This window comes from Ceratotherium simum, chromosome 14, assembly GCF_057802395.1.
Source record: "Ceratotherium simum simum isolate JZ-2026a chromosome 14, ASM5780239v1, whole genome shotgun sequence".
Taxonomy (NCBI): domain Eukaryota; kingdom Metazoa; phylum Chordata; class Mammalia; order Perissodactyla; family Rhinocerotidae; genus Ceratotherium; species Ceratotherium simum.
Genome location: NC_141913.1, coordinates 5460220 through 5532308, shown reverse-complemented (window position 1 = coordinate 5532308; position 72089 = coordinate 5460220). Strand labels below are relative to the sequence as shown.

Here is a 72089-nt window from a genome sequence, read left to right as displayed (position 1 = left end):
GCTGGATGAGGAGAACAATGCAGTCTGCCCTGCGACGTCCAGAGGAAGCACTGCTCTGGCAACACTTTGATTTTGGACTTTTGGCCTCCAGAACTGTGAGAGAATAAATTTCTGTTGTTTTAAGCACACGGATCATGGTAATTTGTTACCTGCCGTAGGAAACCAATGCCCTGCAAATTCTCACTCTTCCTCCATCCAGTGTTTGTTACCTGGATATGCAAGGCTCTGACCTCGAGTCTGGGGCTGCTGGTGGTCACTCCCTCGCTGAAGCAGCAGCAGTGAAGCAGAAGTTGAGGGAGTGTGACTCAGGTCTTAATCCTGGCTGTCCTACAGAGTGGGAGAGGGTCTTAGAGAAGGTGTTCTAATCTCTAGGTCATTGCTAACAAGAGCATGCCTCCTCCCAGTTTGTCCTCCCAGGACAAACTCAAGCATAGTATGCGTGATGGTATCTGGCAATTTAGCCTGGTGGTATTTCTAAACAATAGTGTATCGACTGTATTGGGAGCATGGGGCAAAAAAGAGACATAAAGATTACTTTCAGAAAATTGCACTGCTGCCAAATCATACCGTAATTCTTTGAATGGGGTGTATGAATTTTCTTCTTAAGATTTCTACTCTGCTTTATTTTTAAGACAAAGAATGCCTGGAGGATAAACTGGGGGATAAACCATTTTATATGGCTACCAAACTCACAGAGAAAAAGTGGGAACAGTAACAATCTCCCCATGATTCCTTCTCGACTAGTTGTTCTGAGGCTTGGATTAGAGGAAAGCCATTTGGAAAGGCCTGCTCTTCTCAAGGGACCAAGAGAAGGGGGTGCTCTGAGAACTCTTTTACTCAAAAAGACCAGTTTTCTCAAAAACCAGGCCATAATTAATTAGTTGAAAGTTTATTTTTTCATCCCTATTGGGGATTTGGCTGAGGATCAGCCTAATAATGGATAGCACATGCAGAAACTCTCATGCTACCTCCACCTTCTCCTCTGGGTTTCTTTCCTTTTTTGAGATCTGCATCTAATGTTTTTTGAGTTTCTCTGCTTGTTGTTTGTATTTGTCAGGAAAAACTTTTTCTCTTGTCAGTCAGCTTCTCTGTGAATTGGTTGGATGGCTCGGCGAACTGCCCAGTTCCCTGTTTTTCTGCTTTACATGATCAAAACTTAAAGCATAAATACTAACAAATGCCATCTGTGTCATCTTTCTAAAATCTTTCTGGTAATCTTGAAAGCTTCTAATTAATTACTCATGAAGAAAATAAAGCATAAAGAAAAGCTCTGTAAATCTCTGCCTTCCTGTTTATGATGAGAAACTTTGAACAAATAAATATTTTGCAGAGTAAATGCCTGAGAAGTTATGCCAGTAAGGCCAAGAGATTGCATTAAAAAAATAACATACTGCACACAAGGGATTCAACTATGTACTAGAGAGTCTAATTATTTGTTGAATTACTTCCTTTCCCCCATCTTTGACCTTTCCGGGGCTTACTCACAACCTGGTTAAAGAATCACTCATATTTTTAGTTTATTCTGCATCTGAAACAAACTTACACCTTTGTTATGAGCTGAATTTAATTGAAGTGTCTGAAGCGTGATGACAAAAGGAAGAATGCTAAGAGAGAGAAAACCTCCCACATACGTGGACATTCAGTCCCAAGGATCAGAAGAGCTAATGGCTCTTGGCCACTGCTCCCATAGAGGCAAGTCTAGTTTTGGCCAGATCTGAGATGTGCAGATACAATATGGAGCTGTCCTGGGAAAACAGCTCAGGCTTAAGCAAGCCTGGTTGGGGAGATTCTAGATATCTTAGAAGTCATCTATATTTGGACACAGTAATTCCAAGATGAGTCATACAGTGTACCGAAAAATCCATCCCTTTGGAAAAATGTTTCTCAGCTCAGAAATTTCAACAATGCACATTTTTTCCTTGATAGATATATCTACCTTCATTTGATCATTGCATTATATTTTCACGGTTTGTAACAACCTGAGAAATATGGAAATTATTCATGAGAACAGTCTGACTGACTCAATCGCAAATATTCATGGACAATTGTTGCCTTCTGGGTACTGTATAAGGTAAGTCTCATCAAATGTACAAGCAATTTGGAGGCTCACAATACATTTTAAAAATAGAAATACAGGAAGTCTTTGCATTTTCCATGTTTAGAACATTTCACTTGAGATGTTCAAACCCAAAGCAGGTAATATATCACTTAAAGTAACATCATGGCTTGACTCAGTGCTGGAGAAGCCAAGAAGTGCATATCAAAGCTAGAACATCACACTTGGCTTGTCCTGGCGAATTGGTCACTTAGTGTGCAATTGACTCCAAGTCGTTGAATAGTAGACTGCAGACCGCAGTTATTGGCTAATGTCAGGCGTGTCTAGTCCAGATTGCTACAATTAACCACACCAGTGATGGATGCAATGCAGTGCTCTAGGTTAACATTAACCACACCAGTGATGGTTGTAATTTGATGCACTAGATTCTGCGAATTCAAGCTTCCTGGATTGTCAAGAACTAAATAACATCTTTAATTTGCCAGAGAAAACTGTGGTAGTTTAATGCACAAAAATTCCATTCTCCTTATCTAAAAATTAGGGGGAATTTGAAAAGTTTAACATTTATCTAGTGTCTATGTGAGATTTATGCTAGGTATAGGTAAGTTTAGCACATAAAATTTATTTGGGGAGATGGACAAAATGAAAGAGAAATCTCAATAAAATGTGGTAAATGATCAAATGGGCACTAAACTCAGCCTAAATTGATCAGGAACGCTGATGCCTAATCTGAGTCTTGCAGTAAGCATAGAAGCTCTGCAAATGCAGTTGAGAAGGGCAATTCACAAAGAGAGGACAGCACACACAAAGGCACAGAGGCATAAAAGCCTATGTAGGCATAAAATTCTACATAGGCATTACAGTTTGGAATTCTAGGAGCAAAATGCAATCTAGAAACTGGTAAGAAAGCAAACTGGGAGATGGCGATCTATTCATAAGGGAGCTTGTACACCATACTGAGAACATTGGGCCTTATCTCATGAACATTAGAAAGGTCCTTCCAGGTCCTTCCAGCAGTAATGTAGATAGCAGATTGCAATGCTCCAGGTAAGAAAGGGTCAAGGATTGGATTAAGATAGCTGAGAAGGAAAGAAGAGGAAGAATATAATTTCTTTTTTTTTTTTTTTGAGAAAATTCTTTTTTTTTTACATGCAAATAGCTGTATATAGTTAATGTATCCAATCTCATGACTTTGGAAAAAAGTGTACATCTGTGAAACCATCACCACAATCTATGCCTAAACCTGTCCATTATCTCTGAATGTTTACTCCTATCCTTGTATCTATTATTATTTCTTTGTGATAAGAACACTTAACATAAGATTTTCCTTCTTAGGAAATTTTTAAGTATATAATACAGTATTAACTATAGGCATCATGCTGTACAGTAGATTTCTAGGACTTTTTCATCTTGTATAACTGAAGCTTTGCATTCTTTGGCTAATACCTTCCCATTTCCCCCTCTCTCAGCCTCTGGCAACCACCAATTTCAGTTGCTTGCGTGTTTTGGCTATTGTGAATAATGCCGCAGTGAACGCGGGAGTGCAGATATCTCTTCAAGATCCTGATTTCAATTCCTTTGGATAATACCCAGAATTACTGGATCATATGGTAGTTCTCTTTTTAATTTTTGAGAAAACTCCATACTGTTTTCCATAGTGGCTGCATCAATTTACAGTCCCACCAACAGTGCACAAGGCTTTTCCTTTATTCCATGTCCTCACCAACACTTGTTAGTTCTTGTCATTTTGATAATAGCTATTCTAACAGGTGTGAGGTAATATCTCATTGTGATTTTGATTCGCATTTCCATGATGGTTACTGATGTTGAGCATCTTTTCGCATACCTGTTGACTATCTGTATGTCTTCTTCGGAAAAAAGTCTATTCAAATCTTCTTCTCTTATTTTTTTTTTTGCTGGTGAAGATTCGCCCTGCAGTAACATCCGTTGCCAATCCTCCTCTGTTTTTTCCTGAGGAAGATTAGCCCTGAACTAAGATCTGTGCTAATCTTCCTCTACTTTTTCTTTGTATGTGGGACACCGCCACAGCATGGCTGGCGAGTGGAGTAGGTCTGTGCCTGGGATCTGAACTCACAAACCCAGACTGCCAAAGCCAAATGTGTGGAACTTTAACCACTCAGCCACAGGGCTGGGCCCTTCTGTTCATTCTTTAAGCAGATTTTTTGTTTTTTTGCTATTGAGTAGTATGAGGTTTTTTTATATATGTATTTTGGATATTAACCCTCATCAGATATATGATTTGCAAATATTTTCTCCCATTCAGTAAATCGTCTTTTCATTTTGTTGATGGTTTCCTTTGCTGTGCAGAAGCTTTTTAGTTTGACGTATGTGCTTTTAGTGTCATGTCCAAGAAATTAATGCTAAGGCCAATGTCCAGAAGCTTTTCCCCTATGCTTTCTTCTAGGGGTTAAGATCTTACATTTACTAAAAGTTCATGTCTTATATTTAAGTCTTGAATTCATTTTGAGTTGGCTTGTATATGGTGTGAGATAAGGGTCCAATTTCTTTATTTTCTTTTTTGTGTTTCTGCCTGTGGCTGTCCGGTTTTTCCAAAAGTATTGAAGAGACTATCCTTTCCCCATGGTGTATTCTTGGCTCCCTTTTTGAAGATTACTGTATACATGTGGGTTTGTTTCTGCTCTCTCTATTCTGTTACGTTGGTCAGTATGTCTATTTATATGCCAGTACCATACTGTTTTGTTTGCTGTAGCTTTGCGATATATTTGAAATCAGAAAGTGTGATGCCTCCTGCTTTGTTCTTCTTGCTCAAAATTGTTTTAGTTACTTGAAGTCTTTTGTGATTCCATAGGAATTTTAGGATTGTTTCTTGTATTTCTGTAAAAAATGCCATTGGGATTTTTTGATAGGGATTGCATGAAATCTGTAGATTGCTTATGGTAACATGGGCATTTTAACAATATTAATTTTTCCAATGCATGAACACAGGATGTCTTTTCATTTATTTGTGTCTTCTTTAATTTCTATCATCAGTATTTTATAGTTTTTAGTGTAAAAGTCTTTCATTTCTTTGGTTAAGCTTATCCTTAAGTATTTTACTCTTTTTGATGCTATCGTAAATGCAATTGTTTCCTTAATTTCCTTTTCTGATAATTCATTGTTACGGTATAAAAACAGCTGATTTTTGTATGTTGATTTTGCATCCTGCAACTTTGCTGAATTTGTTTATCAGTTCTGGTTTTTTTTCAGAATGTTTAAGGTCTTTGCATATAAGATCATGTCATCTGCAGACAGAGATAATTTTACTTCTTCCTTTCTGATATACTTCTTCCTTTTCCTACAAAATTGCTCTGGCTAGGACTTCCAGTACTACGTTGAATAGGCGTGGTTAGAGTGGACATACTTGCCTTGTTCCAGATCATAGAAGAAAAGCTTTCAGTTTTTCTGATGTTATCTGTATGATGTTAGCTGTGGACTTTACATATATGGCCTTTATGATGTTGAGTTATGTTCTTTCTACACCTAATTTGTGGAATGCTTTCATTATGAAAAGATGTTATATTTTGTCAACCACTTTTTCTGCATCTATTGAGATGATCACGTGGTTTTTATCCTTCATTCTATTAATGTGGTGTATCACAATAATTGACTTGCTTATGTTGATCCATTCTTGCATTCCAGGGATAAATCCCACTTGGTCATGGTGTATGATCTTTTTAACATGCTGTTGAATTTGGTTTGCTAATATTTTGTTGAGGATTTTGCATCTACGTTCATCAGAGATATTGGCCTGTGGTTTTCTTTTCTTTCTTTCTTTCTTTTTTTTTTTTTGAGGAAGATTGGCCCTGCACTAACATCTGTTTACAATCTTCCTCTTTTTCTTTTTTCTCCCCAAAGCCCCAGTACATAGTTGTGCATCATAGTTGTAGAGTTGTAGCTCTTCTATGTGGTACGCCACCTCAGCATGGCTTGAGGAGCGGTGAGTAGGTCCACGCCCAGGATCCGAACCAGCAAAACCCGGGCCACTGAAGTGGAATGCATGAACTTAACCACTATGCCACCAGGCTGGCCCCCAAGTTTTCTTTTGGCATTGGGGTGTCTTCGTCTTGCATTGGTATCAAGGTGATGCTGGCCTCATAAAAAGAGCTTGAGTATCCCCTCTTCTTCTATTTTTGATATAAGAAGAATTGGTATTAATTCCTCTTTAAATGTTTGGTAGAATTCACCTGTGAAGCCATCTGGTCCTGGGCTTTTCTTTGTTGGGAGGCTTTTGATTACTGATTTAATCTTCTTATTTGTTATTAATTTGTTCAAGCTTTCTATTTCTGCTTGATTCAATCTTGGTAGGTTGTATGTTGCTAGGAATTTATCCATTTTTTCTGTTTCCAATTTGTTGGTGTATAATTGCTCGTAATTGTCCCTTATGATCTTCTTTATTTCTGTGGCATCACTTGTGATGTCTCCTCTTCCATTTCTGATTTTATTTATTTGACTTTTCTCTCTTTTGTCTTAGTCTAGCTAAGGGTTTGTTGGTTTTGTTTATCTTTTCAAAAAACCAACTTTTAGTTTCATCAATTTTTCTATTGTTTTTCTGTTCTCTATTTTATTTATTTCTGCTCTAACCTTTATTATTTCCTTCCTTCTGCTAATTTTAGGCTTAGTTTGAAAAATACCTTGGGCTTAGTATAGAAAAATAAGTGGTTTTGCCATTAATCACCTGTTTGAATCTCAATGACTCTCTTGGCCTTAGTTTATTCAAGTATAAAATAAAGAAGTTGGAGCAGGTGTCCATTGAGGTCCTTTCTAGGTTTAAAATTCAGTACAGTTGTGAGTAAGTCATCTTCCTTTCAATCTTACCTTAGAATCTGGTTCTTCTATCCTTCTGGAAATGTTATGTGACCTAGGAAATAATTCTTTCTCCATCATTTTTTTCTTTGCTTTTTATTTTATACGTGATCTAAGAAATATTTGCCCTCCAAACATGCAAAGATTTCTCTTCTGTATTTTCTTCTAGAAGTTTTAGAGTTTTAGCTTTTATCTTTAGGTCTCTGGTCTGTGTGTGGGTGTATGTGTGTATGTGTAGTGTGAGATAGGATTTGTGGTTTATTATTTCTGGACTCCCTAGACTGTGTTCTTGTCTAGATATCCATCTTTGTACTAATATCACACTATCTTGATCACTATAGTATTATAGCAAGTCTTGAAATCAGATAGTGTAAGTCCTACAATGCCGTTTTTTATTTTTATTTTTTCAGAACTGATTTGGATACTTTTTGTATTTCCGAACACATTTTAGAACCAGCTAGTCATTTTCTACCAAATACAGCTCCAGGAATTTTGAATGGAATTGTGTTGAATCAATAGATAAATTTTGAGAGAACCAATAACTTCATAATATTGTTTTCTAATTCATGATTACGGTATTCTATCTATTGATATAAATCTTTAATTTTTCTCATTTTTCAGTGCAGAGTTCTTCCCCATATTTTAAGACTATTGTTAAGTACTTTACAGGCATATTTTGTTTTATTGCACTTTGCAGGTATTGCATTTTTTACAGACCCTCCACCAGCAAAAAATTATGACTAACTGAAGACTCAGATGATGGTTAGCATGTTTTAGCAATAAAGTATTTTTTAATTAAGGTATGTACTTTTTTTTAGATATAATACTATTGCACACTTACAGACTACCATAACATAACTTTTATATGCACTGAAATAAAAAAATTTGTGTCACGCTTTATTGCAATATTCATTTTATTGCAGTGGTCTGGAACTGAACTCACAATATCTCCAAGGTCTGCCTGTGTTTTTTACAGTATTGTAAAAGGCTTCTTAAAATTTAACTGACTAGTTGTTGTGATATAGAAATACAACTGAGTTTTTATATGTTGACATTGCATTTTGTGGCCTTAATAAATTCAATTATCAGTTCTAACAGTTTTTCAAGACTCTAGGAATTGTGACATACGTAATTATATTTCGTGTGAATAAAAAGAGTTTTTATACTCTATATGCCTTTTATTTCTTTTTATTGCCTTAAATTTCACTGGCTAGACCCTCTACTACAATCTCGAGCAAAAGTTGTAAGAGCAGAATTCTTGCCTTATTTCTGAATTTAAGTACAATGCATTGAATCCACTGAGCATGATGTTAACTGCAGGCTTTTCTTTAATGCTCTTTATCCAGTTGAGGAAGTGAGAAATTTTATCACAAGTTGGTGTTGAACTTATTAAGTCTATTCTGCTACTCATATGATTTTTCTCTTTTATTTTGTTAATGTGTTTGAATTATATTGATTTAAAGTATTAAATAAACATTACATTTCTATGATAAACTTTACATAGTTATTATGCATTATCATCAATATATGTATTACTGGATTTTATTTATAAAATTTTAAGGATATTTTTGCATTTATCTTCATGAAGAATGTTAGTTTGTGGTGTTCTTATGATGTCTTTGTATCAGGGTAAATCTCCCCTTGTAAAATAAATTAGAAAGTGTTCTCTAATCATCTATTTTCTGAAAGAGTTTATAAAGAATTTTATTATTTCGTTTTTAAACATTTAATTGAATTCACCAGTGAAAGTATGTGGGCCTGAAGGTTTCTTTGTGAGAAGGTTCTCAATTATTAATTTAATATCTTTAATAGATTTTTCATTTGTTTTTGTATCCATTTGGAAACTTGTACCTTTCAGTTATTTAATCTAGTTTATCTAAATTTTTGAACTGATTGATATAAAGTTGTTATTCTTGATGATTATTTCTTTAATGTTTGTAGGATCTATAGTGATGTCTCCTTTTCCACGTCTGGTAATGATAATTTATGTCTTCTCTTTTTTTCCATAGATCAGTCTTGCTGGAGGCTTATCAATTTTGTTGATCTTTTTAAAGAACAACATACTGGTTTTATTTATTTTCTCTGTTGGTTTTTCATGTTCTACTTCATTGATTTCCTCTTTTTCTTTGTGTCTGTTTACTTTTTTCTACCTACATTGGGTTTAATTTTTTTTTCTAATTTCTTAAGGTGAGAACTCAGAAAACTAATTTTAGTTCTTCTTTTCTAGCATTAGCATTTAATTTCTCTCTAAACACTATTTTGTCTGCATCTGACAAATTTTGACCTTTTGCACTTTCATGATCACTTAGTTTAATCACTGGATGATATTCCTTGGGATTTCTTGTTTGAGTCATTGATTATTTGAAAGTGATTTGTTTGTAAATATTTGGAGTTTTCCTATATATTTTATTGTTATTGAGCTTTAATTCAATCCTATTGTGGTGAGAGAGCATACTTGTATGATTCCAATCTTTTAAATTTTACACTTTTTATATGACTGAGTGTATGGTCCATCCTGGTAAATGTAGCTTATATACTTGCAAAGAATGTGTATTCTGCTCTTGTTGGGTGTAGTGTTCCATAAATATCAATTTATTCTAGGTCACTGATAGTGTTGTTCAGACATTCCCTGTCTTTGCTGGTTCTTTTGTCTGACTGCTCTATCAACTGATGGCCCACAGACTGTTGAGTTAAGAATGGTTTTTATGGGGCCGGCCTGGTGTTGCAAGTGGTTAAGTGTGTGTACTCTGCTGTAGCGGCCCGGGGTTTGCTGGTTCGGATCCTGGGCACACACCAACGCACTGCTTGGCAAGCCATGCTGTGGCGGCGGCGCATATAAAGTGGAGGAAGATGGACACAGATGTTAGCCCAGGGCCAGTCTTCCCCAGCAAATAAAAAAAAAAAAAAGAGGAGGATTGGCAGATGTTAGCACAGGGCTGATCTTCCTCACACACACAAAAAATAGAATGGTTTTTACTATCCTAAATGGTTATTAACGCACACACACACGTACACACACACCTCAGAGAAGAATATGCTCAAAGCCTTAAATATTTACTCTCCAGACCTTTAGGGAAAAATTTTGCTGACTCCTGTGTTAAAATCTCCAACTCTGAGTGTGGAATTATCTGCTTCTTTCTTTAATTGTATCAATTTGTTCATGTATCTTGAAGCTCTGTTGTTATATCCACACACATTTATAATTGGCACATTTTATCATAATGTCTATCTTTATCTTCTACAATTTTTTTTGTCTTGCAATGTATATTATGTAATATTAATTTAGGTCTGTAGCCTTCTAATGCTTACTGTTTGCAAAGCATGTCATTTATCATCCACTTACTTTCAATATATCTGTCTTTATATCTAATCTACATTTTTTTGTAGACAACATATACTTTGATTTTTTTAAGGCATTCTGGAAGTACCTTCATTTTAGTTGCAGCATTCAGTGCATTAACATTTAATGTAGTTATCCAAGTGGTTGGATTTGTATCTATCATTTTGTAATTTGTTTTCTGTTTATTCCTCCCTTTTGAATTATTTGGATATTTTTATAATTCCAATTTAATTTTCCTATTGACCTTTTAGGCATATTTATTTGCATTATTTAGTGATTGCTGCAGGGATTATACACAATTTTAACCTTTTATAGCATACTTGCAGTCAGTATTTTAGCATTTTCCATAAAATGTAGCAAACTTGCAACACTCTATGTCCATATATATCCACATTTTTTATGCTATATTTGTTATTTGTATTACTTCTACTTCTTTAAACAGCAAAAAAGAGTATGGAAGTAAAAAATGGTATTTTGGATTTATGTAGTTATTACCATTTCCAATGCTCTCCATTCCTTTCTGAGAATCCAAGTTTCCATCTGGTATCAGTTTTGTTTAGTCTGGAGACTTTCTTTAAGATCTTTTGTAATGATTCTCTTAGTTTTTCTTTTATCTGAAAATATCTCTATTTTACCTTTATTCTCTAAGGATATTTTCACTAGATATAGAATTCTGTGTTGTTCATCCTTTTCTTATACCACTTTAGTAATATTATTTCACTCTCTTCTCTTTCTTCTCTTTTTTCTGTTGTTCCTCTCTATGTTATGCCATTTTTCTCTCATTGCTTTCAAGATTTGCTCATATCCTCAGCTTAAAAAATTTTTACTATGATGTGCCTCCGTGTGGGCTTTATCACGCTTATTCTATTTGGCTTTTGTTGATCATCTTGTGTCTATAAATTGCTGTCTTTCATCAAATTGGGAAATTTTGAGTCATTACTTTCTCAAATATATTACTTTTGCCTCATTACCTTTCTCTTCTTCTCTTACATATATGTTGCACTGCTTTGTGTCATCTAACAAGTCCCTGATACTCTGTTCATGTTTTCTACTTTTTAACTTTTATTTTTGTTCTTCACTTTGGGTAATGTTTATTGATCTGTATTCAATTTCACTTACTCTTTCCTCTGTCATCTCCATTTAGCTAAGTCCATCTAGCTAAAACCCAAATAGGACCCAATAGCAAGCCAAGGGACAATTTTTAAAAGAATTTCTTATTGCCTATAACTAATTTTCAGTTTTAGATTTCCATTTGGTTCCTCTTTATTGTTTTCATTTCTATGGTGAGATTTCCTATTATTCATCTTTTGAGAGCATATTTGTTATACGTCATTGAGGATGATTCTCACAGCCACTTTAAAATCCTTGATTGTTACTTCTAACATCTTAGTCATCTTAGGGTGATTCACAGTTGATATTTTTTCTCTTGAGAATGTGTTCCATTTTCCTGGTACTTAGTATTTTGGGTAATTTTGAATAGTATTTTGAACATTATAAATTTTTCTCCAATGCTTGTTTTGTTTTTGCACGCAGGTATCTTAATTGGTCTTGAAAACTTGTTGGATGGTGGCTCTGTTCTCAGTTTAGGTTGTTTTTTGTTAGCTAGACTTTGTGTATGTTCTATGAACAAATGGTTTTTACAAATGGTCACTCAGAGATGTAGGTAGGCATATTTTGGAATCCCCTCCTGGGCTCTTTATATTCCAAGGTTCTTCCACTCTATTCAACAGTTACAGTTTTCCCAACTCAGTTTTCTAGTTCCTCAGGTCAGAAAGACTATGGTTTTTCCACTGATGCCCCACTGCCTCACGTGCTAAGCCATCTACACTTGTCCCCAAGCTAAACGCCATGAAAATGAGACCTCTTGTACAACTACCTTCCTCTAGGTGTGATTTAGAAATTACCCATTTTATTCATGACAACTCAGATTACTTTATAACGTTGTTTTATGATCAGTCATTCAGTCTCAACTAGGACTCAATAGTAAGTCAAGAGCTGGTTTTTGAAAGAAGAGTTACTTGCTGAAGAGAGTAGAGCTTTGTTGCTAAGCTCAGGGGAATTCTCTGGGATTTTTCCTATTGAAACTTCCCGCAGGCTTTCTATAGCATCCCAATAAACTACAGGCACTTTGGGGGTCTTTTCAATTCACTGAGTCATAAAAGGTGGCAAAACATCTTGTCCTATAGTCCAAAACTTTACCACATATATGAGTTAGAACAGTATACTCAAATATGCAAATATCTTCTTCTTAAAATTTAAGTAGGACAGTTAAGCACTATACTTTTTCTTAATGGTAGGAGTTCTCAGTGTAGCAAATTGTCTTTAACTTAAGAGGTGATATTTGGACATTCCCCAGACCATTGAATCTCCTGAATTTTCATGGGATTTATTCCCCATCCTTTGTCATGCACGTGTCTTACCAAGGCATCTAAGGTAGCTGACATTACCTTTTCATCAGATCTCATCTTCATGATATCAATGTAGTGGATCAACATGATATCCTGTTTGTGTGTGTGTCTGTGTGATAGGATCAATGTCTCTGACAATTGAATTCTGTATGACAGAGAGCTATAGAACTGAGTTATCCTGAAGTAAGAGCATGAAGGTGTATTGATATTATAGACAAGTGAACGAAAAATAGATTCTAGTGTTTTATGATTATTTAGATGTGAGAAAAAAATTTCTTCCAAGTCGAGAGCTGCTTACTATGTGTATAGATGACTGGTATGTGTTGATTTACTCCAGGAAAAATATCCAAAGTGGAATAGCAGCTTCATTTGGAATCACCACCTGATTAAGGTTATGATAATCCACCATTCAGAATCTTGCAAATTTAAAAAAAATGGCAAGCTATAGCAAAATAAATTAAATTAGAAATATTATGATTTTGGGGTGTGTGTACCATTCTCTCTGGTTTCATTTTGTAATTGGTCCCTTGTGTATTCTTGGATTTGACTCTACTTATAGTCTTTATAAAATGAGAAATAGTAGGGTTGAACAGTATTACCATGTCCTCAATTGTAGGAGTAGCCATTTATATGAATTAAAATGAGAATTATGCCTTCTAGAGAGTTTCCAACATGAATGCTCTCTGGATATGCATAGAGAATTGGCATTCCCTCACAAGGTAGCTAACGTAGATGAAGTCATTACGATGCCTTCAAACAAGTCAAAACCAGCTTCATCAATCAGGTGAAGGAAGGCTGCTTCTGCTGACAGGAGAATCTCAATGGAGTTTAGCATTTGGATATATTCATAGTCATTGGAATCCTCCCAAATGTCTCTTTTACAATTCCTAGCGTCTCATTCTTTCTCATTTAATGTTTTAACTGTCATAGAAAAGTATGGATGAGGTTGTAAATTAAAACCACGTGATAATTCAACAATGATATTTGGTCGCATCAACCAAATCATCTACTAGAGGTAAGGAATTCTTTTAAGCAGTTTTAGAAGCTCTGTGCCTTGAACCAAGTACTTAGCATCCTGACTGGGTTACTTTACTACTCTGGCTTCTTTAGCACAGGGAGGAGCAATCAGCCCATCTGGGTCCTTGTGTTCCTACTGCTCAAGGTAATGGTTCATCACAGTAGCCACTCAGTTTGCTGAAGACTTGCCTTCAATAGGCATTTCATTCCTGGAGATTACAAAAGATAACAGTGACTCTTTTGTGACACTACCTTCACCCCAACCACGCCAAATAACCAATTGTAGATTTCCATTTCCTTGCTGGTCTATTGCCTAAAACCACATCTACCACCAATCACTGTATCTTCCTGTATTTTTAGTTACAAATCACACAATAAAAATGAGGTAATAGTGTATCAGGAAATTAAGCTTAGATATTATACAGCTAGGACCCAAAGATTCACAAGAAATTACCAGTCTGCACTAGCAGAATCCCAAGGTTCTCAAGGCCCACTGCTTGGCACCTAAGACAAAAGATTTTGAAAACTGGAACCTCTACTACAACTGATACAGCACTACCAAATACCCTTATCCGTGTGCTTGCCAGAAGACTCAGTCTCCCTTCATGGCTTCCACCTCTGTTGGTCACTTCTATCTTAGAATTCTTACATAGGTACAGCTGCATAACAAAACTTGAGCCTCAGAGGAAACTCTAATTGCAAAAGAGGTTGGGCAAGATAGTGCCCAGCTTTCTCAATCTTGACATTAGAGCAGGGCAAGCTAGAGGTGAATTGGAACAAGTGTTGAATGAGCCAATCTACAAAGAAAGTTGACTTTCTAGCCAATCCCCTTTCCATTCCACTGCTCACCATTGGTGTACATTCAGGAAGATTATAAAATCCTAAAATATCGGAAGTTAAATACATTTAGGGAGGTATAGTCTAATGAGTAAACTACTTGTGGGTTAAGTCATTGATAGAAAAGCCTTGGTATTAAGACATGTTGAAGACTGCAATTTTTTTTTTTTTGTGAGGAAGATCAGCCCTGAGCTAACATCCACGACAATCCTTCTCTTTTTGCTGAGGAAGACCGGCCCTGAGCTAACATCTATTGCCAATCCTCCTCTTTTTTCCCCCCTTTTTCTCCCCAAAGCCCCAGTAGATAGTTGTATGTCATAGTTGCACATCCTTCTAGTTGCTGTATGTGGGACGCGGCCTCAGCATGGCTGGAGAAGCGGTGCGTCGGGGCGTGCCCAGGATCCCAACTTGGGCCGCCAGTAGTGGAGTGCGCGCACTTAACCGCTAAGCCATGGGGCTGGCCCCGAAGACTGCAAGTTTTAATGTACTACATTTTTGTTTCAGACAGAAGCAGTCAAAGAGAGTCAAAGAAAGATGTTACTTTAGTAGATTCACAGAAGGTGAAGCCTGGTGTAACCTCAGGATTTTTCCATGTACTTGTAGCTTTGAGGCAGCAGAGTGATAGAGTACAAAATCACTGAGTGGTAAAACCAAGGGAAATCTGCACACTCTGGTGTCAATCCTTGTTTGTCTCCAGTTGATTATCAGAGATTGCATACTTGAGTTGGCAGAAAGTAAAAAAAAAAGAACATTCATAAATCCAGTTTATTGACAAATACTGGGTCATCATTAAAGACAAGCATATGAAGAAAAAAATATCACGGGCCCTTAAAAAAGTCCCTTAAAGCCAGGCAAAGATTATGCTTTAACTGAATCATAGGCCATGCGTGGAACTAAAAAGAATCTAGAAAAACAAAATTAAAAAAACTCTTTGTAATCCTTAGGAGAGTAAAGGAAAATATAGCACCTATAAAAAAGGAATGGAATAAGGGAGCAAGGAAGTGAGAAAAATATCAACAGAAATGAATGAAAATGGAGATAATGAGATAAGGAAGAATTGTTAGGGTACCAAAAATTTCACAATTAAAATCTATATTTATTCAAGGAAAACTGGAATTCGTTCTGCAGAAGATAGTACCAATAATAATAAGGATAAACTTGAGAAGATTTTTTTCCCTCAAATACAGAAAAAAATAAAGACGTGAAAATTATGCAATAAGATGGAATACCTATGAAGTTGAAAGGGACCTGACACAGAGATAATTGGTGGTCCTGGAAGAGAAACCAGAGTAATTTAACACAAGAAATGACCAAAGATAATGGTGGGGGTGGGGAGAACAACTTCCCTGAGCTGTACGTACAGATTAAAGGGTTTTATCACATCATGCCGGGACTAAAGCCTAAACATGCCCTGGAAAATTCTTACTAGCTATGGGAATAAAATGAACACTTAAAATCATCCAGGATAGGGGGGTCAGGAGACAGGAGAGAGAAAAATTGACTTTGCACAAAGGGAAAAAAAAGCCAGCCTCGTCTTAGACTTCTCAGATGCGGTCGTACATGCTGCACCGGAGCATCACCATCAGAATCTTTCAGGTCCATGTTGTGACACAGGGATTTTGTATTCCATGACCTCCCACCTTTTTAAAGGAGTCAAGGCAAAATGGACACATGCTCACACATGCTCCATGCACCTGCTTGCAATATCTATCCCATAGTTATCCATCTCTTTGGAAAATGAAGCTCTCTCTCTCTCTCTCTCTCTCTTTTTTTTGTGAGGAAGATTAGCCCTGAGCTAACATCTGTTGCCAATCCTCCTCTTTTTGCTGAGGAAGATTGGCCCTGGGCTAACATCCGTGCCCATATTCCTTTACTTTATATGGGACACGACCACAGCATGGCTTGACAAGCAGTGCATCAGTCCATGCCTGGGATTGGAACCTACAAACCCTGGGGCTGCCAAAGCAGAGCACATGAACTTAACTGCTATGCCGCCGGGCCAGCCCCTCTATTTTTTTTTTTTTTCCCCCCAAAGCCCCAGTAGATAGTTGTGTGTCATAGCTGCACATCCTGCTAGTTGCTGTATGTGGGACGCGGCCTCAGCATGGCCAGAGAAGCAGCGCGTCGGTGCGAGCTCGGGATCCGAACCCGGGTCGCCAGCAGTGGAGCGCGCTCACTCAACCACTAAGCCACGGGGCCGGCCCTATTTTTTTATTATTATTATTATTTTTGGGTGAGGAAGATTCACCCTGAGTTAACATCTGTTGCCAATCTTCCTCTTTTTGCTTGAGGAAGATTGTCCATCTGTGCCAATCTTCCTCTGTTTTGTATGTGGGTCACCACCACAGCACGGCTTGATGAGCGGTGTGTAGGCCCACGCCCAGGATCCGAACCCGCAAACCCTGGGCTGCCGAAGCACAGCATGGGAACTTAACCACTATGCTACTGGGCCAGCCCGCAAAAATGAATCTTTATTAATCTCAAAAAGGGGGAAGACAGAGTACGGGGACAGATGGCCAATGGAAAACCAGTTCAGTGACAGAAATAAATAAAAACACTTCTACCTTTGATTTAGATACTTAATGCAAATGTCAATATTTTTCCAAAGAGAAAATACATTTAAAAATGATAATATAATAAAAGATATTTAGAATTTCTTATTCATTACACTAATAAAGTCCAGTAGTGAGAAGGGGAGGGAAGAGTAGGTGGAGAAGTAGAAGTGTATTGAAATATTCTGCTCAACGGAGAATTCAAAAGACACTGTTTTTGTCTTAACTATGACAAAGTAAGAAGCATAGGTTAAGAAACATAGGTTAAATATGATTTGGAAAAGCTTAAAAGTAACTGATAGTTAAAATTAAAAGAGAAAGTTTGTTGTCTGTGTATGCACACCCAACGCGTGTGTGTATGTATCTATCTTACTATCAATCATTTATCTATCTCTATTAAAATACTAGTTATGATCAAAATAAAGGCCATGTGGTTTACCAGGCAAGAAAAAAAAAAACAAAGGAAAACAAATTTAAGAACATGAAAGAAAAGAACAGCATACCAAGGTGTCTAAATATTGCAGTTGTATATGCTAATTGGTTGAACTACAATATTAAAAGACAAAGCCTTTCACATTGGATATAAGACAAAATATCTGGTGTAAATAAACATATCTGAAGCAAAGTTGCCTTCAAAAGAATAAAATCACAAGTGTGGATACTTATAAATCATGAACGTGGAAACAAACCACACCTCAGAATATTAAATATTAAAAGATAACAATTCAAGGCAAGAAGACTTAAATGGGAGAAAGGGGATTATTTTATACTCATAAGGTACAATTATTGTTGTAAGACATGATATAAGTGGTTTTACACTGCATATATTTTTCTGTATTTGCTTAGTTTTACTAAATACGTTTTTGAGATTTCATATGACTTGAAATGTCTTACTCTAGGTCATTTGTTTTCATTGCTGTATAAAATTCCATTGTATAAAATGCTATAACACTATATTATTTATGGATCCTTAGCTAAAAAAAGTATAAGTAAATTTACGACCAATGTAAACCTAAAAATTAGTATAAAGATTTTAATCAGAGAGGAAGAAAGACTGATAGCCCAGAGGAGGAATCATGAAGATGAATTAACTGTGCTGTCAATGTTTTGGTTTTCAAATTGGTATTTGTTGCATTGTTTTTCTAATTTTGTATATTTCTTAAATATTGAGTAATACATAAATAAAAATTAAAAATGAAATGATAATACTCATTTTGTCAATATAAGTTCTACGAAACTCTGTGCTAAAACAAGTTGCTTGGAAATATATAAAACAAAAGATCTTAGTAATTTAATGGGAAATTAACAGAAACAGGATAACATTGGGAGATTTAAAATATCTCTGTTAGCACCTAAGACTTCAGGTAGTAAAGAAAATAAAGGATTTGAAAATTTACTAAATCACTAGAGTTTTAATAAATTACTAAAAATTTACTAAATTGTATAAGCTATTCAAATAAATGCTTATGAGCTTTTTATCTGATACACAGAGAATGACTCCCTCATTGTTCACTGAATATATTTTTTAAATTAATATTATATAAGACCACAAAAAAGCAAACCAAATCAGAAATTATGCAGGCCATATTTTATGAACATCACTGTCATTAATTTCTAATTATTCTATGTTTTTTTAAATGTTTTATTTGACTCAATGGTTATTAAGTGCTTGTTATTTGTTTTTTATTTCAATGTGGTAGATTCACCTTTTGCTTAAGCAAGCTTTGAATAGGGTAAGCTTTTTCTGTCAAGCTTTGTATTCATTCAGTATTGATATTAATTAGTATTTGTAGACTCATTCATTGTAGACTCAGTCTCTTTCTACTGTTGGGGAACAGCAACAACAAAAGACTCACTGATGTTTCCTGGTGTCATGTATTGATGGTATAATTGATAATTCCTTATACAATGTATTGTTTTCAAGGATCGGGACTTCTTTTTCCTGTTTCTTTGCTTGTGGGACACTTCTTTTATTTATTGCCTATTTTACGAGTAGTTTTCCATTCAGGGCAAAGGAGAGATTAAATTGTGCCAGCGAGGAGATTTGTCTGACAGGAGCATAAGAAGCAGATCTAGAAGAGGAGGAAAAGATTATCTGGCTGTGATGGCTGGATGGGAGGCAGAGTCCGGAGGAAAATCCGTAACTAGACAGTTTGTGTCTATGAATTGTGCAGTCCTGTGCTCGTGAATCCAATTTATGAAACCTATTTAAGTGGGTTGATTCAGACTGACAGATGAAAATAAGAAGAATTCATTTTCTTGAATGTTGAGGTTGAGAGGTACCAAGACGAGGACATTTGACTGTTTCTTAAAGGGAGACTTGACAACGAAGAATATAGCACTTTGATTATTCTGCTCTGAGATAGCTGCATGTACGATTACTTCTTTCTGCAAGGGTTATGTGAAAAGATGAGAGTGTAAACAAGTTAGCAATTTACTTCAGAGAGGCAAGGGTGAAAGAAAAATAGGCAGAGATATGCCCATTGCACTCCTACTAAGTGATTACTAAGCAATAATAGTACACAATGATGAAATTGAGCAACTGCATAATATAATTTGGCAACAATGCCATTAGAAACATTTAATTGAGTTTTTGCAAGTAACAGTTGATATCTGTTTTAAGGACAGTGATTAAAGAAGTATGAATTCCAGCACGTACACCACTGTGCATTTTACAGTGCATATCTGCGTGGGCCAAAGGCAGCTGCTAGATCACATACCTGGGGCAGATCTGAGTGGCTTGATCATAGCATTCAAGGTCTCTCTGCTCAACAACAGCCATTGTGGACAAATTCCAGGAAATGGTTTATCTTTATAAATAATGCAGTCTTTCTACAATTTCCTTTCCCTCTAGGTTTTGGTCTCTTGAATGATTTCAAACATTATTCTGCAATAAGATTATTCTAGTGTTACCGCACTAATCCTGGCAAGGGTCTGGTGCTTGAGAGCTAAAGTGCAGTAGTGGAACCAGAATGTTCACACACTCTGCTTGGCGCTGTAGGATGCATTTCCACATCGTTTGGTAAAATAACTTGTTTAAGGAGGTAGTGCTGTGAGAGTTCTTCAGCTCCAGTTCTTTATACACTTCCTTTGGCTTTCTTTAGTAATCGCAATTCTTCTTGTAACGCTGTAAGAAGAGCATCCAGAGACTTCTTCCTCTTCCTTGTAAAGCGAAGGCAGCTGTTGGCTCAGGTGGTGCATGGGACTGACATAATAACGGGAAATTAGCCGTCTCAGCCCATTTTGACCTCTGACATTTTGGCATGGAGGATTTTAAAATACAAACTTGAAAAATCGTAATTATGCCAAAATTGATAAATATTCATTGAGAACGTGGCTTTCAAAACATATTCCATTATGTTAAATTAAACTCTGGATCAATATTTTATATAGCACACAGTTTTCATATTTCCATATTTTTTATTGAATTAATTATTTAAATTTTATGTTTTATACACAGATTTGATTCATTTAATAAATATTTTCTCCCATCAAATTTTTTGGATTAGCAGTTCTCCTATCGTGAATTTTCATTTGCAGAGATTATTTCTCTTGACTACAAATTTTGATAGGTCAAATTTTGCAGTTCTAAAATTGATATCAAGCTGTTGTGATTCACCAACCAGTTTTTGGGCAGCAGATCATTTTACTCTATGAGGTTTTAGCTAGTGTCAATTTTATTTTTTGTTGATTATTTCTATGAATATTACTTATAAATTTGAAAAAATTACTTGTAAGATTTTTTCAGATCACTGAGAAATTTGGGAGGAATTTTATGAGACAGATAAATGAGGACGCTAATGAGAGAGACTGGGAAGGAGGGGGAAGAAGGAAAGGGGAGGGAGAGAAAGGAGGAGGGGAAGGCACAAAGGGGCAGAAGAAGGGGGAAATGGAGAGGAGAGTGGAGGGCAAGCCATGGAAAGTAGAAGGGGAGGGGTGGATAGTGAAATTAGAAGGAGAGGCAGAAGGAGAATGGGTCAGGGGTGAGATAGGGAATGGGAGGATGAGACGGGGACGGGAAGATAAGCGAGATAAGAGAAGGAAGAGGGAGGAAAGGAGTCAAACTAGACTCGGAGGCAAAATGGTCCCTTCAAATCATTCTGCTTCAGAAAATCTTGAATTTCTCTAGGCATCTAGGTATTGTAGGAGAAAGGTTCTGATTATGAAGAGTTGACAAATAATTTTTAAAGATATGGTGCTCTCGCAGATTTCTTCTCTAGCATAGCCTTCCCGTGCCTCTGAGAGATGTTGGGTGCTAGGAGAACTGGATCAGAGAGTCCTTGCATTCAGGAGCATGCAGCTGCAAAGATGACAACCAGAGAGGTGATGAGAATGAAGTCGATAACCAAAACAGACGCCCCTTCCCCATGCCCCGTCACTGTTCAAACATTGCACTCATGTTCTCTTTATTACACAGTGAGAATTAAAGATGATCCTTGTGAAGTATACCATTACAGACTTTTCTCTATGCATGCACATGTATGCACAAACAGTGCACAAGTATATTTTTTTTAAACCAGGGTCATTCTAATGGTTTTTTGATAAGCTGCTTTTTCCACTCAACTACCTTATGCGTATATTAGCATGTCCACGAATACATGAAAGTTATAATTTTTAATAGCTTGGATATAGAATGTCCAAAATGGCCCACAAATGTACTTTTTACAATATCTATAGTCAACTACGCATATTGTGAGTATTTAAAAATTGCTAATTATATATGCAAAACTTGTTTATTTGTATTTCTTCTTTACTATATAATTGATCATCTTTTCTTAGATTTATTGGCCATTTGAGAATTGCCTATCATATCTTATCCAGTTTTCTAGTGATATGTTTCTTATTGATAGGTAAGAACTCCTTATACATTAATTGCTATAGGTCTTTGGCTGGCTTACATGAAGGAAATATTTTCCCAGTTTGTCATTTATCTTTTATAGAAAATGTTTAAAGAACAGAAAATTAAAATTTTTATGTAGTCAAATTTATCATTCATTCTTTTATAGTTTCTGCATGTAATGTCATTCTTAGAAAAGATTTTACATTTCAGGGCATAAACACATTGAGCTGTATTTTCTTATTGCACTCTTCTATATAGTCATCTTTTTCATATGCAATTTAATCCATCTGGAGTACATTATGTTATAAGGATAAAAATCCACATGTATTGTGTTTCTCATGACCAATTATTTGCCCCATCTTTATTGAATAATCCATTTTCCACTCTAGATTTGAAATGCCATGAATATACTTCATGGTATTTCTTTAAGTCCTATTTTGTTTCACTTATTTTTCTGTCCTGTGCAATAATTACACTGTTTAAATAACTAATTTTTTAAATTTAATTTAAATTATTAGATATATTTCAATATCAGATATGATTTCCAGCTTATTAGTCTACTTTTTCAGAATCTTTTCTCATGTTTTGTCTTTTAGACACATTGTAAAGTCAGATTGACAGTTTTCAAATACCACTCTCCCTCAGAAAATAGCATTGAAATTTAGACTGGAATTGCACTGCATTTACAAATTAATTTGGGGGATGATTTAGAAGGTTTAGAAGGTTCAGTTTTGAGTGTTCCCATTCAAGGATGAATTATATCTATCAATTTACTTAAGTCTGTTAAGTTTTTAAGTGCATATTTCCAGGTTTTTTCTTATAAACCTTAGACAATTCATGATATATGTGTATCTATATATATATTATGACTTTTTGGTATTGAAAAGGAAAATTTTAGTCATAACATTTCTAGCTATTCATTAATACTATTGGAAAAGTTTAATTTTTATATTTTACTTTATAATTATCCTTTTTGCCAATTTCTCTTATTGAGTCTACTAGTTTTCAGATTTTTACTGAAAGTTCTTGGGCATTTCACGGCTACAATCACAAAATTTGGAAATACTGAAAAATTTCACTTTCTGAGTTCATTAATAGTTCACTCTTTGTTACTGTAGAATAGTATTCCATTGCAAGGATGTGGCACAATTTGTTTATCCATTCATCTGCTAATGGAAATTTGAGTTGTTGTCACGTTTTGACTACTACAAATAAAACTGCAGTGAACATAAGTATAAACCCATATTTATATGGATGTATGTGTTCCATACTCTTGAAGAAATACCTAGGCACAGAATGGCTGAATTACATGGTAATTACACATTCAATGTTTTAGAAACTGCCAAATGATTTTCCAAAGGGATTGTACCATTTTTACTATTCACCAGCAGTGTATGAGAATTCCAATTGCTCTATCTCCTCCCAACACTTGTATTCAGTCTTTTTAATTTTAGACATTCTAACGGGTTTGCAATGATGTCTCATTAAGGTTTTAATTTGCATTTCCCTAATGACCAGTGGTGTTTAGCATTTTTCATGTGCTTATATTGCCATTGGTATATCTCCATATGTGAGGTACAACTTCTGAGATTAGGTTCCCAAAGATTGTGACTCCCATTTTACTAGTACTCTCTCTGCCAGGCACTTTCTCTCTGGCTCGTCTTGCATGCTGCTCTGATGAAGCAAGTTGGAGACATGGCAAGGAACTCTGGGTGACTTCTGGCCAACCACTGATGAGAAACTGAGGCCGTCAGCCCAAAAGCCCTTGAAAACCTGAATACTTCTGACAACCATGTGAGAGGGCTTGGAAGTGGATCCTTCCCCAGTTGAGCCTTCAGATGAGGCTGCATTCCTGGCTGACAAGTTGATTGTAGCCTTGTGAAAAATCCTGAAGTGAAAGACTCAGCTAACCCATGCCAAGATTTCTGACTCATAGAAATTGTGAGATGATAAATGTATTGTTTTAAGCTGCTAATTTGGGGAGTAGTTTTTTACGCAGCAGTAGATGACTAATACAAAATCCTTTATTTGATGTGTGATGTGCAAATATTTTCTCCCAGTTCTTGAATTGTCTTTTCGCTTTCTTCTATTCTTTGGAAGAACAGAAGTTCTTAATTTTGATGAAGTTCAACTTAAGAAGTTTGCATTTTTTATGGATCATGCTTTTAGTGGTGTACCTAAGAAATCTTTGCCTAACATAGGGTGCAATGATTTTCTCCTATTTTTTTCCAGAAGTTTTAAAGTTTATGTTTTACACTTAATTCTATAATCCATTTTGAGTTACTTTTTGTTTATAGTATAGATTGAAGGCATAGATTGAAATTCTTTTCTTTTTCTTTTTTGCTACTAGATATCCAATTATTCTAGCACAATTTATTGAAAAAACTGTCCTTTCTCTATTAAATTGCTTTAATACTTTTGCCAAAAAGCAATTGACCATATTTGTATGGGTTATTTCTGAACTTTCTATTCAGTTTCATTGATCTATTTGTCTATCCTGAGTCCAATACCAAAATGTTTGATTATTGTTCTTTTTTTTTTTAGAGGAAGATTTTCCCTAAGCTAACACTTGTGCTCCTTTTTTCTTCCTTTCCACCCCTCTCCAAGCCCCAGTACATAGTTGTGTGTAGTTGTAAGTTCTGGTTCTCTGATGTGAGCTGCCACTACAGCATAGCTGCTGATAGGCAAGTGGTGTGGTTCTGAGCCCAGAAACTGAACTCAGGCTGCTGAAGCAGAGCACACCAAACTTTAACTGCTAGGCCATCAGAGCTGGCTCAACTGTTCATTTTTTATATGTCTTGAAATCAGATTGTGTAAGTCCTCCAACTTTGTTCTTTTTCAAAGTTGTTTTTGCTGTACTATATACTTTGCATTCTATGTGAATTTTAGAATCAGCTCAACAATTTCCACAAAAAAAAAAAAAAGGCTTGCAGATATTTTGACTGGGTTTGCTAGAATCTATAGATCAATTTGGGGAGAAGTGACATCTTATCAACAGTGAGTCTTCCAAACCATAAACAGGGTATATCTATCCATTTATTTAGGTCTTCTATTATTTCTCCAAACAATGTTTGTGCTTTTCAGTGTATACTTCTTGCACATTTTTGCTAAGTTTATTCCAGAGTATTTTATATTCTTAAAGCTATTGCAAATGATATCAACTTTTAAATTTTGAATTCTGATTATTTGTTGCTAATATATAGAAATACAATTGAGTTTTAAATAATGATTTTGTATGCTGCAATCTTGCTTTAATTATTTATTGATTCTACACTTTTTTTGACATTTACATCAGATTTCTTCTTAGATGATCATGTCTTCTACAAATAAAGACAGCTTTATATCTGCCTTTCTAATGTAGATTTCTTTTATTTATTTTTCTTGTCTATTATAGTGGCTGGAACTTCCAGTACAATATTAAATACAATTAATGAGAGCAAGCATCCTTATCTTGTTTCCTGGCTCAGGGGAAAGCATTCTATCTTTCATCAATTAAGTATGATGTTAGCTGTAGGTTTTTCACAGATTGCTTCATCATGTTGAGGTAGTTCCCTTCTATTCCTATTAGTGGAGAATTTTTATTAGGAACGGATCATAGATTTTGTCAAGTACTTTTCTCTCTCTATTGAGATGGTCATGTTATTTTTCTTTTTGAGTTTGTTAATATGAAGAATTACAGTGATTAATTTTCCAACAGTTAAACCTACTCTACATTTCTAGCATAAATGTCAGTTGGACGTAAGTATTATCCTTTTTGTATTCTTGGATTTTATTTGCTGAAATCTTGTTTAGAGTTTTTGCATGTCTTTTCATGAAAAATATTGGTCTGAAGTTTTATTTCTTTATAAAGTTTTTATCTGGGTTTGGTTTCAGGCAACACTGCCCTCATGGAATGGGTTTGGAACTATTTGCTCCCTTCAACGTTCTAGAAGTGATTGTGCATAAATGTTTGTTTTGTTTTTTCTTACATTTTTGGTAAACTTCACAGATGAAATCATCTTGGCCTGGTGTCTTTTTTGTGGGAAGCTTTTAAAATACAATTTCAATTTCTTTAATACAAAGAGATCAATTCTAGTTCTTGAGTGGGCTTTGGTGGTTTGTGTCTCTCGAGGAATTTGTATAATTGATCTGAGTAGTAAGATATGTTGGCATAAAACTGCTCCTTATATTCCCTTATGATCCTTCTAGTATGCATGTTAATTGTAATGATATTAGATCTCTTATTCCTGATAATGATAATTTGTGTCTTCTCTCTTTTCCTGATCTGTTTGACTAGAAATTTATCAATTTTATTGATCATCTCAGAGAATCAGCTATTGGTTTCTTGCTTTTATCTATTGTTTTCTTATTTCCTAATTCACTGATTTTTATTTTAATCTGCACTATTTTCTTTCTTTAGCTTGTGTTTAATTTCTACTTCCTTTTCTAGTTTGTTAAGGTAGAAGCTTAGGTCATTGATTTGAAACCTATGTTTTTTTACCTAATATAGATATTTAATGCTATAAATTTTCCCCTAAATACTATTTCAGTGGCATTCAACAGATTTTTAGATGTTGCATTATCATTTTCATCTATTTCAATACTTTTTAATTTCCTTTTTGATTTCTTCTTTGACCACGAGTTACTAGAGATATGTTGTTTCCTAATATTTGTTGATTTTCCTGATAATCTTTCTTTTATTTATTTTTAATTTAATTCTATTTTGACAGAGAACATAGTTTGTAAGAATTCTTTAAAATATATTTAGCTTTGTTTCAGAATATAGTCTATTTTGCTAAATGTTCCTTGTGCGTGTGAAAAGAATGTGAATTCTGATCTTGTTGTGTTGAGTATTTTAAAAACATCAACAGGTAATAATTTTTCTCTGGTAATAGTTTTTCTCTGAAATCTACTTTGTGTGATATTAATATAGCCACTCTCGGTTCCTTTTGTTTCATGTTAGCACGGTATATCTTTTTCCATCTTCTTACTTTTAAAAATTTGTGACTTTATATTTAATATATGTTATTGATATGACTAGGTATATGTCCATCATGTTCCTATTTGTTTTCTATTTATCTTATCTGGGTTTTATTCCCATGTACCTTTTTTCCTGCTCTCTTTTAGATTAATTGGGTATTTCTTTTATCTTTCTATTTTATCTCCTTTGTTGTATTATTAGCTATAACACTTTATTATTTTAGTGGTTGATTTAGAGTGTATAATATACACTTTTAACTTACCATGGTCTCTTTTTAAGTGATATTATACCACTTCACATATAGTATAAGAATCTTATAATAATGTACTTCCATTTCATACCTACCAGCCTTTGTACTAATGTTGTCATATGTTTTACTTTTACGTACATTAAAACCCCACACTACATTATTATTTTTGTTTATACAGTCAATCATCTTGTTTATTTCTACTTCCAAAGTTAATGTCCAATTGCAATGTTATAAAGTCTCTAATAACTACTTTGCTTTTGTCAGCTTTTCTTTATAATTTTAGTAATTTTTGATATAGGGCATATATGTATATAGATATGAGTTTTCTATTTTAAGGCTGTAGTTTTTTGTAGACTAAATATTTATGGCAAGCACATCTTCATTATGTACCATACCTTTCTTTTTTTTTTTTTTTTAATTTTTTGTTTATTGCAGTAACATTGGTTTATAACATTGTAAAAGTTTCAGGTGTACATCATTGTACTTCTATTTCTGCATAGGTTACATCATGTTCACCACCAAAATACTAATTACAACCCATCACCACACACATGTACCGAATTATCCCTTTCACCCTCCTCCCTCCCTCCTTCCCCTCTGGTAACCACCAATCCAATCTCTGTCCCTATGTGTTTGTTTATTGTTGCTATTATCTACTACTTAATGAAGGAAATCATATGGTATTTGACCTTCTCCTTCTGACTTATTTCACTTTGCATTATACCCTCAATGTCCATCCATGTTGTCACAAATGGCTGGATTTCATCATTTCTTATGGCTGAGTAGTATTCCATTGTGTATATATACCACAGCTTCTTTATGCATTCGTCCCTTGATGGGCACTTAGGTTGCTTCCAAGTCTTGGCTATTGTGAATAACGCTGCAATGAACACAGGGGTGCATGTACCTTTGCAAATTGGTGTTTTCAAGTTCTTTAGATAAATACCCAACAGTGGAATAGCTGGATCATATGGTAGTTCTATCCTTGATTTTTTGAGAAATCTCCATACTGTTTTCCATAGTGGCTGGACCAGTTTGCACTCCCACCAGCAGTGTATGAGACTTCCCTTCTCTCCACATCCTCTCCAACACATGTTGTTTCCTGTCTTGTTAATTATAGCCATTCTGACGGGCGTGAGGTGATATCTCATTGTAGTTTTGATTTGCATTTCCCTGATAGTTAGTGATTTTGAACATCTTTTCATGTGTCTGTTGGCCATCTGTATATCTTCTTTGGAGAAATGTCTGTTCAGGTCTTTTGCCCATTTTTTAATTGGGTTGGTAGTTTTTTTGTTGTTGAGATGCATGAGTTCTTTATATATTTTGGAGATTAAGCCCTTATCAGAAGTATGGTATGCAAATATCTTCTCCCAATTATTAGGTTGTCTTTTCGTTTTGTTGATGGCTTCCTTTGCTGTGCAGAAGCTTTTTAGTTTGATGTAGTCCCATTTGTTTACTTTTTCTATTGCTTCTCTTGCCCGGTCAGATGTGGTGTTTGAAAAGATGTTGCTAAGACTGATGTCGAAGACCGTACTGCCTATGTTTTCTTCTAGAAGTTTCATAGTTTCAGGTCTTACATTCAAGTCTTTAATCCATTTGGAGTTAATTTTTGTGTATGGTGTAAGGTAAGAGTCTACTTTCATTTTTTTGCATGTGGCTATCCAGTTTTCCCAACACCATTTGTTGAAGAGACTTTCTTTTCCCCATTGTATGTTCTTGGCTCCTTTGTCAAAGATTAGCTGTCCATAGACGTGTGGGTTTATTTCTGGGCTTTCGATTCTATTCCATTGATCTGTGTGTCTGTTTTTGTGCCAGTACCATGCTGTTTTGGTTACTATAGCTTTGTAGTATATTTTGAAATCAGGGAGTGTGATACCTCCAGCTTTGTTCTTTTTTCTCAGGATTCCTTTAGCTATTCGGGGTCTTTTGTTGTTCCATATAAATTTTAGGATTCTTTGTTCTATTTCTGTGAAAAATGTTGTTGGAACTTTGATAGGGATTGCATTGAATCTATAGATGGCTTTAGGAAGTATGGACATCTTAACTATGTTAATTCTTCCAATCCAAGAGCACGGAATATCTTTCCATTTCTTTGTGTCTTCTTCAATTTCTTTCAGAAATGTTTTATAGTTTTCGGTGTACAGATCTTTCACCTCTTTGGTTAAGTTTATTCCTAGCTATTTTATTCTTTTTGTTGCAATTGTAAATGGGATGCTATTCTTAATTTCTCACTTTGCTACTTTGTTGTTAGCGTACAGAAATGCAACTGATTTTTGTATGTTGATTTTGTATCCTGCAACTTTACCATATTCGTTTATTACTTCTAAAAGTTTTCTGGTGGATTCTTTAGGGTTTTCTATATATAAGATCATGTCATCTGCAAATAGTGATAGTTTCACTTCTTCCTTTCCAATTTGGATCCCTTTTATTTCTTCTCTTGCCTGATTGCTCTGGCTAGGACTTCCAGTACTATGTTAAATAGGAGTGGTGACAGTGGGCATCCTTGTCTGGTTCCTGTTTTTAGAGGGATAGCTTTCAGTTTTTCACCATTGAGGATGATATTAGCTGTGGGTTTCTCATATATGGTCTTTATTATGTTGAGGTACTTTCCTTCTATACCCATTTTATTCAGAGTTTTTATCATAAATGGATGCTGTATCTTGTCAAATGCTTTCTCTGCATCTATTGAGATGATCATGTGATTTTTGTTCTTCATTTTATTAATGTGGTGTATTACGTTGATTGATTTGCGAATGTTAAACCATCCCTGGAAGAAATCCCACTTGATCATGGTGTATAATCTTTTTAACGTATTGTTGTATGCAATTTGCTAGTATTTTGTTGAGGATTTTTGCATCGATGTTCATCAGTGATATTGGCCTGTAATTTTCTTTTTTTGTGTTGTCCTTGTCTGGTTTTGGTATCAGGGTAATGTCGGCTTCAGAGAATGAGTTAGGAGCTTCCCCCTCCTCAATTTTTTGGAAGAGTTTGAGAAGGATAGGTATTAAGTCTTCTTTGAAGGTTTGGTAGAATTCACCAGGGAAGCCGTCTGGTCCTGGACTTTTATTTTTGGGGAGGTTTGTGATTACTGTTTCGATCTCCTTACTGGTGATTGGTCTATTCAAATTCTCTACTTCTTCTTGATCCAGTTTTGGAAGGTTGTATGGTTCTAAGAATTTATCCATTTCTTCCAGATTGTCGAATTGGTTGGCATATAGCTTTTCATAGTATTCTCTTATAATCTTTTGTATTTCTGAGGTGTCTGTTGTAACCTCTCCTCTTTCATTTCTGATTTTACTTATTTGTGCCTTCTCTCTTTTTTTCTTGGTGAGTCTAGCTAAAGGTTTGTCAATTTTGTTGATCTTTTCAAAGAACCAGCTCTTGGTTTTATTAATTTTTTCTATTGTTTTCTTGGTCTCTATTTCATTTATTTCTGCTCTGATTTTTATGATTTCCCTTCTTCTACTGATTTTGGGCTTGGTTTGTTCTTCTTTTTCCAGTTCCTTTAGGTGCATTGTTAGATTGTTTATTTGAGATTTTTCTTGTTTGTTGAGATAGGCCTGTATCACTATAAACTTCCCTTTAAAACCGCTTTTGCTGTATCCCATAAATTCTGGCATGTCGTATTTTCATTTTCATTTGTCTCCAGGCATTTTTTGATTTCTTCTTTGATTTCTTTGTTAACCCAGTCGTTGTTCAGTAGCATTTTGTTTAATCTCCATGTATTTGTGGCTTTTCTGATTTTCTTCCTATAGTTGATTTCTAGTTTCATACCGTTGTGGTCAGAAAAGATGCTTGGTATTATTTCAATCTTCTTAAATTTATGGAGACTTGTTTTGTGGCCTAATATGTGATCAATCCTGGAGAATGTTCCATGTGAATTTGAAAAGAATGTGTATTCTTTGGTTTTTGGATGGAATGCTCTGTATATATCTACTAGGTCCATCTGTTCTAGTGTGTCGTTTAAGGCCAATGTTTCCTTATTGATCTTCTGTTTGGATGATCTATCCGTTGGTGTAAGTGGAGTGTTAAAGTCCCCTACTATTATTGTGTTACTGTCTGTTTCTGTTTTTATGTCTGTTAATAATTGCTTTATATATTTGGGTGCACCTACATTGGGTGCGTAGATATTTACAAGTGTTACATCCTCTTGTTGGATTGTTCCCTTGATCATTACGTAATGCCCTTCTTTGTCTCTTTTTACAGTTTTTATTTGAAAGTCTATTTTGTCTGATATGAGTATGGCTACCCCAGCTTTCTTTTCATTGCCATTTGCGTGGAGTATCTTTTTCCATCCCTTCACTTTCAGTTTGTGAGTGTCTTTAGGTCTGAAGTGTGTCTCTTGTATGCAGCATATATATGGGTCTTGTTTTTTTATCCAGTCAGCCACCCTATGCCTTTTAATTGGAGCATTTAGTCCATTGACGTTTAAAGTAGCTATTGATAAGTATGTACTTACTGCCATTTTTTAACTTTTTTTTTTTCTCAGTGTTTTTGTAGTCCTTCTCTGTTCCTTACTTCTTCTATACAGAATTGATGGTCACTTTAGTTTGACCTCTGTCTGAAAGCTCTACTCTTTAACTCCCCTCCTCCCTCCTTTTATGTTTTTAATATCATATCTAACCTCTTTTTTGTGCATTTGTATCCATTACGTTCTAATCATGGAAATAGATAATTTTTCCTATTTGTGGTCTTCTCTTTTCCCCTTAAATCAGTCCCTTTAACATTTCTTGTAGCACTGGTTTCTTGGTGACAAACTCCTTTAATTTTTGCTTATCTGGGAAAATTTTGATCTCTCCTTCCATTTTGAATGATAACCTTGCTGGGTAGAGTATTCTTGGCTGTAAGTTTTTTCCTTTTAGCACTTTAAATATATCATTCCATTCTCTTCTAGCCTGTAAGGTTTCTGCTGAGAAGTCAGCTGATAGCCTTATGGGGTTTCCTTTGTATGTAACTTGACATTCTCTTGCGGCTTTTAGGATCCTCTCTTTATCTTTAATTCTGGACATTTTGATTATGATGTGTCTTGGTGTGGGCCTCTTTGGGTTTATCTTGTTTGGGGCTCTCTATGCTTCCTGTACCTGGATGTCTGTTTCCTTCCTTAGGTTAGGGAAGTTTTCATCTATTATTTCTTGAAATAGATTCTCTGCCCCCTTGTCTCGCTCTTCTCCTTCCGGGACACCTATAACACGGATGTTAGTGCGCTTGATGTTGTCCCAGAGGTCCCTTAGACTGTCCTCACTCTTTTTAATTCTCTTCTCTTTTACCTGTTCACCTTGGGTGATTTCTTCTAGTCTTTCATCCAGCTCACAGATTCGTTCTTCTGTATCCTCTACTCTGCTTTTGAGTCCCTCTAATGAATTTTTCATTTCCAGTATTGTATTCTTCATTTCTGATTGGTTCTTTTTTATATCTTCCATTTCTTTGTTGACATTCTCACTGAGTTCATCTATTCTTCTCCCCAGATCAGTGAGCATCCTTAACACTCTTAGTTTGAACTCTCTGTCGGCTAGGTTGCTCATTTCTATTTCACTTAGTTCCTTTTCTGGTGTTTTGTCCTGTTCCCTTACTTGGAATGTATTCCTTTGCCTCCTCATTTTGCCTCTTTCTCTGTGCTTGTGTCTACATATTAGGTAGGTCAGCTACGTCTCCTACTCTTGGATAGGTGACCTTATGTAAGTGATGCCTTAGGAGGCTTCCAGTGTGCTTCCCTCAGTTCTCAATGTTCCAGGGGTGACCCCTATGTGGGCTACATGTGTCCTTCTATTGTGGCCTGTTTGCTCTCCCTGTAGGCGCCCAGGGAGGCTGAGTTATTCTCCTGGCCAGCTGTTGTAATGCTCAGCTGCTTGTAGTTGTTGTGGGCCCTTCAGTCTCTTTGTCAGGTGTGGGGCACCCCAGCACAGTTGGCTGTAAGTTCTAATACCACATTTGTGTTGCAGTATTTCTTTTAAGTGAGTAGGCCCCCAGCGTGGCAGGTTGTTAGGCTCAGGGCCTTACAATTGCTGCAAGCCTCTAGCCTATTATGTCTCTTGTCAGCTCTCTGAGGATTGCAGCTGGGTGGGGCTGGCCTCAGGCACAGGAACACCCAATTGTTTCAGGCTTTGGAAGGTGGGGCAAACCTCCTATGTGGGTCATTGAGCAGCACAAGTCTTCTGCAGCTGACAAGCCCTGTTGCCCACAGGTCCACACACACAGTCAACACAGTCCTGCCCCATGTGAACGCCCCGACCTCCCCAAGCGGACCCAGTCTCTCCACGGTGGGAGCCCCACACACTCCGCCACCGCCTCACACTCTCCACCAGCTCCTTGTGCACGCCCTGCCCAGCTCAAGTCTGCTCAGTTGCCAGGCTGCAGAGAATCCAGTCACCAATCTATGCAGGCCCACACATTGCCTGAGGGCTTGTTGTTGGATGGGGCTAGTCTCTAGGGTGGGCTGCCTGCCCTGGCTGAGCTGGATTAAATCGGTGCTCTAGCTGGTGGAGCAGACCCTGGGCTAGCAGGCCTCAGGGAGAACTCCAATGGCGTCTGTGTCAGCACGCTCACACCAGGCCACAACAATGGCTGCTGCCAATGTCCCAGTCCCTGGAGAGGTCTCATCTCTCACCGAGAAGCACTCAGGGCCTATTAGGTGAGTCTCTTGTCACCAAAGCACTGTGCACCTTTCTTTCTGGTGATTTTAGGATGCCTTCTGGAACGGGTGAGTTTGTGTACGGGCCCTTTAAGAGCCAGTTTTATTTTCTTTGTGAACCGGGTTTTTTGGGGGTGTTCCCCAATGTTTTAGTAGCAGGCAAAGTCAGATATTATGCCACTGGTGTCGATTGTGCTGGGTCCACAAAATGCCCACAGCGGGGGCGCTCCCCAGCTCATGGCCCCGTGCCTCCAGGGAGGGTGCGTTCCTGTGAACTGCTCCTGGCGGCCGTGAAGCTGGCAGCTTGTGAAGGCGGCGTTTTTCCTCTCTGGAAGGGAGTCTCTGCCTCTTCTACCCCAGTTAGGATTGTCCGTTGTTGGAGGAGTTCCTCTTATCCAGTTTTCAGTTCTGTCTCAGCGGTAATTTTTCCAAGAGTAGTTGTAAATTGGCTGTGTCCACGGGAGGAGGTGAGTTCAGAGTCTGCCTATGCTGCCATCTTGACCTACCTGCCCATACCTTTCTTTAACAAGAAAATAAGCCTCTTTATCAATGCTTTTATTCTTGAACTTTATATTGAACAATAATGTTACATTTTTTAATTTTTATCTTTTCCATATGTTTTTGAGGGTGTGATCTGGAAATTCTGTTTCTGTCTATTAAAATAATAGTTATTTTGGTTTATATTACACATACACTTTTAGGAATTATAACATCTAAACTCTGTCAACTGAAGTCATTAGAGATTATTTAAAATTTATTCTTTAGGGCTGGCCCTGTGGCTTAGCGGTGAAGTGCACATGCTCTGCTATTGGTGGCCCGGGTTCAGATCCTGGGCACGCACCAACGCACCACTTGTCTGGCCATGCTGAGGCCGTGTCCCACATACAGCAACTAGAAGGATGTGCAACTGTGACATACAATCATCTACTGGGGCTTTGGGGAGAAAAAGGGGGGGAAAAAAGAGGAGGATTGGCAATAGATGTTAGCTCAGGGCTGATCTTCCTCACACACACACACAAAATAATAAAATTTATTCTTTACTTAAATAGACTTAGCATTTACTGCCAGCTATTCATAGCTTTATTTATTCATTCATGAATTCTTTATGTTTTTACCCAGTTTTATTGAGGTAGAATTTACATAAAGTTAAATTCACTCATTTTAAGTTTGAGAGATTTTAGCAGTTGTATACAGTCTTCTGACCACCATCAAACTCAGTGTTTCCTTGTGTTCCTATGCAACCAGAACTTTTTCCCCAACCCCCAGCACAGGCAGCCACTGATCTATTTTCCACCTCTATAATTTTGCCTCTTCTATAATTTCATATAAATGGAATCATGCAGTTTGTAGTATTTTATGTTTTACCCCTTTTACTTAGCATAATATTTTGTGAGCATCGATATTCCATTCTTATTTTATTGCTAATTAGTATTCTATACTATGGATATACCATACTTTGTTAATCCACTCTCCAGTTGATCAACATTTGGATTATTTCCAGTTTTTGGCCATCATGAACAAAGCTTCTATAAATATTCATGTAGAGTCTGTGTGGACAGATTTTTTCATCTCTCTTGAGTAAATCCTAACAACAGGATAGCTGGTTTGTATGGTAAGTGTGTGTTTAACTTTATACAACACTTTGATATTGCCAGTTTTTAAATTTTACTCATTCAAGTGACCTGGTATTAATGTCTCATTGTGGTTTTTAATTTGCATTTCCCTGATTACTAATGGTATCAAGCAACTTTTTATGTTTTTATTGGCTATATATATATTGTCTTTTGTAAGGTGTCTGTTGAAAATTTTTACCTATATTTTAATGGGTGGGTTTCTTACTTAGTATTAAGTTGAAGACTTTCCTTTAAACTCTGCACTCATGCCTTTTACCAGATATGTGTTACGTAAACATTTCTTTTCACTCTGTAGGTGGTCTTTTCATTTTTCTATCCGTATCTTTTGAAGAGCACAAGTTTCTAATTTTAATGAAGTCAATTTTATCATATTTTTCTTATATGGTTTATGGGTTTTGTGTCCTCTTTAAGAAATCCTTGACTAACCCCATGTCACATTGATTTTCTCCTATGCTTTCTTCTAGAAATTTTAGAATTTTAGCTTCTGCATTAACTCTTATGTTCCATTTTGTATCATTTTTATGTATGTTGTGAAGCAATGGATGAGGACAGTTTTTTTTCCCCAAACTGATATCTAATTGTTACAGCAGCAATTCTTTGAAATGACTTTTCTTTCCCATTGAATTATGTTGGAAACTTTGCCAAAAATTAATTGACTGTATGTGTTTGCATCTGTTTTTGGATACTCTGTTCTGTTCCCTTGATGTATATGTTTATTCTTACACCAATACCACACTCTTTTGATTATTTTACTTTTATTACAAGTTTTGGAAATAGGTAACAGTAGTCCTCCAAACTTGTTCTCTTTCAATTTGTTTTGGCTGTTGTAGGTCATTTTCATAGGTTCTGAGAATTATACCACCAATAGTTTCCAATATTTATTTTTCCTTTGTCCTTTGGTTCAGAAGGGTGGGCGGTGTATTCTGCTAAAAGACTACATTTCTCACCCTTCTTTTTAGATAAATATGGTCATGTGACAAATTTCTGGCAAATCAGATGCAAGCATAAGTGTTGAATAGAAGTTCCAGGAAGCATCTTCCAAAGGTGGCGGGGAGGGGGCAGTATGCTTTTGGTTTTTCCTTTACTTCTTTCTCCTCTTACTTGTTTGCAGTGTGGAAGTAATAACTAGAGCTTTACCAGATAGTTAAACATGAGTGACTTGGAAAATGTAAACCAGCATTGAAGAGCAGAAAAACAGGATCTAGAAGTCCTTCATTATGTTTTGTTTCCTTTTTTAATCCTTAAGATCACCATACCAGATCTTTTCTATATTTGTTTATGTAAGAAAAATATAAACTTCTATCTTGCTTAATTTACTGCTGTTTCATGTTATTCTGTTGTATGTAACCAAACCCATTCTTAACTGACACAGGTTCTATGATATGTTTTTTCCTATCCACCCATTTTAGAAAGGAGGAGTTTTATCCTAGCCTTTTTCCACGTAGTGTATCAGTTTTTCTTTGCTCTTCTTGTGTTATCACACCAGGTCCATTTTTGCCCGCCGCCCAGAAAGCCAATCACCGAGACGACGAGATTGCAGAGAGAGAGGGTTTAGTCACAAGGCAACCAAGTGAGGAAAATGGGAGAACAAGTCTCAAATCTGCCTCCCCGAAAATAGGGACTCAGAGGTACTTATGGGGAGGGGGCAAGGTGGTCTGAAATGATTGGAGGTGAGGGGAGATGAGGTAATTGATGATCTGCGCAAGCGCAAGCGTAGTCAAGCTTCATGCCTCTTCATAGGACACATCTTCACAGAATGGCATCATTAGCATGCCCTGAGGGTGGGGTTCCAACCTGTTGTCATCAAAAGGGCCCAGTTGATGGGTTGGTGATCTCAGTCCGGCCTGAAGTGGACAAGGGGCTTAGTTCCTGAAAAAAATAGCTCAAACACCCATTACCATAGTAACCCAGGCTCCAGGGAGATGTCATCTATAGGAACCTAGTGGGAGTCGGATAGGATAGCATATTGTCCAAACAGCACAGTTAACAATGAGTAAGTTTATCATGGAGATTTAAGTCCTCACCTTCCTTTCTGATAAGTTTCTAGGTAAGGCCATCCCCCCTTCTTCCTGGTGCAGGAAAGAAGATACCTTTACAAATGGAGATTTTCTTTACAAATGTAAATGTCTCTCACAAAGGGTAACTAGAACTAAGAATGGGTTTAGCACGACCCACCCAGGTACCCAGAGATGTCTATAGTAATAGCATTTTCTGGGGGCAGGCCTCCCATCCCAAACTCCTTTGGTCAGTTAGTGGGGGTGGGGAAAATGTCATTCAGGCAGAGACATATTTTGAGTTCACAAATTCCAATCCCCCATAGTTACTAGCTGTTTAATCATCAATGGCTGTTTGCCGGTTTCACTTGGGTTCATTTCCTGATCGATGAGGGCTCATTCGAATTTCTCCATTAAAATGAGAGAAGTCCTAGATAACGATGGCTTATACTATCTCGAGTGTACTATTTGTTTACCTTCCCAGTACCCAATTCCTCCTCCACGTCTTTCAAATAGTATCAGATGTTCATCAGTATATCTATTCCTCCCCAGTCAGCTCATGTACTTAAGAGAAAACTGATTCCTAGCTCCAGGGTGTTTCTTTTGGCTTATGTCAATTAACATATTCAATTGTCCTCATCAAAGATAACCATTACCCAGTGGGCCTGGATTCTTCCTTCAGCCACTCTATGACTATTAATGCTGCAAAACACTGGATCACTATGCAGCTGGATCAAGAAATCCTGTACCCCTCCCCATAAATGGGCTTAGAGGTATATGAGCCAATAAATCCCTATTATTATTTAATCCAGTGTAAATTGAGTTTTCTGCAGTATAAAGACATCCGATTGATAAACGATCTGTTCTTTCATAAAGCTCTTTAAGGAAGTAGAGACAGAGCTGGGACTGTGGCACCTGGAGGTCAAGGAGCTTTGTCTCAGTGCTCTCTCTTGGTATTTATAAAATTCCATTGTCTCATAGTCAGGCTTTCTATGTTGGGAATGAAGAGCAGCAGCATATGCCACCCTAAAATATGCCACTTTGGCATAAAGATTATTTTGAGCTGAAGGCAATTGAGAAGGAGCAGATACAAGAAAATCTCCCTGCCCTCCCCCTATTTCCCTAAAAGCAGGACATAAATTTCAAAGATATCCCTCCTCCCCTCCCTACCAAGAAGGATGCAAGTAGGACTGGAGATAATTTTAGACCCTGTCAGCCTGGAGATGGCACTAGAAGAATCTATATAACAAACTTTACTGTTGGGGGAAGAGGGAGAATCCCCCTCTGCCCCTTCCCTTAAGGTTCTTCTGGCTGGTCAAATAATTAACAAGACAGGTTAGCAGGAGAAAATAATACCAAGTTTAATAACATGTATACATGGGAGAAAGCAGGGACACTGCGTTTCTCAACACAATAGCAGAAATTCTCGTCTTTAATACCATGTTCAGCTAAAGACAAAGGAGGATGTTGGGGGTGGGGGGAGTCAGTTACAGGAGGTTACCACTAAAGCACTGTAAAGAAGAGTAAGGTTATTATGCAGATTCAATGCCTCACTTTCCACATTGATAAGTTTCTAGAAATGAGGTCATCCCCCCTCTTCCCAATACAGAGAGGAAGATACCTTTACAAATGGAGATTTCCCTTATAAATGTAAATGTTTGTCTGGCAACTCCTTGCAGGGCCATCCAGAGAATGTGGCCGGAGAGACAGAACTTCCAATAAGATGGGCTTGTTGGTGCCTTTTCTATTGTAACATTTATTTTACATTATATTACAGCCATCAGATAGAAGATCTGTTCCAGGAAGGAGTTACTATGTCAAATTCTTTAGGCAGGTAGTGGGGGAGGTCAAATGTCCGTCAGAGAAAATAATCAAGGTAAAGAGATATATTTCAGGGTGGCCAAATCTTGATCTCCCACATTACTAACTAGCCTTTATCTACCATTTGTTTTCCTTCCCACAGATTGCCAACCCTGGAGGCCTAAAACTGTTTCCTTTGTCTTGTCATTTCTCCACAAAGTCACTGTTCTTTGTTAAACATGCTATATAAACCAGAGTTCTAAGTCACCTCTTTGAGGTGCTCATTTTTCCCTGGGTATCTCCCATATGTACCTGAGGTATACATGTTAATATACTTCTGTTGTTTTTCTGTTGTTAATCTGTCTTTTATTATGAAGGAAGTAAAAATTGTATTAAAAATTAAAAAGTTACTACCTTAGAGACAGGCACCTCCACGCCCTAAGGATTCCTGGTATAGGGGGGAACGTTTATCGATCCTGACTGACTCTATTCATGAAAGACCCACCCTAAACTGTTCGGGGAAGAATTGAGAACAAGAGAGTGCTCCAGAGGGATAAGTTTGGGAGGGTCGGGGTGGAGGGGGTCCAGATGGGGACGCGTGTGTGTAACCTGATAATTGCTTCGCACCATAGCAATTCACGCCATAAAATGTAACTGTTTAAATGTTTTAAATTAGCCAATCATGTAAGACCGCGCCAACCTTTTCCCGCTTTATGCTTCCGAATCCTATAAAAGAGCTTGCCCCTTAAGGTTCGGGGTCGACTCCTCTGTCTCCTGCGAGAGATACGTGTCGACCCGGAGCTCCGCTTAATAAACCTCTTGCGTTTGCATCAAGCTCGGTCTTCTGTGTCTGTGGGTCCGCGCCTTCCCGAGACTGGAGTTGGGGTTTCCTTTTTGGGATCCTACAATTACAGGAGCCTCAGCCAAGAACTCAGAAGAGTAGATGGGAAAAAATGTTCCTCTCCTACAGGAGTATACCCCAAGGAATGGAGTAGCCCCCTCAAATTTGATTTGTTCTCCCCACTTTGACAGTGAATTAACTACTTTGATGTGAAGTTACTTTAAATAGACAGTCATTGAATCAGGAGATTTAGTTTGAGGCATTTACATGCATATCTTTCTGTCTTAACTTGCTCAAGTTGAAATTCAACTGCCAAAAATTGATTCCAAGGAGATTTTTTTAAGTGTCTCTCCCAAATTTCATCTCTTGCTTCTAGCACTTCCCTTCCAGATTAGGAGGATGTTATGCACATGTCAAAAATATGCACGAGGGTATCAGAGAGCCAAGTAAGAAGGGAAAAAACAAATAAAAGGATACCTACTTTTTGCTCCATCCTTTTATTATAGAATCAAAAAGTGTTCATCTGTTTTGTTTCTAGTTCTTAATCTTGTTGTTCATAGTGTTCAGTATTTCTTCAGCTTACTTCAGAGCACACTGCACTGTTCGCTCTGTGGGAGATCAAGATTTGGCCACCCTGAAATCTATCTCTTTACCTTGGTTGTTTGCTCTAGGGATATTTGACCTCCCCCACTAACTGCCTAAAGAATTTGACATGGTGGCTCCTTCCTGGAACAGATCTATCATGATGGCTGTAAAGATAACGTAGGGTAAATGTTACAATAGGAAAGGCACCAACAAGCCCCTCTTATCAAAAGTTCTGTCTCTCTGGCCACATTCTTTGGATGACCCTGCGAAGAGTTGCCAGACAATCATTTACATTTGTAAGGGAAATCTCCATTTGTAAAGGTATCTTCCTCTCTGTTTGGAGAAGAGAGGGGGATGAGCTCATTTCTAGTGACTTATCAATGTGGAAGGTGAGGCCTTGAGCTACATAATAAACCTTACTCTTGTTTACTGTGCTTTAGTGGTAATCTCCTGTAACTGACTCCCCCCACCCCCAAAATCCTCCTTTGTCATTGGCTGAAAATGATATTTAAGATGAGAATTTCTGCTATTGTGTTGAGAAACGCAGTGTCCCTGCTTTCTCCCATGTATACATGTTATTAAACTTGGTATTATTTTCTCCTGCTAACCTGTCTTGTTGATTATTTGGCCAGCCAGAAGAACCTTAAGGGAAAGGGCAGAGGGAGATTCTCTCTCTTCCCCCGACAGCTCACAAACGGAAGTTGTGTAGAGGAATATGTTGGGAGGCATTTTATTAGTAAGTCTACATTTATACACAGAGGGAGATCAAATTAATTTTAGACTAATTGGGATTATATATATATATATTCTATAAAGTAATGTTAGTGCTGCTTAAACAGCTATGATAGATATGTAGTCACAGGTCAGCATAAGTTGGCATAAGGGAAGCCATCTTGTCGAAGGGAATCATGTTGGAGCTATCAATAACCCTGATCCACAAGGCACCCCTTTGTTGAGTCTGCAGTGCTTTAGTTTACACGTAGCCTGGATACGTCCACACCTGCTTGTGAGCAATATGCACGCTCTGCTACTTTCTCAGCCTTAGCTTGCACATAAACCTCCTTATTGTGATAAGACAGTACCTTTTGTTCTTTAAGTTTTCCCAGGAATGTAATGACCTTCAGAAAGGAGCCCCGATGCTGGTATCCATCGCCGGTGACAAGAAAAAGGAATGATCCGGTGCCTCAAGGACTACAACACCAGAGGGTCACATTCCAAACCCTCCACCCCCGACCCTTTCAGCTCATTTGCCCTATATAACTGTTTCAAAAGTTTGTAGTTTGAAGATGGTTCTTTATGGACACTAGTCCGCCATCTTCCCCCTTGCTAGCAAGCTGTAATAATAAAAAAAGACCCTTTCTCTCTTACCACCTTGCCTCTGGACTAATGGCTTGTCTTTGTGGCGAGGAGAGGACCCCTATTTGGCGGTGACAGTAATAGCATAGTTACAACCGTTAGTTAATTTATCACTAACCATCTTACTTGCGTTATCTCATTAAAACTCCTATCAATATGTACAAAGAGAGTGGTATTAACCCATTTTCTAGATAAGGAAATAAATACTCTGAGAGGTTAAGTGATTTTCTTAAGGTCAATCAGTTGTTAAATGATGAAGCTGGGATTTGAATCCAATTATGTCTGACTCCCAAATCTATTCATTTTCTGCTTTGCCAAGCTGCCTGTAATTCATAGTAATTATTATGTCAAAATCCATCTTGTTGTAATACATAGAAGCTGAGAAGTTGCCTGAAAGGAACGGATTAGCTGTGTCATGTTCTTACACTTGGTGTGTACTACTTATTAGTATCACTAGATACTGTCTAGATGGGATTGAGTAGAACTAGAAGAGCCTGCTCAGAGGGTGAGCAACATTTCGGAACTGAATTTACTTTTACAGAATAGTCCAAGGTTGGTTGCTGAAGCAATTTGGGAAATTGGGTTCCCTAAAGAAGTTAAACAATAGGATGCTTTCTCATCTGCCTTAATAAGTGGTCATAATCTTGCTTTGACGATAATAGTTAAAGCAATTGACATCTCATATCCTCTTCTACCAACTGGACCAGAGTCACCTTTTAATTTTTTTTAAAAAAGACGAGTTTTGGGCCGGCCCCGTGGCTTGGTGGTTAAGTGAGCGCGCTCCACTGCTGGCGACCCGAGTTCGGATCCCGGGCTCGCACCGACGCGCTGCTTCTCCGGCCATGCTGAGGCCGCGTCCCACATACAGCAACTAGAATAGGATGTGCAGCTATGACACACAACTATCTACTGGGGCTTTGGGGGGAAAAAATAAATAAATAAAATCTTAAAAAAAAAAAAAAAAAAGACGAGTTTTATTGATGAAATCTTCAAGTCAGAGAGAACTTAATCCAAATCCAGGTTCTCCTAATTGTTTATGGAGATTTAGGCAAGTCCATTGTCATTTTAAGTCTATAAAATGGAGAAAATAGAATTAACCATGCATGATTATGTTTGAGTATTTCATAAAACAAAGGATCTTGGGTACCAGGCACTTAGTGGGCTAAGTTGTTGCTGTTGTTGCTCCCACACAATCTAATCTTAAAGGACTCTTTGATTGAGTTAATTAATTGCGGCTAATGACCTGCTTCAGAGCGTGGAGGATGAAATCGCCAGAAGAAGAAAGTTGTAGGTAGTCTCTTGCTAAATCTATCTTTTTTGACCTCTCCTTGCTGGAAGTACTGAGTGGTGGTCCCATATCTAGCACATTGTAAAACAGGCAATCAATTTAATTCTTGCTGTGTCAGATGCATACATCAGATAGAAGCACATAAACCTAAATACAGATCCAGGGTTTACAGAAAAGACATTTTTATTGAAGTGGTTTATGGCCTTTTTGCATAGGAAATGTTAAAGGAAGGGGCAACCTAAGTTATTTCAATTATTTATGTTTTTATTATACCAGCAGAAGTCTCTGGTTCTCTCCAGCTTGGAGATGCTTCAACTAATGCTGGAGGAAAAAACTCAGGATAATGGAAGACTCAACTCTTGTGTTGTTAACTGAAAATATTATTCATGCTCTTCAAAGTGCTTCACGGAAGTCATTTAATGTGACGTCTCTTCATTTGGAAGTATGCTGACTTGATGATATCTGCTAATGCATAGTAAAGAAACAGTGAGCACAGTCTTCACTTCTCTTTGTCCTTATCTTTGCATTGATAGTTTCCTTAAAGTTCATCTTCTTATTTAATAAATAAGTATTTAGCACCAAATTCCACACAGTCTCTGACAATAAAAAGGTTTCCTCCACAGGACTCTAATAGACTTGAAAGATAAGGGCTGGAGCCCTACTGGCCCAGCGTCCAGTTAAACAGGTAACAAATCAGAACAGGTTTGCTTAGGTCCACGCCGAATGTTCACAGCTCAGTTGGCCGTGACAAGAATGCCTCATTCCTCTTAATGCTTCTGTGTTCCACTCTCTCCCCATCAGCTGCACTGGGAGGATCATGCTGGTGCTGCATGCTTTACGAGCAATTTGTGGGAATCAAATGAGTTAATACGCTTGCAATTTCTGTGAGAAGTGAAAGCATCTGAAAGGGTAAGTCATTAATTTTCCTATCTCAAATCCATCCTTCACACTTGTTGTCAGTTTCCCTGACTATGTGGCCCTCAGCACAAACATGACTATGAGGATGTGTTTTTGCATGTGAGGGGGTGAGAAAAAGGGAAGTTATGGAGAAAGGGACACAAGATTTAGGACTTGCAATACTGCACTTGGACAAATAGCAATACCTTGCCACAGAGCATTTGTTTTGCTTGCTGCCACTTATTTAGCTTCTCATTATGAAGCTGAACAGACTCCTTTTTTCATTGTGTGGAAGAAACAGTCAGTGGCCCTATCATTGTGGAAGCCTTTGCTGTCATGGGACTACTCAAGCCAGCTCTTTGCAGTGGCTATAGCATCTTTACTTCATTCTTCCTGCTGGCTTTTTATTTTCCCTTCACTTCCAGCTTCTCAACTTTCCTATTTCTAGGCAGATCTCTTTGGGAAATGCATCTTTTGGAATCACTATGAAAACTTAATAAAAGGGGAAAGACAGCTCAGGGGAAGAAGTGACATTCTTATAATTACCATTCGCAGGTTCCTCCTTCCTTTTGGTTGTGGCATGGTCACACTGAGAGTGAGTGGCAGGTTTTGTGGACTGGAAAAATCTCAAGCTATTTATGTCAACTGATTGTCTTGTAAAAAAATTACAGCTTTATTGAAGTATACTTGACATACAATAAGCTATACTTATTTAAAGTGTACAACGTGATGACTTTTGAATTGTGTGCATCCAGGAAACCTACAATCAAATAATGAATATATCCACCCAATCCCCAATTTCCTCATGCCCCTTGGGAATCCTTCACCCCTCCCCAGGCAACTACAGATCTGCTTTCTGTCACTATAGATAAGTTTGCATTTTTTAGAATTTTATCCAGAATGCATGCATGTTATATAACATGTACTTTTTTTGGTCTGGCTTCTTTCACTCAGTATATGTTGGGATTTATCTATATTGTAGTATATATGAATTGTCTGTTCTTTTTATGGCTGTGTAGTATTCCATTGTAGGATGTACAACATTTTGTTTATCCACCTGTTTGTAGACCTTGTATTAATCTACTAGGGCTGCCATAACAAAATATCATGGGCTAGGTGGCTTAAACAAGAGAAATTTATTTTCTCACAGTTCTGGAGGCTATAAGTCCAAGATCAAGGTATTGGCAGGTTTGGGTTCTCCTGAGGCCTCTCTCCTTGGCTTGCAGGTGGCTGCCTTCTTGCTGTGTCTTCACATGGACTTCCTCTGTACACATGCATTCGTGGCATCTCTTTGTGTGTCCAAACATCATCTTCTTATAAGGACACCAGTCAGACTGGATTAGGGCCCACCCTCCCAGCCTCACTTAACTTAATCATCTCTTTAAAGGCCCTATCTCCAAATACAGTCACTTCCGGAGGTATTGGGCATTAGGACTTAAGCATATGAAATTGGAGGGGGACACAATTCAGCCAAAAGCAGACATTTAGGTTGTTTCTAGTTTTTGGCTATTACAAATAAACCTGCTGTGAATGTTTGTGTACAACTGTTTGTGTAGACGTGTGCTTTCATTTCTCTTGAGTAAATACTTAGGAGCAAAGTTGCTGCATCATGTGGTAGCTTATGTTTAATTTTCAAGTAACTGCAAAGTTGTTTTCCAAAACAGTTGTTCCGTTTTACATTTCCATCCACACCCTATAAGCATTTCAGTTGCTCCTTATCCTGCTAATATTTGGGATTATCAGTCTTTCAAAATTTTAGACATTCCAATAAATGTGGAGTGGTACCTCATTGCAGTTTTACTATGCATCTTTACGACAACTAGTGATGTTGAACATCTTTGTATGTGTTATGTGCCTGCTTTATTATCTTACTTAGTGAAGTGTCTCTTCAAATCTGTTACCAGTTTTGCTATTGAGTTGTTTCTTATCATTCAGCTATTAAGTGTTCTTTATATATTCTAGATACAAGTCCTTAGTCGAATATATGCTTTATATATATTTTCTCCCCGTCTGCGTTTGCCTATTTTCCTAACAGTATCTTTTGAAGAGAAAGGTTTTTAACTTTGATAAAATTTATCAGTTTTTTTTTTTATAATTCATGTCAGTGTAGTTTTCTTCATGATTATTTTGCTTGGACTTCATTGAGCTTCTTGATTCTGGGAGTATTGTTTTCATTAAATTTGAAAATTTTCAGCCATTATATTTTCAAGTTTTTTTTAATGCTCCCTCTTTCGGGGACTACAATTACAAATATATTGTTCCTCTTGAAATTGTTCCTCTCTTTTTCTCTCTCTCTTTCTTTCATTTTTGATACTTTGTTTTGCTGCATTTTCTAATTTTCTGCTCTTTTATTCTACAATGTCTGATCTCCTGATAATCCCATCAAACATATTTTTTATTTAAGACATTGTGTTTTTCATCTTCAGATGTTCGACTTGGATTTTTGAAATATCTTTTATGTCTTGCATTAACAGGCTCATGCTTTCCTATTCCTTCTTAAACATATAAAATATAGTCATAGTAACTGTTTAAATGTCCTTGTCTACTAATTTTATCATCTTTATCATTACTGAGTCTATTTCTATTGATTGATTATTTTCTTTATGGGTTGTTTTTTCCTACTTCTTTGCATAGCTAGTAATTTTTGAATGAATGCCCAACATTGTGATTTTGTGTTGTTGATTCCTGGAAGTTTTGGTGTTCCTATAAATATGTATGAGTTACTTTCTGGAACACAGTTAAATTCCTTGGGAACAGTTTCATTCTTTTATAGCTTGCTTTTAAGCTTTGTCAGGCAATCTCAGTACAGCCCTTAGCACAGGACTAATTTGGTCCCATTACTGAGGCAATATCCTTCAGTGAACTCATCCTTTTGCCCTGCGTATTCTGAGGTCTATTCCAGTCTGGCTGGTGGGAGCAAACAGTATTCCTGGCCATGTGTGAGCTCCAGGAATTACTCCATTTGCCTTCTGCAATGCTTCTTTCCCAGGCCTTGGGTAGTTTCCTCATATACATGTCGTTTCAGGCAGGAGGTTAATTCTGGTTCCATTTATTTCATCACTGTCATAAGTGGAAGTTTGTTTTGTTTCTTAAAAAAGAAAATAATTTTCCAATTTCTTAAAAAATTGGAATCTTCTTTTCTACTGCCTATGCCAACTGATTCTTATCATAGATGTAGAAACACTCCCCTGTTCCCAGCACATATGGCAAATCTGGATGTGAAAGGCATTGGTGATATCAGGAAAGAGCATGGACTAAAGTTGGGAAGTAGAAAAGAAAACAAGTTCATTTTAGGATGGTTATAAAGACAATCCAGGATGCTAAAAAGTTTCAGAATGACTTTATGTCCCAATAAAGAGTGAAAGATTCATAACACTGTTCAGCTCTATCTCAACTACCCTAGTTCAAGCATTGACTTTTCTTACAGAAAGTCCATTGCAATATATAGTGTTATGTGAGTATATGTTGGATGAATTCATTACATCTACAATGACTTCCATGCTCAATGAAGTCCCAAGAATAGCAGTAATAGTGAGGCCCCAGAAAATGTAGTGATAGGAATTACCCCCATGTTTCAGTCATGTTTCCAGTAGCAATGAGATGACACATACCATTGTGTTATTTGTGGAGAGGTATTGAAGAAATTATTTAAAAAGTGTGGGCCTGATCCCTGGGACTAGTTCCCTGGGACTAGTAAGAGCACTTTGGGTTAGGGGTGATTACTGAGACCTGTAGAGAGAAGGAGGGTGTTTGCAAGTAACTGCCTGCCAGGAGCCATGACCCTTGGTCAAGGGTTAGAGTCATCCTCGGTGACACCACTGATAAAGAGCCAGGGAAACAAACACCCAGCATCACTCTGACTTCTTCTGGAATTTCCTGCAAGTGCTCCCCATTGGCCAAACCAAACTGAGATCCAATTGGCCGAACCAATCATTTGAGCCATAGATGCAATCCATACATTTCAGCCATCCACAGAACACAGCAGGGTGTAAAGAGTGAATCTTGGAAGGCAAACAGGATATCTATCATACTCATTTTTAAAATTTATACATGTTCCTTGCAGAAATTTTAGAAAGTTAAAGATAGCCCAAAGACAAAAGACCAAAATTTCCAGAGATAACCATTCTTGTGTATGCCACTCCAGTCTTTCTTCTCGCCCTGTCTCTATCTGTGTACAAGTGGCATACACTGATAGATGACATATATGTATATCATCCATACAAATGCATATCACTCCTCCATGTACAAATCACTCTTAAATAAACATATCACCTACATACTAATTGTACCAAGTTCTATGCAATTTAACATATTTGCTATATTTTTATGTTATATTTTACCAAAATGGGATAACACTGTACACACTGTTTTATATATTGCTCATTCATTTGGCAATATATCAAGATTTCCCCAAAGAAAGATTTTTACCTTTGCTTTAACTCTGAGTCATATACCACTGGAAACCATGGGATCAGTGCTTGTGATTTTGCTCAAGGTGAAATAATGTGTCCTATTTTAAATATGTTAGAGATCCAAATAAAAAAGCAAATTAAGTGACAGAGTTACCTAAATACTACATTTTCCCTTCTTTCTTACTCCACCAAAATTAAATTTGTTCAGAACTTTATTCTGACTTGGAAATTTACAGAATACACACTATTTCTAGATGCAGCCATCAGCAAATATTTGAAAGAAAATCTACTAGTTTTATTCAAGCATTAGAGGATTTCCTCAGTTTGCAATAGAGCAATAGTTAAGAGTTACATCAGATATTTTTATTTAAAGCAAGTAGTAGACGTCTAACCAGGAAAGCAGTTGAAAAATCCTTATTTTAATCAGAAATATTTCAACACTCAAGAGCTCCATGAGTCTCTATGGCAAATAATAAAATGCAATCATTTTTTTGGTGGTTTTCATATTGTTGATGCTAAATTACTGTTTATTTCATCTTTCCCAACTTCCCAGTTGACTCACTAAGATCCCTTGAGAAAAGTGACAGCAACATAGAACAAAAAACATGCTCATTATTCGCCCAAAGAGAAATCTATACATGGGTACAGGAAAGATCTATCTATCTACAATCAAGAATAATATTGCATTATTTTTCTTTTTTGAGACATTTCTTTGAACCCAAATATTTATTTTACCCTGTTTAAAGTGTAAAATGCTTTCATCTTTCCTATTCTCACCTCTTAGCATTTTCTAAGACATAAAAAGAAACAGAGATGTTTAGTTGAATTGTCATAGTGATACTGTTCCTTCTCCCAAAATGAACTAAAGTGAACCCATAGAATCTTCAGGATTCGCCCAAATGTGATATGAATTTTCAGCAAGACTTCAGTTCTCCCACTGCTGTTGTATCATCGGTGTGACTGTGTTTTCCTTTGGTAACAGTATAGACAGTCTTTTCCAGCAGCTGTGTCATTCATACCCCGTTTTCCCCTTTCACACCAGGGGGAATCGTGAGCCGAAGAAACTCCAATCTCTCTTCAGGAAAGTGGCCTTCGCGACGCCTGAATTTCTATTTATTTCTTAACGCACAGAGCTATCAAGGTTTCTCATTCTGTGTAGGGCTGATAGCCAGAGATTTCCCTGAATTTGAAGATTTCCTTCATTTTTGGCTTTCACCTCCAAGTTTCCTGGGGAAACACAAAATCATGGTTCTTAAAAAGTAGTTTTTCTATAAAAAATGGAGCCTTCCTGATCATTTTGGACCAAAGTGGATAAAACTGCTGATATTTCTGACAGAAAAACAAGTACAAAGAGTTCAAAAGTTTGTTCTGTCTGAGAAATATTTCACTATTTCCCTTTTCCTACAATGGGTGACTCAAGTGTTACCAATTTTTATGCTGTGCAGAATTTTGAAAACAACAATCAGGAGCCATTCTTCATTTTCTATTAATGTACCTGGTTCTAGAAAAACTGCTCTGTCGTATGGAGTCAATAAGTCTTTGTTATAAATCTTGTCAATGTGTGAACTAACACAGTCAAGCATGGAAGATTAAAGACAGTTATTAAAATGATTGGTTGAAAGAATGAATGTGCTAAGAATTTGGCAGTTATTAGTGCTAAATTTTAAATGTGATGACTTTGAAAAAAAAAGAAATGGGAATAAATGTGGGCATCAGGAATATAGAGTAAAAAGCCTGTAAAATGTGAATGCCTTTGGAAATATTTTCCTCCAATTGTGTACTCACTTTGAGGAAAGATTTGAACTGTGTAGAATTTTGATTACACAGGTCAGCAAAAGAGTGATGCCATATTTATCCCCTCCCCACAAATGAAAAGGGGCAAGACACACAAATGTCCTTTTATGTTATTTTTCTTTTCTGGTCTGATCAATTGTGGTAAATGTTCCACTCCTTATAGTGTTGGTCATAACTCATCATTGATCACGGGACCCCACCGAGTGTCATATGCGTCCTCATTTTGGGTTATCTGATATGTGTTTAATATGGTTCAGTAGGCATGAGGAGAAAATGTCTTCCTTGGCTGGGTAAGTTCTTACTAAGTATGCCCATCGTGAGGCAGTCAGTCAACAAACAGCTCTAGGTCCTGGGATCCTGCTAGGAACAAGACATATAGTCTCTATTCTTAAAGAAGTAACACTCAGTTGTGCATAAAATAAATATTTTTCAGGTAATTTTAGACTCTTCACAAGCAAAGTCCATGACAACCTGTATTAATCTTGTTCTTCCCAACCTTCTCTTCACCTAGGATGGCACCCAGTGAAGAGGAGGTGCTCAATCAATATTCTTTAATAAAGAATAGGATCTCATTTTTAAGGAGACTCATCTGTCTCTTCCCATCACATCAATAGCTTTTTTGAAACCAGGTGAAATAAAGTATGATTTAAAAATATTGTCAAGCAACTCTTTATTGGTATATTCAAAATCAATTCAAATCTTAGCCTTCATCAAACCTCTCATCTCTTTTGGGATGCAGAGGCCCTGAAAACCTGCCCACAACCTGGCCCCTCATTCAGACTCAGAAGCACTCTTTCTGAGCCCCAACTTGGTGCCTGTGACCCTACTAAAAGGTCACTTCTTGGAACACGAAGACTGCTTGGAATCAGGATGCCACCTGCCCCTGCATCTCTGATGTTCCCCACTACCACTCACAGGGGGAATCATGCTCCTGGGATTGGATCTACCTGGTGAACCAGGTAACATCTGTTATCAGACCTACTGGGCACTAGGTTGTCTGTAGTCTCGGCTTCCATATCCCCGCTGTTCTACAGCTGTACATCCAGACTGCAGTCCCTCCCAACTTACATCTTCTCGATTCAGTAAACAGGGCAACACTGGGCAACTAACAGCAGTTGATGACTGTGCTTGATGTCTTCCATCTGCCCCTCCAGAACGCTCCACCCTTCTGCCTCTGCTCTGTTCCCCTGGGAGGCTGACCTGTGTAGACAGCACTGAGAGCTCCTGTGCCCTGGAAGCCAAGGACATCAGGAGTCAAGGGTCTTCATTGTCCAGCTCCATCCTCTGGCCCATCACTCATTTCCTGCAGTTGTCTTGCTGTGGCCACCTCTGATTCACACTTTTCAGTTTCTCTCTCTCTTTCACAGGACTGCTCCCTCTCCTTGCTCTCCTTAGTGGTAAGGGTGCTTAGTGTTATTAGCCCCTGGCTTTGGCCCTACTCCTTTTGGCTTCCTGGACCTTTGTAAATAGAGACTTCTTTAAGCCCTCTCCACATCACTAAATGGGAGTGTACCTCTGCTTCTTGCCATGGTCCGGGCTGGTACACTGAGAACACCTGCACATCCTTGCAGAGCCCTCAAGGTAAAACTAATCCGATCTTGGAAAGCTGGGATGCCAGGATGCTTAGAGCAGCTGGGGTGTCTTACAGTATCCCCCATAGCTAGTCTTCCTTTCCCTCTATTGGCATCTGTTCTACTGATCTTTGTCTGCCAGTCATTTATTCTTGATACCCAAGACAGTACAGATACAGTTCTCACTTCTCTCTGTCATCTACCAGTTTTAATCCATCAATAGCCAACAGAGTCCAGTGCTTGCTTGTGCAGGAAAGATGAACCCCCAACCCCACCCTTCTTTCCTTCCTTCCTTCCTTTTTCTTTCTTTCTTCCTCCCTCCCTCACCCTCCTTCCCCACTTCCCTCCTTCCCTCCTTCCCCCTTCCCCCTTCCCTCTCTCCTTTTTCCTTTCTTTCTTTTTCTTTCTTTCTTCCTCCCTCCCTCACCCTCCTTCCCTCCTTCCCCCTTCCCCTTCCCTCTCTCCTTTTTCCTTTCTTTCTTTTTCTTTCTTTCTTCTTCCCTCCCTCCCTCCTTTCCTCCCTCCTTTCCTCCCTCCCTTCCTTTGCCGTAGCATTTTTGGCTTGCCTGACCTCATAAATAAAAATGAATGAAGTATCCTACCTCATAGTTTTCTGGTTTCTTATTAGTCCTGCAGTGTCACTAGGAAGCTGTAATTAACCATAATGATAGTAATAATAATTTAAAAAATCTTAATTCCCTTGTTATGAGAAGAATTTCCTCTTATTGCCTCACCACAACATTTCTTTATTTCAATTAACTGCACAAAATGAAAGAAACAAGTTAATGGCTTAGAAACGAGCCTGGCCCAGAGTGGTGATAAATGTTAGAAGACTAATCCAGAATAGCAACCTTTCCACAAAGAACTGTACTGTCCTAAAAGAAATTTGTTTTTAATTTTTACTGCAATTCAAATGGTCTTAGAACCATTATATTTTAAAAGGGTGTTTTGTTTGTTTCCTTGAATAATTGGAACATTTGATTATGATTCAGAATATCAGTGCTGGAACTTACTTATACAAGATTGCAAATGTATTATATTTCCCGTCAGCTTCTCCCGATAGCTCTGACTTCCCTTATTCCGTTTTATAGATACTCTTCCTCACTTCTTAGAGTGATAACCACTTGTAACTAGACAGCGACTCCCTTAGCCCGGGACTATGTCTCTCTCTCATCTCTATTCTCGCTACCCAACCCCATGCCCGGCATGACAGGCACCCGCGTCTCTCGGGAGGCGCGCGCTCTTCTGGACCCACAGCGGACTAAAGGCGCAGCGCCCAACGCGCGGAGCCTCGGTCTCTCATGGTCACACACTGTTGGAGGGCTGGGGCTCTCCTGCTTATTCCTCTGAAGACAGGATATATCTAGAAATAGCTCCTAAGTGGATAAAGAATGTTTACCAAAACTGAAGGAGTTTTCTGAATGAGAAGAAAATATTTCTCTTTCATTCAAGAGCTTGACTGTTTGAACTAGCCTGGGGGGGTGGCTGCCCTGCAACCCCTCTGATACTGGATATTCTACAAATTAACCAAGGGTTTAAGTACATCAAGAAAAAGTCCCACAGAATTACCAGCAGCTTTGAAACAAGATACAGTGAATTTTCTGACGGATGTAGAATGTATACATTTCTAAGTTATCCTGTGATCTTTTGGGGTAGCCCCTGAGTCTGCAGTGCTGCTTCATTCCTTCCAGGTTGGAAAAACAGACAAAGAGGTCTTCTGTGTGCTCAGTTACTGGTTTATGTATCTAAACCCTGCCCAGCCATTAGAAGGATTTTAGAGGGCTTTTCCTCGGCATTAATGGGCAGTCTGTCAGTGTCTTTACGTGAAGTCATCGTCCTCGTGTTGTTGTAAGGGTTTCGGTACTGAGTGAACTACAAGGACGTGTGACAGCCTCTTCCTTCCCATGTGTTTAGACAGCAGCGCGTCCCCGTCCTGACAGAGCCAGGGGAAAGCTGCCTCTGCATGCTGCGTGCCCGTATTTTAGGAGGGGCCTGAGGAGAAGCCCACGATCGCCAGCCTTGGCCATCTGCGGCAGCAAACAATAGCCTGCTTGGCTCTCTCTCCATGGCACCGCTGTGGCTCTCCCACTGCAGCTTTGTGTGTGATAGACATCCTGGGGGCACCTCACCAGTCTGAGGACGGCTAGGAACCAGGAAGCTTAGTCCTCTCCCACTCAGTTAGGTCGTCAGAGAGGATTGAAGCCAGCTAAGATGTGATTCGTGTTTCTTACGTGTTGAGGCTCTGTGTGAGGCTCATTAAAAATTGTTACTCGTCTCATCCTTACAGTCTTCTGGAGTGGCAGCTGTCTCACAAATGAGGAGATTGGACTTCCTAAAGCTAAAGCATTTGCCCCAAGCCACCCAGCCAGACAGTGGTGGAGTTGGGTTCAGACTCAGATGTGTGGCCTCCCAGCGGCCCCAGCTGCAAGGACCACATTGTCTCCACTCCCTGAGCTGTGCTGGTGTCTTCCCGTGTCCTGCAGACCCACTCTCCACCCTCCTACATTCTCTCTGCTTCTGGGGGATCCTGGATGTACTGCAGCCACGGGAAGCCCTGGCAGGAGGTGGGAAGAAAGGAGGAGAATCAGACCTGGCACTTGTTTCCCGGCTCCGTCCCGGGCTGGCTATGCCTCTCCACCAAAGATGCTAGCTTCCTTTACAGCCCTCTCTGTTCCCAAGGCCTGGTAACCGCCTCCTCCACCTGAAGTAAGGCCTCTGTCATTAGTCCTGTGGTCCCTTAGGGCCTCTGGGGTTTCTCAGTTCTCTGCCCACACCCTTATAAATAATCCCTCACCAAATCCTTTCCAAACCTCTCTGCTGAGCCCTTTTCTTCCTGCTGGTACTCGGCACAAAAATGCCCTCACTAAGTTACAACTCACTTAAATGATGTTCTTGGTGCTTATGGAGTGTTGATACCAAAATTGTGCATTGGAAAAGGTCTCAGCAATCTTTTGGGAAGCTATAATTAAAGGTCTCAGGCATCGTGTTCATCAATATTCTCTTTCCAAAATATCAAGTTACCAAAATTACCATACCCTCTATATACGACAACAAGTGATGAAGTTCTGGGTCGGCTAATGTATAGGCAAAAAATGTATTCTGCAGATGCATTTATTGGCACATTTTTGGTCAAAGAACTAGAACCTTGCTAACCCAATGTGCTTCAGGCTGGCTTCAGGGCACAAGCAAACCCTATATCTCAGGCACCTGGGAAAATCTCCTTCTTCTATTATGCTTTTCTCCTACTTCTAGCTATTTCGCTTTTTATTGCAAGCTACCTTCAAGTTCTTTTGTAAGAAGGTGAGAGAAACTTCCTGAAGAAATGGATTAATCCCATCCTGCCTGCCTCATTTTGCTGGAAAGATTCTTTTTTCACTGAAAACACTGGTTTTTTCCTCTACTTCAGCTGTTAGAGCAGATGTGATGATTTGAGTGAGAAGGCTTGATAATGGTCTGCTTGGTCCGAAACATAACTCCCACACTTTGAGTTCCCTGCTCAGCATTTGGAGGCTTTGCGATGATGTGGAACAGTAGACCGACGAAAGTGGGAACGAGTATCAGCTAAAACAACAGCACTTTGTTTTTTTTCCCTCACTGCACAGAGATGAATGGCTGAAACCAGAACTTGACCACGAACCAAACACTTTGGAGTCTAGGACTCTTATTCAGTGTTTGTGTGTTTTTGAGACGGTGATGCTTGACCGCTGCTCACTTCCTGCTCCTCTTCCCACCCGCCTCCCCCCGAGACCCCCCAAATTACCAAGGCAGTCTCTCATGTCAGACAGGATTTTCAGTTAACATAGGACTTGTGATTTTTGGAATGCATTTCTTAAACTCATTCAAGAGGGTTCAAAAAACTCAGGTATGCAGGCAGTTCGGGAAATTAAATCTCCTTCCAGGGAATTACTGAAAAACCAATGCTTTATAACTTCTTAAATAAATGCTCAGTTTCATATCAAAGAGAAAATATCTCAAGTAAACATAATTTGGGTCACAGGATCCATTTAAAATAGCAATTATGATTTTTTACTTCTCAAAAATATATCATTTGATGGTTCCCACGTTACTAGGGTATGAAGAGGACAGACGTCCAACCTGTCTTTGTTCTGCAACACACGGAGCTTAATCTCCTACTGAATTATCCCACAATCATTCTGCATCTCTATATGTAATATCTTTCCAATGCTAGAGTTGGAGGACAACTGATCGGGAAACCCTGGTCCTAATCCTGCATCTCAGCACAGAGAGCCGTGTGCACCACACAGTCATTTGGCTTTTCTTCCCCTGGATGAAAAGGCTTGACAGCATCAGCGGTTTTCAAAGTTTTTAGTGAAAAACTTTTCTTCAAAGAAACACTTATAGATGCCAAATACATTCAACTGATACATTTGGATTTTAGTTTCACAGAATTGTGGCCTCCTGTGCCGCTCCCCACCGCTGTTCCTACCACATCACCTGACAGTCTGAGTGCCGCTGGGCCAGAGGCCGTGGCTTTCTGTGACTCCTGCATCCCAAATGGCTAGACACCTCCCGCTTTCTGTTGAAGTCACCTATCACACACATATAACCAGTTTAGTAGACAAACCATATTTAATAATATGTAACATGCAACACATGCTGTCTGAGGATGAGGAATTACTGCATGATGTTGGGGGAATAAGAAGTGCCTATATTTAAGTAAAACTACAAAGTTATATGTTAAGAATAGTACTCACCCAGGACTGTCTGTGCTATCGCTGTGGCTTCATCACAGAATTTCATCAGAAATTGGAGGAGGGAACATTTATATGTCTTCTGATTTTAATCTTCACGGCAGTCTCTTGTGTTAACAGCATCGTTTCCTATTTACGTGGGTAAATAGAGGCTTGGAGAATTAGGCAACTTGTCTGAAGTCAACCAACCAGTTAAGAGACAGTTAGCAACCCTCCTAGATTTTCTCACTCTGAACTCTGGGTTCTTGGAGTGTTTTCTATAGTGGTCATGAAAAGTGACCTTTGGGGGAAATTGAGTGAAGCTTCCAGGTTGATGAATGAGCTGTGTCTAGATTAACCACCACACTGGATTCTGTGGTCTTTCCTTTGGAGGGTGTTGTTGATCAGTTGCTTGCTGCTACTCACTTTTTAAATACATGGCTCATATTTTTCTATCAAATAAAGTCACCCAACTGGTAAGGGTCAAACAGTCACCCAAGTTATTCTTCCTGTTACAACTTGAAAGAGAATAAAGAGCTCTCTGTGCTCAACAAAAACATCTTCAAGGAAAGGGTGGATTGGGGGAGGGTACCGGGATGCAGCAGTATTTACCTTCTGGCAGAAGAAACAATTTTCTTTATTTTTTCGTTGTCTTTCTTTCTTTTTTTTCTCTTTACCACTTTATATTATATTTGACATTATATGTACAGAGGGGGAGAAACTATACTGAATAACTTTGGGGATGTGAATGATATTTAAAAACCCTATAAATAACAGTCATAAATTACAAACTATGTTGATTGAATGAAACTCTTCTTAGAGACTGGAATGACTTAAAGCAAAAATGACTCTGAACAAAACTTGTATTTTTCTTCGATATGTTTACCCAATGACATTAGAGAATGCAGAATGAGCAAGTATTTTTACTAGACTTTCATATCAGAGACCAAAATGTACTTTTTTTGATGATGTTCTTATAAACAAGCAAGAGCAGCTAACAGAGGGTTTTTTAGGCATCCAGCCTTAACCAGCCTGGGGGCACAGCTGTTCAAAGGTGGACTATTAACCACCGCATCAGACTGATGTGAGCTGCTTGATGGAAATTTAGATTTCTGGGCCCAGCACAGACCTGCAGAATTAGACTTTGTTGCTGTTGGGTGTGGGAATGTGCATTCTAAATGAGCGCCTGGGTGGCTCTTGAGCACCCCGAAGGTCGAGACACAGTCACGGTATGGAAGTTAAGCAGAACTGGTTTCACATCGCCACTCCACTGCCTAGGATCTGTGTGATTTTTGACATCAATGTTGTTGGGTGGACGTGAGCAACTGTGAAAACAACTAACTGCTACAACATTGGGATCTAGGGCAGACTAGTTATGATTACTTAGGATAAGGTTTGTGACAGAGTCTGGATAGTGCTGGACACATGGCAGCCTCAGGAATGTTAGCATGTACTCTCACAGTGTGTGCAGAGTGAGCTCAGATAAAAGATACGAGGAGACTTCTCCAGCGTGCTGTTGGAGCCTGGTAGAGCGAGCACTGTGAAGTAGGAAAGGCAGACAGAGGTTGTGAGTGTGAGGAACAGCCTGACCCAAGGACCTCAATGGTGTACTCTGTGTCCACATGTATTTCTCACTTTGTCCTGAAGACGACAATTCATTCCTCAAGATCCATTATTGTAGGTATAAAATGAGCACTTCTTAGGAGGCTCAGACTTCTTGCAGCCCATTAACACCTCTCCAGAGCAGAGAGGAAGCACTGCGATGGACAGACAAAAACTCGGCTGGATGAGAGGAGGTGGGAGGGCAGGACGGGGGCCAAGCATGGGCTTTGCCTTCCCACGGTCTTGTCTGGACCTGCTTCATTTCATTCGTTAAATTGGATCCAATCAAAGCAAACTGGATAGAGAAACAACAGGCAAACTTAAACAAAATACAAAGCAAGGGGTGTACTATAAAGCTGAATTGGAGCCATAAAGAAGTTCTTTTTATATTGGTATGAAATGATATACATTAAAAAGAGAGAAATCAACACAAAACACAAGTAGGAGAGTTTAACACCTTTTTCTCAGTCCTGATGATCAAATATGTAGTAAGTGCATACACAGAATATTTGAGTGAAATAAGGTTTATCAAATAGATCTAACATACATTGATATGTGAGCCTTATAAACAGACACTGGATTTTCAATTCAAATGTTCATGGAACATTTATAAAAACTAGCAATATATAAGATTACAAAGAAACATAAAATTGTAAATAAGACTCAGAGTAAAGATTATATATTTCTGGCTATGCAATAATATTATAAATGAGTGCCAACTACAAAAACAAAATAATAAAACCCCAACCATTTTGAGTTGATAAACACATCTGAAAAATCATTGTAAGATCATAGAGGAAGTCAAGTCCGAAATAGCAGAATATTTATAAAGTAACAATAAAGGGAAAACTCCAAATATAAATCCATGACATTGCCAAACCTATACTCAGAGGAAAATAGAGTTTAGAATAAAACTTAGGTTGTTAAAAAGTAACAGAAAACAAACCCAAGAAAAGTAAAAGGGAAAAACTAATCCAGTTATGAAGATATTGTGTCAGAAAAAGGAAAAAATAACAGAACTGGTGCATATATCAAGGGCTATACCTTCAAGAGAAAAATAAACAATAATTTAGGTAAAACTCAGCAGATAAATAAATCCAAGGAAGGGTAGGGGGAAAAGTGTAAGAATGCTGAATTAGAAATGAAAATGAGGAAATAACCAGTTATAAAGAAACTTAAAATAATTATAAAAGAATACTTTACACAAATCTATCCTAAACAAGAGCAAATATAAGATAAAATGAAAGTATGACTACAAAACTGAAGAGAGAGAGAAGACCAAAAGATCTATTCAGTCTCAAAAACTTTATATGGAAATGCTTCCAAATTTAAAAGAAACAGACTAATTTTTATGTTATTTCAACTGTTCTAAAGCTTTCTGATTACCCTTACAACACCTATATAAAAGTTGTACGAAAACCAGATAAAGGTGGCACACAACATAAAAACTGTAGATTAGTATCATTTATAAATATTGATGACAAATAAAATATTAAGAAATGGAATCTGGCAGTACAATAAAAGAATACATAATAAGGATAGTAATGGACTATAACTCATTGAGGAAAAAAGAATCCATGTGTCCGTATGATGGAAGGAAAAAAAGGAAGGAAGGAAGAGAAGAAGGGAGGAAGGAAGGAGGGAGAGAGGGAGAGAGGGAGGGAGGGAGGGAGGGCAGGAAGGAGGAAAGGGAAGAAGAGAGGGAAGGAAGTAACTAGGGAGAAGGGAAAGCTCTTCCCTATAGTAAAATGCCAATCAGTAAATACAAAAAGAAATGGCAGAATTTGAAATACCATGTTGCTACCAGCACAGTACTATTTGATTCAGGCAAAAATCATCAAGGGATTCTAAAACTTGTGGAATAAAATGTGGACGAGGAAAAAGATATTATACAGTTTTCAATATCTGTCCACCTGCACAGATTACCTATTAATTACAAAGGAGAAAATGGTAATTTAACCTGGCAGACGTCATCTTATCAAAGTTCACACAACCAAAACAGGATAGACTGACACCAGATGTCTCTCGTGATGCACTGAGAAGGACACAACATCAGTTCTATGGCATTCCTGCTGAAAATGCTAACCCCAATTGTTAGGACACAAGGAAAATGTAATTTGAGGGACATTCTATAAAGCTATTGGCCTGTGTTGTTCAAAATTTCAGTGTCATGAAAAATAAATTCTGAGGAACGTTTCCATATTAAAATATACTAAAGAGACAGGACAACTAAATTTAATGCACATGCTTGGATTGGATACTGGATCAGAAAAACAAAAGCTATAAAGAACACTATGGGCACAATGGCAAAATTTTAACGTAAACTGTAGGTTAGATAATATTATATCAATGTTAAGAATTTTGTAATTGTACCTATCATTGTATAATAGAATGTTCTAGTTTTTACTACATATATTCTGAAGTATTTAGATGAATAGGTTAATTATATCTGCAATTTCCTCTCAAATAATTCACTAAATATAAATATATGGGGGGAGAACAAGTATAGCAATATAGCAAGAGATTAACAGTTGATAAATCTATAAAAAACATAGAAAAATTTATTGTGCTATTCTTACAACTTTAATAAAATCTTGTGGGGTATTTTTATAAATAATTTTTTTTAAATAAAAATTAAGTAATTCTGAGAAGTATAAGATGGTGCAATATTAGAAATGACTGAAATAATGCACAATAATAATAGTTTTAAAGAGGAGACACTATATGTTCATCTCTGTAGTTTCCAATGTAACACTGTGGAAATTCCACAACTATTATTATCCACACCTACGACCATGTCTATATACTTCACCATAAGCCAACTTCATGCTTCGTAACTGGACGGGAGAGGCACTACTACTAAAGTCAGGAGAAAAATGCTGCTTTATTCTCACCGCTATTTTTTAATATTGTCCTGGAAGTATTAGACTCTATAATTAGAGCACCAAATATAAGTTATAGACATCATATAGAAATAATATAACTGTATTTGAAAAAACTCAAGAGGGTGAACTAAATAATTTTAGACAGGATATTTAGTAAGATTGTTAGTTATAATTAATATATTAAAACTAACAGGTACTTTTTATTTGAGCAGAAATAATGAATTATAAATAGAAAGAAGTAAACCATTGACAACAGAAATCTCCTCAAAATTGTAGACTACCCTTAATAAAATTAGCAAGTATTTTTTGTACCTATAGAAGAAAATGACAAAATCTTGCCGAAGAACATGAAGGAAAAATTGAATAAACTACTTCTCGGATAAGGAAGTAATTTTGTCAAAAAGTTTTCTTTCCTAAAGTTAATATATTCCAGAGCAATATCAAAAAGATTCTTTCAAAAATTTCTAATAATTATTATAAGTTTATATTGAAAAAATGAAAAAACTTTGAAAATTCTGAAAAGAAAAGAAAAATGGGAAAGCACATGCCATAACAGCATCACCTGTATTTTAAAAGTGCGATAATTAAAACTCTGTATTATCAGTAAGATATTACGTAGTCATTCCCTTTGATGGGGTAAAGAATCTAGAAATAAAACTAAGGTATATGTGAGCTTTATTATATGATGAACATGACATTTTAAATCAATAAGGGGAAATAAAAGATTTGATATATGGCATTGGGAAACCTGACTACGTGTTTGTGAAAACACTAAAGTATATCCCTACATCACTCTAATGTAAAACTGAATCCCTTTTTATATTTAAAAATTGAAAAATAAAATTTTATTAGGAAATATAGCTAATTAATTTTTATGATCACGTATACATGTATGTGTGTGTCAGTTGCAAAGGGATGACTGTGGTGATGAAAGCCTTTCTAAGAATGTCAGAAAAATCAGATGCCATAAAAAAATAAATTTATTTCCAAAAGAGTAAAACTTCTCCATGTCAAAAGAAACTTTATAGAAACTGAAAGAAAAACCAAAAAGGAGAAAAATAGTTTAACAAAACCATTGACATGTAAGTATTATTGTAAGAACAAGAGGTTTCTTTAAAATAATAAGGAAAAATACATAAAGGATGTACATAGACAATTCATAAAAGAATTACAAATGGCCAATAAGCATATGAAAAGATTGTCAACCTGACTGACACACATTAAAATAGATATTATTTTTCTCCTATGTAATTTGCTTTCAAGATAAAAGAAAAATACTGAACATTTTTATCTTTTTACTGAGTGTTTTATCTTTGACCTCAAATCTCACTTTAAGAAATTTGCCCTAATATTGTTGTCACTGCCTTGTTTACACCATGTGAAAAAAGATCACATTATATTTCCATTTGTATGGATTGGGTTAAGTAAATTATTGCATGATCATTTAATGGACTATGACCCAATTATGAAAATGATAATGTAGATAGTAATTTTTGACATGGAAACATGATTATGGCATGTTGTTCAGTTGTGTATAGAAAGAGAGAGAGAAACATGATGGGAAGATCATTCCTGAAAATGATCAGAATGGTTACCTCTGTGCTGTGAAAAAATGGGGTGGCTTTACCCCCCTATTTTTACTTTTCTGTATTGCTCAAAGTTTTGGGGTTTTGTTTTTTGTTTTTTTTGACAAGAATCATTTGATCTAATAGCTAAAAGATGGAAGCAACCCAAGTGCCCATCAATGAACGAATGGATAAACAAATGATGTATATACATACAATGGAATACCATTCAGCCTTAAAAAAATAGTGAATTCTGACACGTGCTGCAACATGGATGAAGCTGGAGGACATTAAGTGAAATAAGCCAGTCACAAAAGACACCTACTATATGAATCCACTTATTTGAGGGACCTAGAGTAGTCAAACTCAGAGAGAGAGAAAATAGAACAGTGGTTGCCAGGGGTTGACGGGAGGGAGAAATGGGAAGTTAATGTTTAATGGATACAGAGTTTCAGTTTTGCAAGAGGAAAAGAGCACTGGAGATGGATGGTGGTGATGGTTGCACAACAATGTGAATGTACGTGATACCACTGAACTGTACACCTAGTAATGGTTAAGATGGTAAATTTTGCATTATGTGTATTTTACCTCAATAAAAACAAACAAAAAAGAATCAGTTGCGGGGGCAGAGTCAAGATGGCGGCGTAGGCAGACTCTGAACTCACCTCCTCCCGCGGACACAGCCAATTTACAACTACTCGTGGAAAAATTACCCCTGAGACAGAACTGAAAACTGGATAAGAGGAACTCCTGCAACAACGGACAATCCTAACTGGGGTAGAAGAGGCAGAGACTCCCCTCCGGAGAGGAAAAACGCCGCCTTCACAAGCCGCCAGCAGCTCACAGGTACGCAGCCCTCCCTGGAGGCGCGGGGCCCTGAGCCGGGGAGCGCCACCGCTGTGGGCATTTTGTGGACCCAGCACAATCGACACCAGTGGCATAATATCTGACTTTGCCTGCTACTAAAACATTGGGGAGCACCCCCAGAAAACCCGGTTCACAAAGAAACTAAAACTGGCTCTTAAAGGGCCAGCGCACAAACTCACCCGTTCCAGAAAGCATCCTAAAACCACCAGAAAGAAAGGTGCACAGTGCTTTGGTGACAAGAGACTCACCTAATAGGCCGTGAGTGCATCTCGGTGAGGGGTGAGACCTCTCCAGGGACTGGGACATTGGCGGTGGCCATTGTTGTGGCCTGGTGTGAGCATGCTGACACAGACGCCATTGGAGTTCTCCCTGAGGCCTGCTAGCCCAGGGTCTGCTCCACCAGCTAGAGCACCGATTTAATCCAGCTCAGCCCGGGCAGGCAGCCCACCCTAGAGACTAGCCCCACCCAACAACAAGCCCTCAGGCAACGTGTGGGCCTGCATAGATTGGTGACTGGATTTTCTGCAGCCTGCCAACTGAGCTGACTTGAGCGGAGCAGGGTGTGCACAAGGAGTGGGTGGAGAGTGTGGGGCGGTGGTGGAGGGTGTGGGGCTCCCGCGGTGTACAGACTGGGTCCGTTTGGGAAGGTCGGGGCACTCACACGGGGCAGGACTGTGTTGACTGTGTGTGTGGACCTGTGGGCATTGCGGCTTGTCAGCTGCAGAAGACTTGTGCTGCTCAATGACCCACGTAGGAGGTTTGCCCCACCTTCCAAAGCCTGAAACAATTGGGTACTCCTGTGCCTGAGGCCAGCCCCACCCAGCTGCAATCCTCAGAGAGCTGACAAGAGACATAATAGGCTAGAGGCTTGCAGCAATTGTAAGGCCCTGAGCCTAACAACCTGCCACGCTGGGGGCCTACTCACTTAAAAGAAATACTGCAACACAAATGTGGTATTAGAACTTACAGCCAACTGTGCTGGGGTGCCCCACACCTGACAAAGAGACTGAAGGGCCCACAACAACTACAAGCAGCTGAGCATTACAACAGCTGGCCAGGAGCATAACTCAGCCTCCCTGGGCGCCTATAGGGAGAGCGAACAGGCCACAATAGAAGGACACACGTAGCCCACATAGGGGCCACCCCTGGAACATTGAGAACTGAGGGAAGCACACTGGAAGCATCCTAAGGCATCACTTACATAAGGTCACCTATCCAAGAGCAGGAGACGTAGCTGACCTACCTAATACGTAGACACAAGCACAGGGAAAGAGGCAAAACAAGGAGGCAAAAGAATACATTCCAAGTAAGGGAACAGGACAAAACCCCAGAAAAGGAACTAAGTGAAACAGAAATGAGCAACCTACCTGACAGAGAGTTCAAACTAAGAGTGTTAAGGATGCTCACTGATCTGGGGAGAAGAATAGATGAACTCAGTGAGAATGTCAACAAAGAAATGGAAGATATAAAAAAGAACCAATCAGAAATGAAGAATACAATACTGGAAATGAAAAATTCATTAGAGGGACTCAAAAGCAGAGTAGAGGATACAGAAGAATGGATCTGTGAGCTGGAAGAAAGACTAGCAGAAATTACCCAAGGTGAACAGGTAAAAGAGAAAAGAATTAAAAAGAGTGAGGACAGTCTCAGGGACTTCTGGGACAACATCAAGCGCACTAACATCCGTGTTATAGGTGTCCTGGAAGGAGAAGAGCGAGACAAGGGGCCAGAGAATATATTTCAAGAAATAATAGATGAAAACTTCCCTAACCTAAGGAAGGAAACAGACATCCAGGTACAGAAAGCACAGAGAGCCCCAAACAAGATAAACCCAAAGAGGCCCACACCAAGACACATCATAATCAAAATGTCCAGAATTAAAGATAAAGAGAGAATCCTAAAAGCCGCAAGAGAATGTCAAGTTACATACAAAGGAAACCCCATAAGTCTATCAGCTGACTTCTCAGCAGAAACCTTACAGGGTAGAAGAGAATGGCATGATATATTTAAAGTGCTAAAAGGAAAAAACTTACAGCCAAGAATACTCTACCCAGCAAGGTTATCATTCAAAATGGAAGGAGAGATCAAAATTTTCCCAGATAAGCAAAAATTAAAGGAGTTAGTCACCAAGAAACCAGTGCTACAAGAAATGTTAAAGGGACTGATTTAAGGGGAAAAGAGAAGACCACAAATAGGAAAAATTATCTATTTCCATGAATAGAACGTAATGGATACAAATGCACAAAAAAGAGGTTAGATATGATACCAAAAACATAAAAGGAGGGAGGAGGGGAGTTAAAGAGTAGAGCTTTCAGACAGAGGTCAAACTAAAGTGACCATCAATTCTGTATAGAAGAAGTAAGGAACAGAGAAGGACTACTAAAACACTGAGAAAAAAAAAAAAGTTAAAAAATGGCAGTAAGTACATACTTATCAATAGCTACTTTAAACGTCAATGGACTAAATGCTCCAATTAAAAGACATAGGGTGGCTGACTGGATAAAACAACAAGACCCATATATATGCTGCATACAAGAGACACACTTCAGACCTAAAGACACTCACAAACTGAAAGTGAAGGGATGGAAAAAGATACTCCACGCAAATGGCAATGAAAAGAAAGCTGGGGTAGCCATACTCATATCAGACAAAATAGACTTTCAAACAAAAACTGTAAAAAGAGACAAAGAAGGGCATTACATAATGATCAAGGGAACAATCCAACAAGAGGATGTAACACTTGTAAATATCTACGCACCCAATGTAGGTGCACCTAAATATATAAAGCAATTATTAACAGACATAAAAACAGAAACAGACAGTAAGACAATAATAGTAGGGGACTTTAACACTCCACTTACACCAACGGATAGATCATCCAAACAGAAGATCAATAAGGAAACATTGGCCTTAAACAACACACTAGAACAGATGGACCTAGTAGATATATACAGAGCATTCCATCCAAAAACCAAAGAATACACGTTCTTTTCAAATGCACATGGAACATTCTCCAGGATTGATTACATATTAGGCCACAAAACAAGTCTGCGTAAATTTAAGAAAATTGAAATAATACCAAGCATCTTTTCTGACCACAACGGTATGAAACTAGAAATCAAAAATAGGAAGAAAATCAGAAAAGCCACAAATACATGGAGATTAAACAAAATGCTACTGAACAACGACTGGGTTAACAAAGAAATCAAAGAAGAAATCAAAAAATACCTGGAGACAAATGAAAATGAAAATACGACATGCCAGAATTTATGGGATACAGCAAAAGCGGTTCTAAGAGGGAAGTTTATAGCAATACAGGCCAATCTCAACAAACAAGAAACATCTCAAATAAAGAATCTAACAATGCACCTAAAGGAACTGGAAAAAGAAGAACAAACCAAGCCCAAAATCAGTAGAAGAAGGGCAATCATAAAAATCAGAGCAGAAATAAATGAAATAGAGACCAAAAAAACAATAGAAAAAATTAATAAAACCAAGAGCTGGTTCTTTGAAAAGATCAACAAAATTGACAAACCTTTAGCTAGACTCACCAAGAAAAAAAGAGAGAAGGCACAAATAAGTAAAATCAGAAATGAAAGAGGAGAGGTTACAACAGACACCTTAGAAATACAAAAGATTATAAGAGAATACTATGAAAAGCTATATGCCAACCAATTCGACAATCTGGAAGAAATGGATAAATTCTTAGAATCATACAACCTTCCAAAACTGGATCAAGAAGAAGTAGAGAATTTGAATAGACCAATCACCAGTAAGGAGATCGAAACAGTAATCACAAACCTCCCCAAAAATAAAAGTCCAGGACCAGACGGCTTCCCTGGTGAATTCTACCAAACCTTCAAAGAAGACTTAATACCTATCCTTCTCAAACTCTTCCAAAAAATTGAGGAGGGGGGGAAGCTCCCTAACTCATTCTACGAAGCTGACATTACCCTGATACCAAAACCAGACAAGGACAACACAAAAAAAAGAAAATTACAGGCCAATATCACTGATGAACATTGATGCAAAAATCCTCAACAAAATACTAGCAAATCGCATACAACAATACGTTAAAAAGATTATACACCATGATCAAGTGGGATTTATTCCAGGGATGCAGGGATGGTTTAACATTCACAAATCAATCAACGTAATACACCACATTAATAAAATGAAGACTAAAAATCACATGATCATCTCAATAGATGCAGAGAAAGCATTTGACAAGATACAGCATCCATTTATGATAAAAACTCTGAATAAAATGGGTATAGAAGGAAAGTACCTCAACATAATAAAGACCATATATGAGAAACCCACAGCTAATATCATCCTCAATGGTGAAAAACTGAAAGCTATCCCTCTAAGAACAGGAACCAGACAAGGATGCCTACTCTCCCCACTCCTATTTAACATAGTACTGGAAGTCCTAGCCAGAGCAATCAGGCAAGAGAAAGAAATAAAAGGGATCCAAATTGGAAAGGAAGAAGTGAAACTGTCACTATTTGCAGATGACATGATTTTATATATAGAAAACCCTAAAGAATCCACCAGAAAACTTTTAGAAGTAATAAACGAATACAGTAAAGTTGCAGGATACAAAATCAACATACAAAAATCAGTTGCATTTCTGTACACTAACAACGAAGTAGCAGAAAGAGAAATTAAGAATACCATCCCATTTACAATTGCAACAAAAAGAATAAAATAGCTAGGAATAAACTTAACCAAAGAGGTGAAAGATCTGTACACTGAAAACTATAAAACATTTCTGAAAGAAATTGAAGAAGACACAAAGAAATGGAAAGATATTCCGTGCTCTTGGATTGGAAGAATTAACATAGTTAAGATTCCATACTTCCTAAAGCCATCTATAGATTCAATGCAATCCCTTTCAAAGTTCCAACAACATTTTTCACAGAAATAGAACAAAGAATCCTAAAATTTATATGGAACAACAAAAGACCCCAAATAGCTAAAGGAATCCTGAGAAAAAAGAACAAAGCTGGAGGTATCACACTCCCTGATTTCAAAATATACTACAAAGCTATAGTAACCAAAACAGCATGGTACTGGCACAAAAACAGACACACAGATCAATGGAATAGAATCAAAAGCCCAGAAATAAACCCACACATCTATGGACAGCTAATCTTTGACAAAAAAGCCAAGAACATACAATGGGGAAAAGAAAATCTCTTCAACAAATGGTGTTGGGAAAACTGGATAGTCACATGCAAAAAAATGAAAGTAGACTCTTACCTTACACCATACACAAAAATTAACTCCAAATGGATTAAAGACTTGAATGTAAGACCTGAAACTATGAAACTTCTAGAAGAAATCATAGGCAGTACGTTCTTCGACATCGGTCTTAGCAACATCTTTTCAAACACCACGTCTGACCGGGCAAGAGAAACAATAGACAAAATAAACAAATGGGACTACATCAAACTAAAAAGCTTCTGCACAGCAAAGGAAACCATCAAGAAAACGAAAAGACAACCTAACAATTGGGAGAAGATATTTGCAAACCATACATCTGATAAGGGCTTAATCTCCAAAATATATAAAGAACTCATGCATCTCAACAACAAAAAAACTACCAACCCAATTAAAAAATGGGCAAAAGACCTGAACAGACATTTCTCCAAAGAAGATATACAGATGGCCAACAGACACATGAAAAGATGTTCAAAATCACTAACTATCAGGGAAATGCAAATCCAAACTACAATGAGATATCACCTCACACCCATCAGAATGGCTATAATTAACAAGACAGGAAACAACATGTGTTGGAGAGGATGTGGAGAGAAGGGAACTCTCATACACTGCTGGTGGGAGTGCAAACTGGTGCAGCCACTATGGAAAACAGTATGGAGATTCCTCAAAAAATCAAGGATAGAACTACCATATGATCCAGCTATTCCACTGTTGGGTATTTATCCAAAGAACTTGAAAACACCAATTTGCAAAGGTACATGCACCCCTGTGTTCATTGCAGCGTTATTCACAATAGCCAAAACTTGGAAGCAACCTAAGTGCCCATCAAGGGACGAATGCATAAAGAAGCTGTGGTATATATACACAATGGAATACTACTCAGCCATAAGAAATGATGAAATCCAGCCATTTGTGACAACATGGATGGACATTGAGGGTATAATGCAAAGTGAAATAAGTCAGAGGGAGAAGGTCAAATACCCTATGATTTCCTTCATTAAGTAGTAGATAATAGCAACAATAAACAAACACATAGGGACAGAGATTGGATTGGTGGTTACCAGAGGGGAAGGAGGGAGGGAGGAGGGTGAAAGGGATAATTCGGTACATGTGTGTGGTGATGGGTTGTAATTAGTATTGTGGTGGTGAACATGATGTAATCTATGCAGAAATAGAAGTACAATGATGTACGCCTGAAACTTTTACAATGTAATAAACCAATGTTACTGCAAATAAATAAATAAATAAATAAATAAATAAATAAATAAATAAATCAGTTGATCCAAAAGAAAGTTTTTCCAAAAATCTATTAAATTTAGTAGGAAGATTTACCAGTTTGTGAAGTGAATCTGAGAGATTGTAGGCTAGATGTGGGAAATACCATATTTGGTGGGAAACATTTTACAAAAAAATAAACATCCAGGAAGCAGTTGGAGAGGCAGGCGTTGATGTTCCTCTGATTATATCCAAAGACCTCCAAAGGGTGTCAGTAGCCAGTGATGTTAAGAGGGGATGTTTTATAGAATTGAACAGCTTTCAGGAGCATAAACCATCTTTTTTTAAAAAAGTGATGTTGAAATATCCCATGAAAGGGAGAATAGGAGTGAGGTGGGTGAAGGAAGTAGAAGTCATTTATGAACTGCAGTAGAGAAACTGTGGACATCTTTTTGTTGGGCAAAGTGGTAGAAGTTGTTTCATAGGAAGAGCAGTAGGAATGGCATCTAACACTTTATTGACTGGAATAAACTGCTGTTTTTCTCTGACGTAAAATAGACAAAGAGTGCTTGACGAAATAGGAATGGGCAATGTTGGTATGAATTCAGCCTTTTAGTTTGTTTTTTAAAAGTGAAAATCAAGATATGGGTGTATAGTATTTCATAGCAACTTTTATTCATTCTCATTGCCTCCATGATCAAGGCCTATTTGCTCACCATCAGTTTTATTTTTGTTCTAATTCAACCAAAACAAATATGAATAGCAGGGCTTTCCATGCCTCCTGGGAATACTGTGTGGGCGAATCTCAGTGAATGCTGACTGCTTTAAAAATAGAACGTGCCATCAAAAGGAGCATGGCTTCCACTCCCAACCTCCGTCACCAAGAAACAAAACAAGGAGTAGACTATCTTAAGAGAGTAATGACTGAGAGAACAGACACATCATGTATAAAACTTTCCTGAGCCTGAAAATGACAGATATGAAGGAGAGAAAAACAAATATCAGGTATCATAAATTACCAAACCCTCCAGGTCACTTCAAAGATGACTCAGAGCCACGTGGAGTAGCAGCGTATCACATATCTTCAGAGGAAAGTTGACTGACCAGAGAGAAGGGAGAGCACTCGATCCCGCAGAGAATTGAATCATATAAAAATTTGCCTTTGTTTTTCATCCCACAGAATTCCCTCTTCACCCAAGAGGTTTATAGCTATTTTCACATGGCCATCTGCTAGAAGTACCATTTTCTGAGGTCACTCCATTTGATCCTGGTAACAACAGCATATAAAATGAAATAAATTTTAAGGCAAGAATTGGCAAGGGTAAATCGGGATAACTATATACTAAAAGATGAATAATTTACTGAGCAGATAAAATAACTGTGGATCTTACAACGTAGTGTAAAAGACATGGTGCATAAACTACAAAATTGCAAGTAAAAAATTATGAAATTACAAGGAGAAAATTTGTACTTGTATCCATAATAGGTAGAAGAGTAACAAAAAGTTAATATAAGGACATAGAAGATTTGAACACAATACTGTTGATTTAGTAGACATGTAATAAGCCTGCAACTAACAATTGGAGAATATAAAACCCTACTAATGCCACTGAACTGTACACTTAAAAATGGTAAAATGGCAAGATTCATGCTATATATATTTTACCACAATAATAAAGATACCTGTGGAACATAACACCACAAGCTAGACTAGACTCAACAAACACCAATCAAAGAACTGATATCAGCTTTTGATTAGGTTGTTTGACCACATGCAATACAATATGAAGTTAACAATAAATAAACAAATGAAAAGCAATAGGATATATTGGAGTATATGAGGATTCATTTGGTTTAAAACTAATTCGGCCTGATCTTGTTTTTCCAAAAAGGCCTGCCGTGGCCTGTTGAGCATGCATTGTGCATTTGCTTTAAATATTTACTGTGTCCCAAAGACAAGAATGATGCTCTTAAAGATAGAGATGTAGCTTCTTCCCCAATATCAGCATTTCTTTAAGGCTAAGCATCTCTCCCTAAACTACGGATTAATTACTGACCTGCTGTGCTCACCTGTGACCACTCACCTTGTGATGACCAACCTGCTGTGTTCATTGATCTGCTGTGCCAGCAAAGCAATCTTGTGACAATTGT

At 37.7% G+C, this 72089-nt stretch overlaps 2 long non-coding RNA genes across 3 annotated transcripts; one reads left to right on the top strand and one right to left on the bottom strand.

Annotated features, from left to right (window-relative positions):
* The first annotated feature begins 33503 nt into the window (after nt 1-33503).
* On the top strand, nt 33504-39776 carry LOC147915248 (uncharacterized). Of its 2 annotated transcripts, none has more exons than XR_015554217.1 (3): nt 33504-33712; nt 36833-36974; nt 39304-39776. It is a non-coding gene; the product is annotated as an uncharacterized LOC147915248 (long non-coding RNA). The 2 variants fall into 2 exon arrangements; XR_015554218.1 differs by lacking the exon at nt 33504-33712 and adding an exon at nt 35261-35324.
* Nucleotides 39777-48673: 8897 nt separating this feature from the next.
* LOC147915247 (uncharacterized) lies at nt 48674-64026 on the bottom strand. The gene is made up of 4 exons (XR_015554245.1): nt 63743-64026; nt 56600-56725; nt 56332-56434; nt 48674-49746 (listed from the first exon to the last, which is right to left on the bottom strand). It is a non-coding gene; the product is annotated as an uncharacterized LOC147915247 (long non-coding RNA).
* Between the last annotated feature and the right edge of the window lie 8063 nt (nt 64027-72089).